Below are 72,089 nucleotides of genomic sequence, written 5' to 3'. Positions count from 1 at the left end.
CTAAAAACATTCAATGCAAAAAAAAAAAAAAAAAAAAAAAAAAGACAACACCTTTCACAAATGGTGCTGATTCAACTGGCACTCAGCATTTAGAGAATGTAAATACATCCATTCTTTTTTATTAGATATTCTCTGTATTTACATTTAAAATGTTAACCTCTTCCCCCACCCTGCTCTCATTCCCCAAACCCTTTCACTTGTCTTCATGAAGGTGCACTTGCTCCTAATTACCCTGTTATTGCCAGGGCCTTGACATTCCACTACATTGAAAAAAATGTTCCTTCCCTGGCTTTTTCTCACATTGATGCCAGAACCTACTAGGTTCAGCTACATATTATGCAACTGGAGCCATAGGTCTCTCAAGCTGTGCTCAATGGCTGGTGTTTTAGAACAAGAAAGTTGTGGAGGGTTTGGTTGCAACCCCTTTCAGCTCCTACAGTCCTTTCTTTAGCACATTCATTGGGGTTCCTGTGTTCAGTCAGATGGTTAGCTGCAAGCATGCTCAGCTGTATCTGTATTACTCTGGCAAATCCACTGAGAAGGCATCTCTTTCTCATTCCTGCCAGTAATTACTTCTTCCCATTAGCAATAGTGCTTGGGTTTGGCAGCTGCATATGGGTTCGATCCCCAGGTAAGGCAGCTTCTGAATAATCTTTTCTTCTATTCCTATTCCTCTATTTGACTGTGTATTGACTCCTGTGAGTCTTTTCTTCTCCCTTCTAAAAAATACTGAGGCATCCCCAGTTTGGCCTTTCTACTTTTGAGCTTCATAAGGACAGAATTGTTTCTTGGGTATTCAGAGTTTTCTGGGGCCAGCCAGTAACTACCTATCAGTGACTGCATACCATGTGTGTTCTTTTGAGACTGTTACCTCACTCAGGATAATAGTTTCTAGTTCTATCCATTTGCCTAGGAATTTTATAAAGTCATTGTTTCTAAGAGCTGAGTAGTGCTCCATTGTGTAAATATACCACACTTTCTGTATCAGTTCCTCTGTTGAAGGATATCTGGGTTCTTTCCAGATTCTGGCTGTTATAAATAGTGCTGCTATGAGCAAGGTGGAGCATTTGTCCTTGTTATATCTTTGGGGTATATCTTTCTCATCCTCTTGCACAAATTCAAGTCCAACTGGATAAAAGACCTCCACATAAAACCAGGTATATTGAAACCAATAGAAGAGGAAGCAGGAAAGAGCATCAGACACATAGGCACGGGGGAAATTTTTCTGAACAGAATGTCAATGGCTTATGCTCTAAGATCAAAAATCAACAAAAGACACCTCATAAAATTTCAAAGTTTATATAAGACAAAAAACACTGTCAATAATACAAAATGACAACCAGAAAATTGGGAAAAGATTTTTACCAATCCTACATCTGATAGAGGGCTAATATCCAATATTTTAAAAGGACTCATGAAGTTAAACCTCAGAGAATTAAATAATCCTACTAAAAATATTGAGTACAGAGCTAAACCAAGAATTTTCTACTAAAGAATATTGAATAGATAAGAAGCATCTAAAGAAATGACCAACAATCTTAGTTATCAGGGAAATGCAAATCAAAACTACCCTGAGATTCCACCTCACACCAGTCAGAATGTCTAAGATTAAAAAATAAAGTGACAGCAGATACTTGCAAAAATGTGAAGAAAGAGAAACATTCCTCCATTTTTGGTGGGATTTCAAGCTGGTGCAACCATTTCGATAATCAGTCTGGTGTATCCTCAGAAAATTGGACCTAGTACTACCTGAGGACCCATACATACCACTCCTGGGCATATACTCAAAAGCTACTCCACCATATAGCATGAAAATATACTCTACTATGTTCATAGCAGCGTTGTTTATAATGGACAGAGTCTGGAAAGAACCCAGATGTATTTCAATGAGGAACGGATACTGAAAATATGGTACACTAATTACACTATAGATTACTAATCAACATTTAAAAACAATGACTTCATCAATTTCTTAGGCAAATAGATGGAACTAGAAGCTATCATCCTGAGTGAGGTAACCTATTAACAGTAGAACATTCATGTTATGCACTCACTGATAAGCAGATACTAGCCCAAAAGCTCAGAATACCCAAGAAACAAATCACAGACCTTATGAAGCACAACAAGAAGGAAGGCCAGAATGTGGATGCCTCTGTCCTTGTTAGAAGGGAGAAAAAATAGTCACAGGAGTAAAAAATGGGACAAATAGAGGATCAGGGACTAAAGAAATGATCATCCAGAGATGGCCTCACATGGGGATCTATCCCATATGCAGCCATTAAAACCATTCAATATTGCTAATGCCAAGAAGTACTTATGGACAGAAGCCTGATATGGATGCCTCCTCAGATTTTCTGCCAAATCCATACTGATACAGATGAGAATGCTTGTAGTTAACCATGGGATGGAGCAAAGGGACAATAATGGAGGATCTAGAAAAGGTCTGAAGGAGCTGAAAGTGTTTGCAACCCCATGGGAAGAGCAACAGTATCAACCATCCAGACCCTCCAAATCTTCCAAAGACTAAAACACCAACTAATGAGTTCACATGGAGAGACCCATGGCGTGAGTTGCATATGATGCAGAGGATAGCATTATCTGGTTCAATGGGAGGAGAGGTATTGGTTCAGTGAAGGCTTGTTTTCTTGGAATACGGGAATACCAAGATGATGAGGTGGGAGTGGGTGGTTAAAAGTGGGAGCACGTTCATGGAGAAAAGAAGGGTGGGGGGAAGATGAGACTGGGGGATAAGGAGATGACATTTGAAATGTAAATACAAAGTATATCCAATAAAAATGATTTTACAAAGGTAATGTAAGAAAGCCGTCAGCATGATGGATGTGACTGATGAGGAACATCCAATGTCTACTAATGCCAAATATCTCAGGAAATTATTCATGGAGTTGTGTAGCTGAAGGCAGCTTCTGATTAGTATGAATATCCTCACATTGCCCATTAAAGTGACTGAGTAGATTATTAGAAACAGGGCAAATAAAATGTAGTATCCTCTGGTAACACAAAAGGATTTGACTTTGTTAAAATTTTGTGGTTTCCTGGTCTCATCAGTGACAGGAATATTGTCACTGGGGGAAAATTTGGTCAGCTCTTAGAATAGAATACAGTATTGTCACCTGCTGTTTTCATAGCAGCTCTGTGATTCAAATGACAGAGATAAAGGCACTGTATATAAATTTCAGGAGGAGTGTTTCATGTACTACCTCCCTTAAATGCTAAAGTGAAAAGTATCAATTGATGCAAGGTCAGTAAAAATTAATGCTCTTTTAAAAAGTTTGTAACACTCACACGATTCATTCCTTAAGATGCCAGTATACATTCTGACGAGGAATAAAAAATGTGAAACAGAATTGATTATGGTTTTGTTTTTCACAAGTTCATTGTCAGAATGTGCATGCATATGGACACTGACAATCAAAGAAACAAACAGGCACAGACCCATGCACATATAAACATACCACATACATGCCTTCAAACCCTGTGCTCCATCATCTATAGCATTATGATTTTCATTCTGTTTAAAAATAATGTGTTTATATTCACTGCACAAAACCATAGGTTTGGTGGCAGTTTGATTCTAATATTTTATTGACTCTGACCATGTTCCCCTCCATTACGCTCCTGATATTAGGGTCCTTTCTCTTCTTAAATATTTTACCATCTAAATCTATGTCATATACATACATGTGTTTAAATCTCACTACCTCTGATAATATTTCATGAGCAAAAGCAAACCATGTTATAAACAGTATGTATTCATATGTCTCAAATTCATTTTAGTCCTTACATGGTAGATGATAAGGATACAAAATTTATTAGTAAAACTTTACCTTTAAAGAAAATATATGTATATAGCAATATCAAGGCTAAATGAGTATTGTACAGCACAGATGTAAGATGTTAGACAGAAATACCATGATTGGTTTAGCAATACATACCTGTGTTCAAAAGTAGGCTTTGTTACTGGCAATTGATGGACTCCCTAGAAGAGTGGCATATATTAAATGGTACTCACCTTTGCTTTATTTAAAAACAAAATACTCTTAATTTTAGTATATATAATGGATATGTTGTTCATAGAAACAAAAAATGTAGAAGTAATTAAAGTCTTTAAAATTATTACTACTAACACCTAATATAATTATAAGAAATAAATATCCCTGTATAAACAGAAAAGAAAAAATACCTTATAACTGTTTATACCACACAAAAAATATCAAAGAATTAACAATGTAAGCAAGGCTATGTTTTGTGAGAAATAATGTCTCATGGAAAATGACCTTTGGAGTGCCCAAGTTTCTTGTTAAAAATTCACTGAAAATCAACTAGGACTACAAACTGAAATTACCCATGTTTATATAAATACATGCTGTCTGTTAGCCCCTATTCACGCATCTTTGCATGGATTACCATTTTAGATGAAAATAACATGGATTCCCACACAATTTTTGTTTGTATTGGAATGTCCTGAGTGAACAAAGGTACGGTGCAGTGAAAGTACTTTTAACACAAAATTGAAGTTTTTTTTAAAAAAGTACTTTTTATACAACAGTAATTTGCACTACCTTTTATCTTAAATTTAGTTTTAAATCTTTAATGACTGATGAATTCACACACAATAATAGAAGGTAATATCACAGATATTCTATGTGTACTCCACATCTTAGGACAATGTGATAACAACTGTAATGAGACAGAATGTAAGCACAGTCAAGTCAGAGACCATGTTCATCAAGTTAAGGATTGCTCATGTGTGTGTGTGTGTGTGTGTGTGTGTGTGTGTGTGTGTGTGTGTGTGTGTATTCTCAGGAGTTAAAGGGAAGGACCCTAGATGAAATGCCCTACAGTGGGAAGAGGGAACTTGTAGAGCCCACCTCCAGCAGAAAGTCAGAGCAACAAATGAGGGATGAGGTTGCCATCCCACACTCAGAACTCTGAATAATAATTGTTCCTCTCTAAAAAACTGTAGGGATGAAAATGGAGAGGAACCTGAGGAAAATAAGGTTCAGCGACAGACCCAAAGGGGATTGAGCTCCTGGGGAGACCCCAAGGAATGGCACTATTATTGAGGTTATGAAGCAATCATAAAAAAGGAAACTATCATGAATGCCCTCTAAAAGACCCAACAAGCAGCCTAGAGAATCAGATGCAAATATTTGAGCTCAACCAATGGACAGAAGCCACTGACCCTGTGATTGATTTAGGGAAAAGCTGGAAGAAGCTGAGAAGGAGGGAGACCCTGTAGAGGACAAGCAGTCTCAATTAACCTGAACCTCCAAGATCTCTCAGACACTGCATCACCAACCAGGCAGCATATGCCAGATGATGTGACTTTCCCAACACATATACAGCAGGGGATTGCTTGGTCTGTGTTCAGTCAGAGAATATGACCCTAACCCTCAAGAGATTAGAGGCCCCAGGGAGTTTTGAGGTCTGGTGGGGTGAGGACATCATCTTGAAGACACAGGACAGGAAGGACATATGAAGTTATGGATGTAGAATAGTCATAGGGTAGGTAGGGAGGGGAATAAATCTGGAGTGTAAAAACCAAGATTAAATTTAAAAAACAAAAGACAAAGCATCTGAGCACTACATTGCATCAAGTAGACACACTAAATTGGCCACCTTATTGAAACAAATTATCATGAAGGAATTCAGCATGAAATAGAGACACTGGCAATGAACAATAGATCAATATTGATCTCAATTTTATAAACTTTCTGAAAAAATAAACAGTAGAATCACAGAATGGGGACAGAAAAAATATACTTACACTCCTAAATCAATGAACAGATTCAATGATGAGGTTCCTAAGTGTAAGAAAATAAGTTAGGAGAAAATATAAATAAAAATGATATCCATTATCATAGAGAGATTAATAAGCCCTCTTGGGAGAAATTGAATATGGATTTTAGATAGACCATATAGATTTTAGACTATGGATTCTGCTATCATAACTAAAATCAATGCTTCCTAGGGCATCACATTATCCTGCAGCATTTCATTGCACTGACACGACATACCCTTCCCAGAAGCAGCCAGTGCTGGCATTAGAGGACTAGGAGCTAATATAGTTAGAAGGTTGGATCTAGTACTTATGGGTTTGAAAGACCCATTCAAATGGATGATACTACCACAAAAAATGTTCAATTTTATTGTCTGCTCTATTGAAATGTTATCACTTAATATTCTAGTTTCTGCCTATAGTTGCTATAACACTTTACATTTAACAGTAGTTGGATAGACTCAGGCTTTTAAAAAAGCATATAATCTTCACAAGACCAAAGGAATCTCCTCCTGTTGATGCCAGACAATGCCATCCTTTGCTACATATGCGGCTGGAGCCATGGGTCTCTTCATATATACTCGTTTGATGGTTTATTCCTAGGGAGTTCTGAGAGGGTTAATTGATTGATATTGTTGTCCTTCCCATGAGGTTGCAAATCCTTTCAGCTCCTTCAGTCCTTTGTCTAACTCCTCCAATGGGGAGTGGGTGGTTGGTAGTGGGAGCATCTTTATGGAAGCAAGTGGAGGGGAGAGGGGGAATGGCAGAGGTAGCAAAGGGGATAATATTTAAAATGTAAATACATACAATATCTAATAAAATATTTTTAAAAGCAACATTCAAGAGTTTCTACACACCATAAGACAACTTTAAAATATAATTAAAACAAAAAATGATTTTATCATATAATTTTGTACATAATTTTGGCTATACATAATATCTACTAAATATAGCTTGCTATGAACATGTGACCTTCTTTACAATGTATGAACAGCCGCTCTATATATTACTACCAAACTTCAATTTTTTACAATATATATCAAAACATGTATTTTCAACCAAAAATACACAGTTGCCTATTAATACTATGCATATAATATATTATTTCTATATAATATGTGACAAAAGTAATGGGTTGGCAGATATCTTAAGAAAAGATTTTCTTCCCAAGCTGTTTCTTCAGAGCACCCTTAATCTCATTGTTCCTGAGGCTGTATATGAGGGGGTTCAACATGGGGATCACCACCATGTAAAACACAGACACCACCTTGTTCTGGTCTGTGGAGTAGTTTGACTTGGGCATCACATAAATGAAGGTAATGGTTCCATAGAACAGAGTGACTGCAGTGAGGTGGGAGGTGCAGGTGGAGAAAGCTTTGTGTCGGCCCTCAGTGGAGCGCATCTTCAGGATGGTGATGAGGATGTAGGAATAGGAAATGGCTATGACAAACACTGTGAGCATAGTAATCGAGCCAGAAAAAAATGATGTTACAATTTCAGAGACACTGACATCTGAACAAGAGAGTTCCACCAAAGGAGCAAAATCACAGTAAAAGTGGTTGATATCATTTGGTCCACAGAAGAGAAAAGAAACAAAGAATAAGGTAAAGGAGGAAGCATTAAGAAAACCCCCTATATAAGATCCTACAACCAATTGGATACAGACCTGTGTGGACATTTTAATTGAATAAAGCAGTGGGTTGCAGATTGCCATAAACCGATCGTATGCCATGATTGCCAGAAGGAAGCATTCAATTGTACCCAAAAAAGCAGCCGAGCTGAGCTGGGTGACACATCCTAGGTATGTAATGGTGGTTTTCTCCACTAGGAAATTGACAAGCATATTGGGTGTGACAGAAGAAGAGTAGGCAATGTCAACAGAAGCCAAGTGGCTGAGAAAAAAGTACATGGGGTGATGGAGCTGTGAAGAGACTCTGATGAGAAGGATGGTGCTGAGGTTCCCAAACACTGTCACCAGGTAGATGCACAGGATGATGGTGAAGAGGACGACTTTAAGGTCTGGGTCATCTGTTAGGCCCAATAAAATGAACTCTGTCACTACAGTGTGGTTCCCATCCTCCAGGAAAGCCATGGGACAGTATAGCTGCTGCCAGATCAAAGCTGTGATGAAGACATACAGAAATGAGGTTTGTGATTTTGAGGCTGCCTTTCCATTAACACATAAGTAGAAGTTATCATAAATATGTCATTCAAAATAAATAATTGCATTATTACATTGGGCTCTCAGTGTTTTCTTATTTATAAATATGGATTCTTTTTTTTAAAATGACTTTATTTTATAAAACAAAGATAAATGTACAGATTTTAAACATTTTTTGCTTAAAATTATACATTTTTGTCAGTACTGTTTTTTCAGATATTAAAATAATTTTTACATAAAACTCTGTGAATATATTTTTTAGTCAGTACTTGATTTCTTCAAGGGCTTGACAGTATGCATTGAAAACCTAATAGTTACAATGAGCGTAAAGTACATGCAAAACAAAACGCAACATGGAAAAAGTCAAAGTCTTTTTGTTTTGTAAATATATTTTTTTGATTCTTTAATAAATTTCTATTTGAAATGGTAAATGTAGCCTTTGAAGAGTAGTTTTAACTTACCTTTATGTATATAATAAAGTGCACATATAAATTCAAAATTATATTTGCAATGTATGAGACTTACAAAAAATAAGCTGTTACCATATGTATAAAAACTTACAATTATAAAAATTATATATTTCTTATATAATTGCTGAGATTTGCTAAGCCCATTCCAAGTTACTCATAAAGGGTTTAAAATAGTTTTGTCTATCTACTTAGTTTCATGGACTACTAGGCTTCTTTTTAAATTAATTTAAGAATTGATAAACTGGGTGATTTGAAGACATTAAATAATTTTATTTTATTGTGACAATAAATAAAACGATCTAAATCTTTTTGTCAGAAATAGGAAATATAAAAAGGACACACTAAAATTAAATGTATAATCTCCTGCTGTAAGCTCATTAAACATTTTAAATCACTCTAAAATATTACTGTTCTCTAAAATAATTTGAAATATTAAATTTATAATGTAAATTATGAAAAATATTTAGTGCATTATTTTTTTTGTTAAAACACACCAGATCATTTCCTAGTATTATGTTGTTTTCTCACTGGAGTATTTCAAAAGAGGATATTGCTTAAATTATTTCAAACTAGCAACTTAACAGGTTTATGAAGGTTCCACCAGCAAGAAGCAGATTGAGTCCAATTCCTCACATTCTATATATAAATCCTCATTTATATATAGTGGTGACTGGGATCCTGAAGCACGCAGTCTATAAACAAAGCAGGTCTTTACACATGATATTTCCTAGCAGTAAGCCACCAAAACATCTCAAGGCCACTGCACCTATTAGAATTTTGTGACTACTATGTGTGTACACTTTTGAAAGTTGTGTTGGTCTGTGCTATTACCAACAGAAAGGTAAAGAAGGAGTCTTTGACAACTTAGACATCTGCCTAATAATTCTAAATAATTTGCCAATGGTAATATAAGTTTATTCTATAACTGTGTAATTCCCTTCTGATGTACAAGCCCTTGATTCTATCTGATTTGATATTCTACCATAGTGTATAAGTACAGTATGTTTTCAAAGAATAAAATATATTTATTTAGAAACAAAGGCAAAATCTTACCTCTTGAAATAAAAATTTATTTCAGTGTAAGAAGTTTAAGGTTGTTAATGATTTTATAGCTGGAAAGTTGTCTCCCCCATCATTCTGGGACTGAGGATAAGTCCCCGCAGAGGCTCTGTATTCCGATGTAAATTTAAATCCTTAAGGATCATTACCTCATTCTCAGTTAGTACTGAACAGTTCATTTCATACAAACACAATTAATTTTTCTCTTTATGTGGGATTGGTATGCAATCACTTGTTAATTGTAGGAGGTACATAATCTCATTAGAACTTCTTCCATTCTTAGGTAAATGTTCAAGTTGATATTTGGTTCAGGTTAGCTCAAATTAGAAGATATTAAACAATTAGGAAAATCAGAATCTTTTTGTTCCTTTCATTCATGTACACCAATTTTCTTTTATCACTTTAGTTGTTGATTTAACATACTCTTTTAGTTGCTTTGGTGAATCTAAAGATAGATAAAATGCAAAGTTGAATAATTATTAAACATAGGCACATTTTTATAGGCAAGAGTCTAAGCCACCATTATTACTTTAAAAACTAGTGCATATAAATAAGTATGGATGATTTCCAGGTAACAGCATTTCCTAATTTATATTCCACATAATATGTGAAAACTGCTTTTAAGCTTATGTTTTATAACAAAAGATAGAACGTAGAGTGATCTCCAAACTAAAAATTCAGTTCAACACTCACTCTAATCTTAATAATATTAAGTTCTCCACTGCATCTTTGACATCACATAGGTCAATGTAGTTGACCACTGGGCATAAATCCACTTTGATTCAAATGTTTCTGGTTCCTGCTGGCAGATGAGAGGCAGAGACAGGATGGATCACCACTGGAAGCTCCTTGGTCTTAACGTGGACGACAAAGCAGTGAATGACCAAAAAAAATCTTTTATTTAAAATGGAAATGGTAGAAGAACGGGAAAAACAGTGGCATTGTACTCTGACCTTTGTGTGAATACTGTGGCATGCATCCAGACTTACAAGAACACATGCACATATTGTGTGCAAACACACCACACACAAAATAGACACAAATAACAGTAAAAGATACCTTTGCTAATCTATGTCTTTAATGGTTGATGTAAATCATTTATCTGTTTTTAAGATTGTCTCGTGTAATCCAGGTTAGCTTTGAATTTGCTAGGCAGCTAAGCAAGACCTTGAGCTTCTGATACTTCTGTCTCTATCTCTAAAGTATTTAATTCACAAATATGGAGTACTCACTTACAGGGTATTGGAAACTTGGTGTTGCATTAATTTGTGGGGGTTCTGCTTCTGCTCTGCCACAGGGCTTGGAATACTGGGGGAGGCAGGAGGCGGCAAGGTGGAATATACTTACCCCACTGGAAGCCACAAGGAACTGCTCTGGGAGTGAGGAAGCACTAAGGTGTTAGATGGACAGCTAGAGCCTGTTCTGGGGTCCATTGGTCTGCAACAAGGACAGGATCCTTTGGTTCTCAGACTTTTCAAAACCAGGCACTACTGGATGCCATGAAAACCTGAGAATGGAGTGGGGGTCCTGCAAGCAGGATCTCTGGCTGGTCCCGCATTAGGGTGGGGGTCATTGGCTTGTCAGCAGTTGGCTTCAGGCTTGGACTTTGTGGCAGCTTTGGCTAGAAATGCAGAGAGGCCTTCTACGGGAGATTAGAGGGTTTTTCTGTAGGCAAAGGGCTTCTCTGCAGCACCCGAGGGCAGATCCAGATGAAAAGACTCAGTCCATGGTTTTAAGGCATGTATTGTCATGGAGGAAAGTGGATGAGTAAAAAAATACACCCCAATTTCTCAGGGTGGGCCTAAGATTAAATTCCTTTTGCAGGGAGGAGTGTCTGGGAAGAAAGGATAATTGGCTAAACCTCCATGCCTTTAGGTACCTCATTATAATGAGCCTATGTGACCTGTGGCTTGGACAGTTCCCTTATTTGACTGAGCCACAAATCTATGGAGGGCTGTGGCTAGTGATGGGCACGTGGTTTCAAGAGATTTAGGGAAATGCCTACCATCTCTTAAAGACACCTGGGTTTCAGTCTTCTCAACCAGAAACCAGGATCTTTCCCAGTTCACAGCTCCACAACTTAGCACAGAACTTTATCCATGCCAAGCAAGAATTGGAGTAGGTCAACAGGTAATTACCTCATCAAATATTCATGATTTAGCCTCTCTCTCACCCACATGCACACATAATAATTTTTTTTGCAGATTAGAGTGAGAAGAGGTTGAGTTTAAACTACTTTTCTAAAAGTATTCATGGGTCAAGTCAGAATTAATTTAAGATTATGACTCAGGCCATATTCAATGCTAGGCTATATACTTTGGATGATTTGTCATTAATAAGTCTTCATATAAGAAAATAGTTCATTCGTCAACTCTTTTCAAAAATATATACTAGAAAACTGAATGAATACTGTAGATGGGTTAAAGGAAGGTGATATCTTAGAAATTATATACTTCAATAAAGAGGCTATTTGAGAAAAAAGTGAGTAAAACTGAGAACATGGCAGGTAGTGTTGAATAAACAGCCTTCATATTAATTAACACCTCAGTCAGAAGCCCAGAAATCATGCTATCCCAGATAATATACTGATGTACAAAGACTGGGTATATTATCATGCTATTGAATCAAGGTCAGACATGTTGATTCTCATTTGCACAGTCCCTTTGATTTGAGGTCATGTTGACAAGAGAAGCAAGCCAAGTTTCATACTCTCCTGACAACTGTTATAGAGATGGATGTGAAAGCTACAATCACTACTCTCATTTATCCTTAATTCTGTGTTTTATGTCACATTTTCCAAGTATGTTTTGTTTTAATTATTGTAAAATTACATCAATTTTTTCCATCTCTTAAACTCATCTAACTTTTTCCATGCCCTTTTACTCACTTTCAAACCAATAGACTGTTTCTCTTTGTTTTTTTTTTTTTTTGTTATAGATATATTTAAATACATAATATGAAAATATAATCTGTGGCATTTTCTTGGTGTTTTTTGTGTGTATATGATTTTCATTGTGACAACATTGTTTTGAATGCCAAATTAGGGACTGACTCTTGAGACAGAGTACTTTTTCCTCTACAAGCATCTTATGCAACTGGAAAGAAATTATGTCCGATACTAGAAATTTTAACCAACTACAAAAGTCCAGTGATATTTTGCATCTGAGAGGAGAAGCTCCTACTACAACTACTAGATTAGCAAAATTCATAAAAGCATTTATTTTTGCACCAACAATGAGTGAAGCTCTTACTGAATATCCAAGAAACGTTTTTTGTAGCAGAAGGAAACTATTTAAAATATCACATTGGACATAGTACAGAAATAAAATGGTCTTTGGGGGCTCAGCTCAGTGGATAGATCTATAGCACAAGTCCTGTAAGTAAGGCTCAGTGAACATCTTAAAAGAGGAGGCTGAAGTAGTGTAAGAATTGGAGTACTAAGAAGTCATATCTGGGACTATGCCTTCTAGCAACGACAGGGAAACTAGAACTATAATATCAAATCAGAAATATGGTTGTCTAGGCAAAACCTAAACAATGAACACACAAATAGTCATGCAAATATGGAAGTGAGAATCTCAAAGTATTTTAGCCCTAGACATAATATTTTTTAATTTAATTTTGATAGCTTTTAAATAAAGTATATTATTTACACTATTTATATCCCACTAGACTTCCTACTCTTATTTTCTTCTATATCCCCCTCAAATTTTTAACTTCTAACTTAATTATTATTTTCACAAACTCTTTCTTTCTCTGTAGCCTGATTCCATTTATTTTTGGTGTTATGTACATGTTCTCAATGACCAATACATGCCTGAAATGAGGAGCCTGCTTTGTCACTGACAATCAATCGAACTCTAGACAACAGATATATGACAGAATACCACCCTTAGTTTTTTTTTAAAACAACCTCTTATTGTCTTTTCTTGAATAAGATAGTCTATATAATATTGCAATACATAATTATAAAACAAGTAAATGTAAACAAAAGACTATTTTGGGAGTCTGGCTTTCAGAAGCCAAGATGGCGGTTGATAGTGAGAAGGTAGTGAAACTGCCATTAACTTCACAGTCACTGATGATGGAAGGGAATGGAAATGGCCATGAGCACAGCAGTGACTGGGAGAACAATGGGGGGTGCTGAGTCCAGCCAATGACATCATAGCCAAAAAGAAGAAAAAGAAACAAAAGAAGAAGTAATAGGCAACGACATGTATTCCACCCAGTACCAGCTTGTAAAGATGAACTATTTGCCAGCAGAAAACGATATACAGAAGGCCATTGAGCTGTTCTCAGTGGGTCAGGGACCCACTAAAGCTACATACTTTTAGATAAGTAGTATTTGGTTTTGTCAGAGGTCTCTGGGATATCAACCCTCTAGTTATCGTTACCCAAGAATGCTCAGATATAGATTCTTCTTATGGAGTGAGTCTATGTCAAATCAGACATTGGTTGGCTACTACCACAAGCTCTGTTCCACCATTGCCCTAGCATATTTTGTAGATAGAAAAGATTGTAAGTCAAAGATTTTGTGAATAAGTTGGTGCTTTTTCATTCTTTCTTTCTTACTTCCCTTCTTCCTTTCTTCCTTCCTTCCCTTTTTTCTTCTCTCTTTTTTACTTCTTTTCTTTTGTAGCCTGATGAGTACCTTCCTACACTGAAGAAATGAGAATGCAGGGGTGAGGGCTCTGGATAGGCTCCAGATCAACTTTTTCATCTTTAAAGAGCTGTGTGCATGATATCATTGACAGTAGTGTCCTGCTGTCTAATTTGGAGAGCATCCCTTTGTCTTAGCGACATTCTGCACTATTTGGGAATTTTCATGGAAACTTCTTAGCCAAAAACTAAATTAGATACCACCCAGACCCACTATGGAAGCTTTATTTGGGAACAAGAGATGGCTGGTTGAGATTTTGTATTTTCCATTATTAGGAGACCTTATTAGTTTTACTATACATTTTAGGAAGTTTCCATTCCACTAGGTTTTTATATCATCTCTCAAATGCCTTTCACTTCCAGCTGTCACTCTATGAAACCCCTCCCTCTACGATATTATCTTTTGCCTTCTCCATGTGATACTTCAGATTCCATTCTAATCAGCCATCCTACAGTTCATTCATAAAACGAATTCTATTTCTCTTCTCAGGGAGATCCATGTGTCAGTTTATAACATTGCTCTTTGCTAGTCTCTGGGTTTGACTGTAGCTCAGATATTATTTGTTTAACAGCTAATATCTACTTATGAGTAGATACAGACAATTTTATTTTTCTGGGTCAAAGTTACCACATTTTTTATGTATGTTCTACAATTGAGAGACTTCTAGGTAACTCCTGGGGTTTAGCTATTACAAACAAGGCTGCTATTAACATAGTGGAGCACATGTATTGTGGTATGGTAGAGCATGTTTTGGGTATGTTCCCAGGAGGGATAGAGGTGGATCTTTAGGTAAAACTATTTTAATTTTCTCTTTTCTTTCTTTTTAATTTTTTCTTTTATTATTGAATAGTTTATATATTTACATTTCAAATGTTATCCACTCTCTTGGTTCCTCACCTCTCAAATCACCCCTCCTTCTCCTTCTATGAGGATCCCCCCCTCCGACACCTACCCACTCCTACCTCAACACCCTGGCATTCTCCTACTGGGGAGATGAGCCTTCACAGGACCAAGGGTTTCTCCTACTATTGATGCCACACAATGCCATCCTCTGATACATATGTGGCTGAAGCTATGGTTCCCTCCATTTGTACTCTTTGGTTGGTGGTTTAGTCCCTGTGAGCTCTGGAAGATCTGGTTGGTTGATATTATTTCTCCTGCAGGGTTGCAAACTCCTTCAGCTCCTTCAGTCTTTTATCCAGTTTGTTTTTCAGAATTGTTATACCAGTTTGCAACCCTACCAGTAATGGAAGAATTTTTCTTTTTCTCAACATCCTTGGAGTATATGAAATGTTACTGGAGTTTTGAATCTTAGTCATTGGCAGTATCCTTTCTGATGGGTGTAATACAGAATTTTGGGGTTGTTTTGATCTGCATTTTCCTAATGACTATGGATTTTGAACATTTCTTTATGTGCTTCTTGTCTATTCAAGATTCCTCTATTGAGAACTCTCTAATTAACAATGTACCCCATTTATTAATTAGAATACTTTTTTTAGAGTTTAACTTCTTGGGTTCTTTATATATTTTGAATATTAGCTCTCAAGAGGATGTAACATTAGTAAAGATCTTTTCGAAATTTGTCATTTGCTCTACTAGTGGCAGTATCCTTTGCATTACCGAAGCTTTTCAGTTTCATGAGGTCCCATTTATCAACTGTTGATCAAACTTAGTGTAATTACAACTAGCAAGATAACTAAGGTGACTCTGGGTCAGCTCTGCTTTCTGTTCTACACTATATCATATAATCTGACACCAACTGTCACTTTCTTTGAGGTATGAATTATGGAATGTTTATTCTTACATGTCAATTTTCCATATCTCTTTCTACTCAATACTTTTTATTTAACCATAATATTTTAAACTCTTGCCTATAAAAATGTGAACACTTCAAATAAATAACTGTTACTCAGTTTCACATCACATCTTTACCTATATTCACCAAAGTAGCTAATACAGCATGATAGATCAACCACCAAAAGACAGAAAGAAAAACTGATGCATATTAAAAGAAGCCAAAGTAGTTCGTTTTAATAATTGGTTCACTTTCTACTAACTTGAACTAACCTGAAATAAACATCAACATGCAGGAATTTTTACCTAAGACAATTTGTTATCATGTACATACCAGAATTAACTACTGGATGTGCATCAGTACTCACAAAAAAGAGAAAAAGAACAGATTGCTTGATATTAACAGACTTTTTGAAAATTAATTGTGTTTGTTTCAAATAAACTGCACATTACTCACTGGGACACAGGTAATGATTCCTGATAATTTGAATTCACACTGGAATCTGGTGCCTCTGTAGGGACTTATCTTCACAGACAATGACAGTAAGAAACAGCTTTGCAGCTATAAAATGATAATAAGAGTAAACTTCCTGCTTTGAAATGAGTTTTTATTTCAAGAGGTAAGGTTTTGACTGTGTTGATAATTAGAGATATTCTATCTTTTGAAATGTACTGTATTTACAAACATGGTAGTGAAACAAGTCAGATGGAATTATGCAGTTATATAATGGAAGGCAGGGGAAACAAGCTTTCAAAGAATTATCTTGCATTTTATTAGTGAATTATCTAGAATGATGAGGCATAAAACTAAGTTTTCATAGATTTTTCAGTCATATATCCATTGGTAAGTCCAGAGGCTAACATGACCTGCAAAGCTGTACACATATAGCGCTCATCAAAAGGTTACTAAGACTTGCTTTTTTATAGACAGAATGTGCCAGCCTCACAGGTATCACTGTAGACAAATGCAGATGTAAGTATAGAATGTGAAGAAAGATAGTCAATCTTCTCATTGCTGGTTAAACCTTGCTTAATCTCTTAACTTCTGAGGTTGAATATTGAGCAGTGTCCTCTGTTTAAAATTATGTGAATTCATTCTGACATACTCCAGCTAGAAAACACTGTGACACTGTGTAAGGAGTTGCTGTATCTAAACTAACAATTACTAATGATGTGCTAAATATTTATATTTTATATGATGATAAAATAGATATTTCAAATTATTTTAAAGAACAATGATTTATTTAGAAAAAAATTAAAATATTTAATGAATTTACAACCAGAAGTCATATTGTTAAGTTTAATGTGACCGTTACTCAGTTTCACAAACTTTGTGATCAAAAATCACCAATAGCATCACCTTTCTATATATTAATTAAGGAAAGGTGAAATGTTGCCCTCCTGTTTTACCCTGACTTATGTATGGTTGAAACCACATTGTGACTGTTCATTAATAGTGTGGTTGTGGTTATTCACAGTAATAAACTGAATTCAATGTACCTGGTTTTCATATGTAATACTTTTGTGGAATTTTGTTATTCTTATTTGGTTTGTATGAGTGTTGCCTGCTGTACGTACATGCACCATGTAAATCCCTGGTGCCTGTGAGGATGAGAAGAAGACATTGAATCTGAGGAACTGTAAAATGAGACTTCTGTGAAAAGTGGGTGCTAGGAATCAGACTCAGACTGGTCCTCTGTAAGTGTAACCATTGTACTTAGCCGGTAGCAAGCTCTGAATTCCATAATGTTTTACTTTATATTTACAACTTTACTGAAATAAAAGTGCTTTCTGCTATAAAATGTGAATTGTAAGTGACCTAACTGCAAGTTGAAGGCTGGTGACACAGATCTTTAATGCCAGCACTCAGGAAGCAGAGGTAGGCAGTTCCCTTTGAATTCAAGGCCAGCCTGTTTTACATAACAATGCAGCCATGACTATGCATAGAAATCCTATTTTGAAAAACCAAGGCTATAGAAAGTAATTAATATTTATTAAAAATATAAATATAAATACATTTATACAATCCTATGATGGTGATTTAGTAAGCAGTCAAATAAATTTAGCAAGGATATAATTCCAAGATTTTACATTTTAATCATATGTTAAACATTGCTGTTCAATCGTCCTTCTACCTGCTGCTCTTTTCACTCTAAGATACTCTTCTTCATAACATGGCAGCGATATCTTTGTGACGAGAAGCCCAACTCTTGCTAATTAAAGAAATAGAGTTTTGTTTAAAATATTTTAAACACCTGTACTAAACTACAGAATTTGCCAACAGAGGTACTCTGGTTAGCAATCAAAAGTGTTTAAATATAAATGCAATCCTTAAGAACAGTAACAACAACAAAAATAGAACAATTTTTTTTTCTCAATAAAAATAAGCCAGTTACTAGAAGGTATCATTCTGTGAAGACATTATTTTGAAACCCTAGTCAAAGGAGCCTGAAGAATTTGCCACTGGGTTTCTACTTCATGCCTCAAGAACCTTAGGAAAAGCAGTTCTGATATAACAGAATGACATTTGCAGAGTGTAATACTGGAGTGAGAGACTGAGGTTGATGGCTACAATCACAGTCCTGTGTATTAAACTGCTACATCCAAATTATTCATACAGTTCATTAGTCCAATAGCAGAAAAATAGGAAACTACATCTCAAAACATATCTCATTCCATGTTCAGAGACAAATAGCTTAACCATTCTTCCCGTTATTTTCTGGAGGCAAGTCCTTGTGTACAGTCTGAGGGCAACACATGCTGGTGATTTCCAAAGCTACTGTAAGAAGAGGATGCTGAAGGCCATGACTATACAGCATATGGCGACATAAGGACTCTTGGGCTCACCAATTCTGGCATACTTCCAAAATATTCCCAATAGTCCAGTTTTAATTCTGTCCAGGATGCTGGTTGCCAGCGATGTGATATAAGCACATGTACATTACAGCCAACAGACTCTGAAAATTGAAAATGGCAGACATAGTGAGGCCGGTGCTGGTCCAGCGACATCACCCTTCCCATTTGTTTCTCATTCTCTGTAGTGTCAAGTCTTTCAAATAGAACATCCATTGCGGCTACCCAGGTGTGTTATTTGTGGTAATTTTAATGCAGCACTTTAAGTCTAGTTTATGTCCCGTCAGCTTAAACTGGAGTCTCTTTTGTAACTTTGTAGGTGGTAAACAGATCTCATATCTGCTTAGCCTGGGTTCCATGCTCTGAGTGTGTTTCAGCTGTGACACAAGGAATGAATAGACTCGAATCATGCATACATATCAAGGGACACTTACAAGTTTGTCCAACGTCTCTTTGGTTCAGCTAAAAGTCAGTTGCTATTTCAAAGCAAAGAGGAATTAAATCCTAGCTGAAAACACTTCTATACATAGCATTTATTAATTAATTACTAGGTTTGACTGCTCCTTTAAAAGCTTTAAACAAAAAAAAAAAAAAAAAAAAAAAAAAAACTTAAAAGTGAAGTTTCTATAAAAGCAAAGCATTGAACTTGAAGCCTTATAAAGGAGTATATCACTTTGTCACTCAAATGGCCACCAGAGCTAGCTAGACCACCAGCTTTGAAATAGTGCTTGAGGCTGTGTAGATTACAGTCTTCTCTAACATCTAGGTAAGATTGCTTGCTATTTTTAGGGGTTGCTTGTTTTCCAAAAGATCTTTGGAATGCCTATATCTAGTTAAAACTGGTCTATTTTACTATGAATGCAAAATCATGTTATGATAATTACTGTACTCTGAACTTCACCATGGGCTTTGTACTAGGTCAAGAATTTTCACTGTGTCCCAAAAGTAGGACTCCCTCCTAAGCATATTTGTGCACAGTAAGTAGTGAGCTTTCAGGGTTTATTTTCTGGGTAGCTATCTGTTCATCTCCACTACCAACTGAAGTTTCCAGAAATGTTGTCAACTTTTTTTCTAAGTTAGCATGCATCTCATATAAAAATGGAGAGAATAAAGAATTGTCTAATATGTTCTTTTTTTCATTAGTTTGACATTTTAGACAATGTAGGTAGAAATTAGAGGAAGGCATAGTGAACTTGAAACATCCATAGTAACATAAAACGTAACAGTATATAGATACTGGGCATTCAGGACAAGTGTTTCTAGCCTCCACCACCCTGATCTTTTATAAAGCACAGGCTCTTTGGGGGTGTAAGAAAACTGAAGGCAATTAGCATTTTTGATATGTAAACACCATCCCTGTTTTCTAGGCCACAGGTCTGGTAGGAGGTGTGAAGCCTACAGAATATTTATGTCTTTGTTAGTGGGGTGTGGAGGAGCCATAAAGCACTCCAAGCAGCTGGCATCTGCACAGGCTGTAAACACATAGCTTAGGAGGTGAGGGACACTGATACCCAGGTCTGGCAAGGTCCAGATGATCTCCCTAGCTACTGTGTTGGCACTAGAATCTTGAATCCATGTCTCCAGATTTGTTTAGTGTTGGGTTGGCATTTGGTCCCTGATTAGCTTCATCTGTGTCACTGGCACAGCAGGGAGACATGTCTTGCCTCTAGGTAGTCTTGCAAGATGGTCAAAAGGCCACATGTCAGACTGATCTTAATAGTTTTAAAAAGTAAAAATTCCAATCCAGTGTCTGGCTGATAACTTTTCTACCTATGTTGGAAACTACCATACATGTTTCAATTCAAGGTGTTTCCTGCTGTACTTAGAATATTTATAAATTTATAATAAAATTGTTCATTTTCTTAATAAAAAATAAACATTGCTATTTTGAAACAACTTGCTTTATTTTATGTTAATTTATTCCTTTATGTGAAGAGAACAGGGAAGGTAACATAGCATACTGAGAGTATCATAGGACAGCACATAGTTGTTAGTTCTCACCTCTCAACAATGAGTTCAAAGAGTAAAACTAGCAGTTTGCTGTTAGGCTTGGAGGCAAGAATCATTATCTGACAAGCCATTTCCCCAGGCAAAGTCTCATGATTTTAATTACATCTTTAACTCAATTAGAATTTAAAAAGTTTTATCATAAACATTATAAATAAAAGTTATTTATTATTTGTAATCCATTTCTATCATATGTGATCACTTAATTTTTAAAAAACTCATGTAGAAATGAGGAAACAATGAAAAGCCTGGGTAAAACCCTGAATTGTTGATCCAAATTTTTGATTAATACATTAGCATATAATGCTCTTAATCTCTGTATGAAATAAAATTGAGTGAAATATTTATAAATCTCTTCCTATTTTGTCTCCATCGCAGCCTTAATCGACCATCAGCTATCCTGTCACATGGCTTTTCTGGAGGATGGGAACCACACTGCAGTGACAGAGTTCATTTTACTGGGATTAACAGATGACCCAGACCTTAAAGTTGTCCTCTTCACCATTATCTTGTGCATCTACCTGGTGACTGTGTTTGGAAACCTCAGCACCATCCTTCTCATCAGAGTCTCTTCACAGCTCCATCAGCCCATGTACTTTTTTCTCAGCCACTTGGCTTCAGTTGACATGGGACTTTCATCATCTGTTACACCCAACATGCTTGTCAACTTTCTGGCTGAGAAAAATACCATCTCCTACATAGGATGTGGCATCCAACAGAGCCTAGCTGATTTCTTTGGGTCAGTTGAGTGCTTCCTTCTGGCTGCCATGGCTTATGATCGCTTCATGGCAATCTGCAACCCACTGCTTTATTCCACCAAAATGTCCACACAAGTCTGTATCCAGTTGGTTGTGGGATCTTATATAGGAGGGTTCCTTAATGCTTCCCTCATCATGTTTTACTTTTTCTCCTTTCTCTTTTGTGGACCAAATAGAGTTGATCATTTTTTCTGTGATTTTGCTCCTTTGCTTGAACTCTCCTGTTCCGATGTCAGTGTCTCTGCAGTTGCCATCTCATTTTCTGCTGGCTCAGTTACTATGATCACAGTGTTCATCATAGCCATTTCCTATTCCTACATCCTCATCACCATCCTGAAGATGCGCTCCACCGAGGGCCATCACAAGGCCTTCTCCACCTGCACCTCCCATCTCACTGCAGTCACCCTCTACTATGGAACCATTACCTTCATTTATGTGATGCCCAAGTCCAGCTACTCCACAGAACAGAACAAGGTGGTGTCTGTATTCTACATGGTAGTGATCCCGATGTTGAACCCCCTCATCTACAGCCTCAGGAATAATGAGATTAAGGGTGCCCTCAAGAGGCTGTTTGATAAGCAAACATTCTGCTAGAGTAATCTCTCTCTCTTTTTTTTTTTTTTTTTTTTTTTTTTTTTTTTTTTTTGGTAAAACTTAATATGCTAACAGCAATTATGCAAGACCAATGAGACTACCATCTCAAGTTATGAGATTTCTCTTTACTCTCTTCTCTCTTTTCCTTCCACTATATGTGGCTTTTTTAAAATCACACTTTATTTTTTTGCATTTTTTACATTTATTTACATCCCTTTCACAACCCCTTTTCCTCCACTCCTCCTACCTTTACATATTTCTCTCCCTATTTCCCACTCCCCTTTTGCTCAAAGATGGGCAGCTCCTCACTGTACAACCCCACCCTGGGTCACCTATTCTCAGAAGGGCTAGGCACATCCTCTCCTAAGGAGGCCCTAAGAGACAAAGGGGAAAGTGGATCCTATGGTAGGTAATATAATCAGTCAGCTCCTGCTTTACTTGTTAGGGAACCTACAGGAAGATGAAGATGCACATTGCTACAAATGTGTAGACTTCATGCTCCCTTGTTGGTGGCCCAGGTTCTGTGAGCCCTCATAGTCCCATATTAGTTAATTTTTGGGGAATTCTCGTGGTGTCTCTGACCACGACTTTCTCACTTCTACCCTCCATGTATCCAAAAGTCTGCCCAGTATATGCCTGATGTTTGGCCATGGGTCTCTGCATCTGCCTCTGTCTAGTGTTGTATGAAGCCTCTCACAATCCAGTTATGGTTTTTTTTTTTTTTTTTTTTTTTTTTCTGAAAGCATAGGAGAGTATCATTAATAGTGTCAGTGGTTGGCTCTTTCCCATGTGCTGGGTCTCAACTTGTGGCAGTCATTGGTTGGATGTTCTCACAGTTTCTGCTCCATCTTTATCCCTGCACATCTTGTAGGTAATAAAAATTTAGGATTCAACATTTTGTGGATGGAATAATGACCCCTTTCCAATCTTGAAGTCATGCCATTTAGTCCTGCCATTTACATATCCCTCTTGTATGAATCTCTGCTAGGGTCATCCTCATAAACTCTAGGTATCTTATCCAGTCCCAGGTCTTCAGCTAGTCACCAGAGAGTCCCTGCTCTCCCATTGATTTTTAGTCTCACTCTCAGCTCTCTTTCTTTTTGTTCCCTCTCTGGAAACAAAGTCACCATCCCCATTCACCTCCTCAGCTCCTTTTCTAAGCATTTCCCTCTCTTCTTCCACCTTTGATGGCTACTTAGTTTCCTCTTCTGATTGAGATTCATGCATCCTCCCTTGGGCTCTCCTATTACCCAGAATTTTTGGATATGTGTCTTATAGCATGGTTATTCTGCATTTTATAGATAATGTCCACTTATAAGTGAGTGCGTACCATACGTGTCTTTTAGGCTCTGGGTTACCTCACTCAGGATGATGTTCTCAAGTTCCACACACTTACTTGAAAAGCTCATAATGTCTTTGTTTTTAATATCTGACTGACTTTCTATTGTGTAGATATACCACAATTTCTTTATCAAGTCTTTAGTTGAGAGATATCTAGGTTGTTTCTGGTTTTTGACTATTATGAATAAAGCTGCTATGAACATAATTGAACAAGTGTCTCGATGATATCGTGGAAAATCTTTTGGGTATATGACAATGGGTGAAACATCTAGGTCTTGAGGTAGAACTATTTTCTGGTTTCCTAGAAACCACTAAATTAATTTCTAAGATAGATGTGTAAGTTTGCACTCACACAGGCAATGGTGGAATGTATTTCCTTGATGACTAAATACACTGAACATTTCTTTAAATGCTTCTTGGCCATTTAAGATTCCTCACTTGAGAATTCTCAATTTAACTCTATAGCCCTTTTTTCTTTATTGTTTATATTGGATAGTCTCTATATTAACATTTCAGATGTTATCCCTTTGCATCTATTCCCATTCCCTCTCCCCCTCCACTTGTTTTCAAGAAGGTTCTCCCTGTCCCAAATACACTCTACACCTCAGTACTTTTTAGAGGTAGAATAAATCACTAAATCAAGGTAATAACTCACTGCCTTAGCATTCCCCTACACTGGGAAAACACACAATCACTGGACAAAAGGCCTCTTCTCCCATTGATGTCAGACAATGCTACCCTCTGCTACATATGCAACTGGAGCCATGGGTCTCACCATGTGTGCTCATTGGTCTAATGTGTCTTCCTTTAAGTACTGAGAGTTTCTTACATCCTAGGTCTATGGTACACTCTAGAGAATTCCACACATCCTACCCCCATGGTTGCCTGGGCAACAAATCAACAAAACAGATACATCTGCACAGTTGGAAATGGAGGATGAAGATATGATTGATGTGTTCCAGAAGCAGACAGAAGGTGTCTACTAAAAAGGGAACCTGCTACTTGACTCCAGAATTTTGTTATAGATCAAGAATATATTCTCCTCTAGAAAACCACAAATTGGTCCAGTTACATCCTGACTACTACAGTATAGTTTTCTCTCTTCTTTCATATGCTTGTCCCCATTTCATTATTGTACATAAAATAACTGGTGTATGTGCACACAAATACTGCTCTTTTTGTTCTTTTCCTTTGTAAAATTAAATGGCTAATGTTGTTTTGGTTGACATCAGATGGAGTTGGTCTGGGAAAAGTACTGGTTCTGTGAAAATATTCCCCTTCTCCATTAATGGTGTACCCATTTAACTTCTATCTTTACATTCCAGTAAGTTATTTTGCTCTCCTTGTTTTAACAAAAGAAGCCAACAACTCAAAATCATTTCATACCTTGCTTGATGACAGAACATTAATGTTTTTCATTTATCATTGTAAAACCAGGAACAATATTATAACTTTGTTTATATGTAGCACTTACATGGTGGAAAAACTGTTTGTAAGTAGGCAAAAATGACTTTAGAACAAAATAATCCTAGATAGCCTTCCCTTCAAGTCAAGTATCTTCTTTTTTTTCAATTGAACAACTTTATTTTATAAAACAAAGGTAAATGTACAGATTTTAAGTATTTTTGCATAAAACTATATGAATACATATTTGTTAGTACTAGTTATTTTTTTAAGATTTAATAGTGTACATTAAGATCTTACTAGTTACAATGAGCAAAAAGTACATGTAAAACAAGATGTAACCTACTGAAAGTTTTCTTGGCATGTTAAGCATAATGGTTTTTCATTTTCTATTTTGACATTTGTTTTCCTTGAAGTTCAAATAGTCTGTGAGTTGTTTCTGGGGAGTTCAGAGCTTTCTGGGGTTAGTATCAAATTATCAGTGACTGCATATTATGTCTGTTCTTTTATGACTGGGTCACCTCACTCAGGATGCTATTCTCTAGATGCATACATTTTCTTAAGAATTTCATAAAATCATTGTTTCTGATAGCTGAGTAGTAATTCATTGTGTAAAATATAACACAATTTTTGTATCCATTCATCTACTGAGGGACATCTGGGTTACTTCCAGCTTCTGTCTATTATAAATAGGGCTGCATTGAACACGATGGTGCATGTGTTTTTGTTGTATGTTGGAGCTTCTCTTGGGTGTATGCCCAGAAGTGGAATAACTGGGTCTTAAGGTAGTACTATGTCCAATTTTCTAAGGAATAGCCAAACTGATTTCCAGAGTGGTTGTACCAGTTTACAACCCCACCAGCAATGGAAAAGTGTTCCTCTTTCTCCACGTCCTCACCAGCATGTGCTGTCATCTTAATTTTGATCTTAGACATTCTGACTGGTGTGAGGTGTAATTTCAGGGTTGTTTTGATTTGTATTTCCCTGGTGGCTAATGATGTTGAACACATCCTTACATGCTTCTCAGCCATTCTATATTCCTCAAATGAGACCTATTTGTTTAGCTCTGTACCCCATTTTTAATAGGGTTGTTTGATTCTCTGCTGTCTAGATTCTTGAGTTCTTTGTATACCTTGGATATTAAGCCTCTAATTGATGTGGAGTTAATCAAGATCGTTTCCCAATCTGTTGGCTGCCGTTTTGTTTTCTTGATAGTGTCTTTACCGTTATAGAAACTTTGCAATCTCATTAAGTCCCATTTGTCAATATTTGGCCTTAGAGCATGAGCCATTGGTATTCTGTTCAGGAAATTTTCTCCTATGCCTATGCATTCTAAGGTTTTCCCTACTTTCTCTTCTAATTGTTTCAGTGTACCTGGTTTAATGTAGTGATCTTTGATCCACTTCCACTTGACCTTCATAGAAGGAGATAAGAAAGGGTCTATTTTCATTCTTCTGCATGCTGAGTGCCAGTTGGACCAACACCATTTGTTGAATAGGCTCTTCCTTTTTCCACTGAATGTTTACAGCTCCTTTGTCAAAAATTAAGTGATCATATATACCGCGCCCCACCTCATCCAGCAAGGAAGATACGACACTCCAGATTCTTTTCAACAGCCTCTTTCAAGGAACACCTTGATGCTGAACACGGTAACCCGGAGCAATGAGCGCTCTCTCTATTTATCTCCCTCTAAGAGAGAAGGATGATTTGTCCCTCAGGGATTGGTGAAGCAGGGATTACCAAATTAGCATAGCGCCGCCTGGCACCAAGAACAGTATTGCACATGCGTAGTACATTTGTTTACCACAGTGCAAGCATATGTTGGTGCCATCTTAGCGGGCACGGTCAGGAAACTGCACCCTACATCTCCCTCTTTTTTATTATTTTAAAATGAGCTGGTCTAGATCTGGGAGCAGGGTGCAGCTTATCATGGTTTCTGTCTTAGGTCATTTTACTAGTTCCTGGTCTTACCCATCATAGGGATACCCTATCGCCACCGGGTCCCATGTCTTAGGTGGATCCAGGTCTGTGAAAAGTTGCCTGTCTCTGAATACACATGACTCATGTGCCCTATTCATTCCCATGTTGATCTAGGGTGAACTCTCTATTCTTTTAGAGAGGCCAACTACATACTGGGAGAGTCACCATTCTGAAAAACGGCCATGGCTTGGTATACTAAGGCTTTGTGCCTTCGTTGCTCTTGTTTTAATTTGCAAAGAAACCAAAGACATGCTCCACATCCCAGGAGGATAATCATCCCCAAACCAGTCATTCATGCCCACTCCTTCAGATAATTCAGGATGGCAGCAATTCAAGATTACAGTATAGTAGCCAATCGCTAGAGCAATGGGGGGCCCACTTAGGCTGGTGGGGTACTGGCTCCTGAAGCGTACTTTTAGCAGGCCACCATTCTCTCACCAAAGAAGCATTGACTTGGTACCTGGTATTAGTAGAAGAGACATCAAACCAAAACACAGATTGATTATATAAGAATATGCACTTACTACTATCACTAATATTCCTTACCCTATAAAAATATAAACTTCCTGCCAAACGAAAACTTCTATTTTTATTAATGCTAGCAAGCTCTCTATCTAAAAACAAGAAAGACAAATCTAAACTCTTTTTTTAAAAAAAACAACTTTATTTTACAAAACAAAGATAAATTACAGATTTTAAACATTTTTTGCTTAAAATTATACATTTTTGTCAGTACTTTTTTCAGATTTTAACATAAGTTTTACATAAAACTATATGAATATATTTTTTAGTCAATACTTGATTTTTTTCAAGGTTTGATAGTATGCCTTGAAAACTTAATGGTTACAATGAGCTAAAGAACATGTAAAACAAAATGTAACATGGAAATAGTTAAAGTTTTCTTGTTTTGTAAATATTTTTTTGTTTTGTTTTGTTTTCTTTGTTTCTTGGACTTCATACAGTCTCTGAGGTGTTTCTGGGGGAGTGCAAGCCTCTGGGGTTAGCATCCCACTATCAGTGACTGCATATTATGTCTGTTCTTTTGTGACTAGGTTATCTCACTCAGGATGATATTCTCTAGATGCAGCCATTTTCTTAAGAATTTGGTTAAGTCATTGTTTCTGGTGGCTGAGTAGTACTCCATTGTGTATATGTACCACAATTTTTGTATCCATTCATCTTCTGAAGGACATCTGGGTTCCTTCCAGCTTCTGGCTATTATAAATAGAGCCGATATGAATATTGTGGTTCATATATCTTTGTTGTGTATTAAAGTGTCTCTGGGGTATATGCCCAGAAGTGAAATAGCTGGGTCTTCAGGTAGTACTGTGTCCGATTTTCTGAGGTATCGCCAGACAGATTTCCAGAGTGGTTGTATTAGCTTGCAATCCCACCAACAGTGAAGAAGTGTTCCTCTTTCTTCACAGCCTCTCCAGCATCTGCTGTCATCTGAGTTTTGGATCTTGGCCAATCTGATTGGTGTGAGGTGGAATCTCAGGGTTGATTTGATTTGCATTTCCCTGATGGCTAAGGATGTCGAGCACTTCCTCAGATGTTTCTCGCCCATTCGGTGTTCCTCAACTGAAAACGTTTTGTTTAGCTCTGTACCCCATTTTTTTAATAGGGTTATTTGATTCTCTGGTGTCTAGCTTTTTGAGTTCCTTGTACACCTTGGATATTAGGCCTCTATCTGATGTGGTGTTGGTAAAGATCTTTTCCTATTCTGTTGGTTGCCGTTTTGTTTTCTTGACAATGTCCTTAGCCTTAAAGAAACTTTTTAATCTCATTAAGTCCCATTTGTTAATCTTTGACCTTAGAGCTTGAGCCATTGGTGTTTTGTTCAGGAAATTTTCTCCTGTGCCTATGTGTTTTAAGGTTTTCCCTACTTTCTCATCTAATAGTTTCAGTGTATCTGGTTTACTGTGGAGATTTTTGATCCACTTACACTTGAGCTTTGTACAAGGATATAAGAAAGGGTCTATTTTCATTCTTTTGCATGCTGAGTGCCAGTTAGACCTGCATCATTTGTTGAATACGCTGTCTTTTTTTCCATTGAATGTTTACTGCTCCTTTGTAAAAAATCAGGTGAACATATACATGAGGGCTCATTTCTGGATCTTCTATTCTATTCCATTGATCCACATGCCTATTTCTGTACCAGTACCATGCAGTTTTCAGCACAATTGCCTAGTAATATAGCTTGGGGTCAGGGATAGTGATTCCCGCAGATGTATTTTTTTGGTGTTGAGGATGGATTTCGCTATTCTAGGCCCTTTGTTATTCCATATGAAATTGCACATTGATCTTTCCAATTCCATGAAGAACTGGGTTGGAATTTTGATGGGGATTGGATTGAATCTGTAGATTGATTTTGGTAGGATGGCCATTTTTAAGATGTTGATTTTTCCAATCCATGAGCATGGGAGATCTTTCCATTTTGTGAGATCCTCCTCAATTTCCTTCTTTAAAGGTTTGAAGTTTTTGTCATACAGGTCTTTCACTTGCTTAGTTAGAGTCACACCAAGGTATATCATAGTTTTTGTGATGATTGTGAAGGGTACCTTTTCCCTAATTTCTTTCTCCACATGTTTGTCCTTTGATTATAGGAAGGCTACTGATTTATTTGAGTTAATTTTGTATCCAGCCACTTTGCTGAACTTGTTTATCAGCTGTAGGAGTTCTCTGGTTGAATTTTTGGGGTCACTCAAGTACACTACCATGTCATTGGCAAAGAGTGATGTTTTTATCTCTTTCTTTCTGATTTGTATCCCCTTGATCTTTATTTGCTGTCTAATTGCTCCAGCCAGGACTTCCAGTACTATGTTGAATAGGTAGGGGGAGAGTGGGCAGCCTTGTCGAGTCCCTGATTTTAGTGGGATTGCTTCAAGTTTCTCACCATTAAGTTTGATGTTGGCTGTTGGTTTGCTGTATATTGCTTTTATTATGTTTAAATATGGGCCTTGGATTCCTGTTCTTTCCAGGACTTTTAACATGAAAGGGTGTTGGATTTTGTCAAATGCTTTCTCAGCGTCTAGTGAGATGACCATGTGATTTTGATCTTTGAGTTTATTTATATGGTGTATTACGTTGATGGATTTCATTATGTTAAACCATCTCTGCATCCCAGGGATGAAGCCTACTTGGTCATGATGAATGATCGTTTTGATTTGTTCTTGGATTCGGTTTGCAAGGATTTTGTTGAGTATTTTTGCATCAAATCTAAACTCTTATTGGTACTAAAAAAACGGGGATGCACTTTTGCATCATGACGTATCCGCACTGATCTCAGGAACACTGACAGAATCCCCCATCGGGGCTCTGCTTGAGTCTGCAGTTGGCTCACGCTGAGCATCATCAGCCATAGTAGTATCTTTGGGTGAACTAGAAGGCACCTTCTGAGTCAGGGGTTCTAGTACCCAAATCGGATCCTCTTTATCCTGTGGGAAAACACAAACAGCTCCCCTAGATATCAAAATTACCAGATCTTGGCCGCACCATTTATTTGTTAGGACATCTTTTCATTTAACATTTAAAGCTGTCACAGGTATTGTGGCTGTATGTCGGTCCACAGTGCTGTGTCCATGGGTGTCCAAAATTTAAAAATTTAAGGTAAAGAGGGCTATAGAGAGTTGTTCTTTCAGTGCATGACCGTATAAAATTCCCTCCTTTTGTTTTTGTAAAAGCTCTTTTAACGTGCGATGAGCTCGTTCTACAATCCTCTGTCCCTGGGCATTGTATGGCAGACCAGTGGCATGGTGTATTTGCATAGTTTGACAAAAGGTATGAAATGATTTCACTGTATAGGCAGGACCATTATCCATTTTAAGGCGCTCGGGTTTATCTCAAGCTGCCCAGGCTTCTAAGCAATGAGTTATGACATTACGAGACTTTTCTCCTGTAGATAAAGTGGCATGTATTATACCAGAACAGGTGTCAACTGAAACATGAACATATTTAAGATTATCAAACTGAGGTGTAACTGAGGTGTCACATCTATTTGCCAGAGTTTTAATGGGAGCAGTCCGAGGGGATTAATTCGCACATGGGGCCGGTGAAAAAACTGGACACAACTAGGGCAGTGCAATACCACTTCTTGGGCTACTGCTCTAGGAATTTTAAATTTAAGCTGAAGAGTATGAGCAGGTACATGAAACAGCCGATGAAACTTTGTAGCAGAATCTACTGGGGTAGTACAGAAAATAAATTCCTTGCAAGTGCTGGCATCTACTATAGCATTATTTGTCACCATAGGGCCAGGTAACATGGTATGAGCATGAATATGTTGAATGTAAAATTTATTTTTTCTATTCCATATTAACCTTTGTAGCTCTGAAAAAAATATTACTCACAGTGCTAGACATCTTAGTAGGGCCAGTAATTTCAAGGGAGCACACTGCATTAACTACAAAAGCTGAGTCAGAAATTAAATTGAAAGCTTCCTGAAAATTTTTGAAGACTTCTAACACAATTTTACTTTCAGTAATTTGGGGAGTGCCAGGCACATATTGCATTAAAACAAGTTTTTGAGAATCAATCATGTAAGAGCCCACACCAGTCTTGGATCCATCAGTGTAGATATCTAAAACCTCAGGTAGAGGTTCTGAGGCAGTGACTTTTGGAAAAACAACTGGATGTTCAGTAATAAACTGTAGCAAAAGATGTTTTAGATACTGATTATCAAAATCTCCACAAAAACTGCAACGCAAAATGGACCAGTCATCCAACAAGGCACATAATTGTTGGCAGCTGTTTGTGCCGCACCCAAAGATGGCACCAGCTTCCTGCCAATGACTCAGCAAACAGAGCTGTTGCCCAGCCGGAGAGACGTAGTGCGCATGTACCACAGCCCCGCTCTCAGGGCATACTAATGAGCTACTGGAGGGTGCACCAATCAGGTAGCAACACAAGTCTCCTGGGCATATATAAGTAGTGCATTTTTCTTCCACGTGTTCCCCTGATCAGAGTGCTGTACAATAAAGGTTGTTCGCAGAAAAATCCTGTTGTGGGACGTGCGACACATAATGTTTCTATTTGGACTGCTGTATATGGTATTATGATTTTATTGGACACACATCCGAAGCCGGAGTTTTTCCCAGCTCTACCACAGTGGTGTCTAAGCCAGCATTAGACAAAGGTCCTCCTATTTCTTTGCATACTTTCATCCATACCTCAAGGCCTTTATGTTTATAAGGAGTTATAGGCGCTCTGCATTCGTTAGTACATCACTCTTAGACCACCTGTTTAATAAGAGGCATAGCTGTATCAGGGTCTCCAAAAATTTTTGTGGCGGCCTCTACCATGCGGGCCAAAAAGTCTGAGAATGGTTCTGTGGGTCTTTGTAGAACCTTAGTAAGGTTCCCGGAGACTTCTCCCCTATTAGCCAATGCTTTCCATGCTTTGGTAGCTATATCATTTATTTGAGCATAAACCTGTTCTGGATAGGCAGTCTGATCAAGGGCAAACCTCCCCTGTCCTAATAGCATGTCAGTATCCCAATGTCTCCAGGGGGCTACCCTGGAGACTAAATTAATAGCCGCTTGAGTGTTAGCATACTCAAAGAGGTAAGCCTTCCAATCTAAGTATTTTCCTGAAGTCAAATAAGCCCATGCTAGCCCCCCACCCCCAGTCTGAAGGAGTGAGGCAATGTCTGGCAAGGGATTCTACCTGAGCCAGACAAAAGCTGCGTTAACCCCATAGGTTCTAACAGATTCTTCCAGTTGCTTTATGACATTAAAATCTACTGGTTCATGATAACGTTGTCCATTGATGTCTAGAAAAACTGGGAAGCTCAACCCCATCTCCTTCCAGACATCTGGGCAGAAGGAAGCGCCCTTAGTAAGTTTAATTACATCTTGTAGATTAAATGGTGGCACTGTTGGTACAGTCGTCCTTTTATCTGGCTGTTTATGCTGCCACACTGCATTGGTACGAGGCCAATCTATGTCGTATCTTTATCTCTCACATTGGGCTGCCTCCTCCTCAAGGTCGGCTTCATCCTCCCTACTAAGTTCAGAATTGCCAGACATTCCCAATGTCAATGCTTTGAAAGAAGGATATATCCTGCTGGTTTCTTGATTTTGATCCTTGTCTGTCTGTATTTCAAGATTTTGTTTAGTTCCTTGGTCTGTAGCCCTTTTACATTTAGCCTCTTCTCTACTCTTTTTGTTATCCCTCTCCTTCTTCCCTCCTCTCAGAGTTCTTTCCTCCTCTAACATACCTTCTTGTTGTTCTACTAACATTCTTTGCCCTGTTCTTATGGCTTGCTCACAGAGCTTGTCCTTCAAACAAGCGCGGGTCATCCTCCAAAATGGTAGCAAAAGGCAAATCCAAATAATAAGAAGAAAAAGAAAGACAATTACCAATCCAACCCACAGTAGATCAAGTGGGCTGAACAGCATTGCTAGAACTCCCATCCTTACACTTGGGGCCAAGGTTTTTCTAGTCTCTGCTTACCTCCAGAGAGCTTTATTGTCTCTTCCCGGGAATTTACCAACATTGCCATCCTGTAGCTGAAGAGTTCTGAATCCATGAGGGTTTCCTAGGGTCCCCGCACGGCTACCAGTTGTCACACCCCACCTCGTCAGGCAAGGAAGACAGGGCACTCCGGATTCTTCTCAACAGCCTTTATTCAGGAACACGTTGATGCTGAACACGGGAACCCGGAGTGCTGAGCGCTCTCTCTATTTATCTCCCTCTAAGGGGGGAGGATGATTTGTCCATCAGGGATTGGTGGAGCTGGGATTACCAAATTAGCATAGCACTGTCTGGCACCAAGAACAGTATTGCACATGCATAATACATTTTTTTACCACAGTGCAAGCATATGTTGGTGCCATCCTAGCGGGCGCGGTCGGGGAACCGATCCCTACACATATATGTGAGGGCTCATTTCTGGATCTGCTAATCTATTCCATTGATACACATGCCTATCTCTATACCAGTAGAATGCAGTTTTTAGCACAATTGCCTTGTAATATAGCTTCAGGTAAGGGATAGTGATTCCCTCAGATGTTTGCTTGTTGTTGAGGATGGATTTTGCTATTCTAGGTCTTCTGTTATTGCAGATGAAATTTCACATTGCTCTTTCCAACTCAATGAAGATTTGGGTTGGTATTTTGATGGGGATTGCATTAAATTTGTAGATTGATTTTGGTAACATGGCCATTTTTAAAATGTTGATCCTTCCAATTCATGAGCATGGGAGATTTTTCCATTTTCTGAGATATTCCTCGATTACCTTCTTTAGAGGTTTGAAGTTATTGTCATACAGGTTCTTCACTTGCTTAGTTAGAGTCACAGCAAGGTATTACTTATTTTTTTGACTATTGTGAAGGGTATCTTTTCCATAATTTCTTTCTCCATATGTTTGTACTTTGCATATAGGAAGGCTACTTATTTGTTTGAGTTAATTTTATATCCAGCCACTATGATGAACTACTTTATCAGCTGTAGGAGTTCTCTGGCAGAATTTGTGTAGTCACTTAAGTACACTATCATGTCATCGGCAGATAGTGATGTTTTTACTTCTTCCTTTCCAATTTGTATCCCTTTGATTTCCTTTTGCTGTCTAATTTCTTTGGCCAGGACTTCCAGTATAATGTTGAATAGGTAGGGGGAGAGTGGGCAGCTTGTCTAGTCCCTGATTTTAGTGGGATTGCTTCATGTTTCCCACCATTAAGTTTGATGTTGGCTGTTGGTTTGTTGTATATTGCTTTTATTATATTTAGGTATAGGCATTGGATTCCTGTTCTTTCCAAGACTTTTAACATGAAGGGGTGTTGAATTTTGTCAAATTCTTTCTCAGCATCTAGTAAGATGATCATGTGGTATTTTTTCTTTGAGTTTGTTTATATGGTGGATTACATTTAGGGACTTGTGTATATTAAACCATCCATGCATTCCAGGGGTGAAACCTACTTGACCATGGTGAATGATCATTTTGATGTGTTCTTGGATTCGGTTTGCAAGGATTTTGTTGAGTATTTTTGCATCAAGGTTCATAAGTGATATTGGTTTGAAGGTCTCTTTCCTTGTAGGGTCTTAGTGTGCTTTAGAAATGAGGTTTTATTGTAGTCTCAAAAAATGAGTTAGGTAGAGTTCCATCTGATTCTATTTTGGGGAATAGTTCTAAGTATTGGTGTTAGGTCTTCAATAAATGTTCAATAAAATTCTGCACTTAACCCATCTAGACCTGAGCTTTTTTTGGTTGGGAGGCTTTTGATGACTGCTTCTATTTCTTTAGGTGTTATGGGATTATTTAGATGGTTTACCTGGTCCTGGTTTAACTTTAGTATCTGGTATCTGTCTAGGAATTCATCCATTTCCTCCAGATTTTCCAGCTTTGTTGAGTATAGGCTTTTATAGTAGGATCTGATGATTTCTTGAATTTCCTCATTTTCAGTAATTATTTCTCCACATTCATTTCTGATTTTGTTAATTTGGATACTCACTCTTTGCACTCTAGTTAGTCTGGCTAAGGGTTTATCAATCTTGTTAATTTTCTGAGAGAACCAGCTCTTGGTTTTGTTGATTCTTTCAATGGTTCTTTTTGTTTCTGTTTGATCTATCTCTGCCCTAACTTTGATTATTTCTTGCTGTGTTCTCCTCTTGGGTGTATCTGCTTCCTTTTGTTCTAGAGCATTCAACTGGCTGTCAGGTTGCTAGTGTATGCTCTCTTCATTTTCTTTTTGGAAGCACTCAGAGATATGAGGCTTTTTTTCCCATTACTGCTTTCATTGCATCCCATAGGTTTGAGTGTGTCGTGATTTCATTTTCATTGAATTCTAGAAAATCCTTAATTTCTTTCTTTATTTCTTCTTTGACCCTGCTATTGTTTAATAGAGCATTGCTTAGTTTGCATGTGTATATGGGATTTTTGTTGTCGTTGTTGTTATTAAAGACCAGCCTCAGACCATGGTGATCTGAAAAGATGAATGGGAGTATTGCAATCTTCTTGATCTATTGAGTCTCATTTTGTGACCAATTATGTGGTTAATTTTCGAGAAGGTTCTGTGAGGTCTTGAGAAAAAGGTGTATTCTTTTGTTTTAGGATGATATGTTTTGTAGATATCTATTAATTCCAGTTAGTTCATAATATCTGCTAATTTTACAATGTCCATGTTCAGTTTCTGTTTCCATAATCTGTCCATAGGTGAGAGTGTGATATTAAGATCTCCCACTATTATTGTGTGGCGTCAAATGTATTTTTTTGAGCTTTAGTATGGTTTCATTTGTGAATATGAGTGCTTTTGTATTTGGAGTATATATGTTAAGGATTGAGAGTTCCTCCTGACAGATTTCCCCTGTAATGAGTAAAAAGTGTCTTTCCTTATCTTTTTGATAACTTTTGGTTGAAAATTTAGTTTATTAGATTTTAGAATGGCCACTCTAGCATGCTTCTTGAGGCCATTTGCTTGGAAGTTTTTTTTCAACATTTTACTCTGAGATAGTGTCTGTCTTTCTCTGATGTGAGTTTCCTGTATGGAACTAAATGCTGGATTTTGTTTATGTATCAAGTCTGATAGTCTATATCTTTTTATGGGGAGATGAGTCCATTTATGTTAACAGATATCAAGGAATAGTGGTTGCTGTTTCCTACTATAATTGCTTTTGTAGGATGAATTGTACCTGTGTGTCTTTATATTTTTGGTTTTCTTGCTTAGGAGTTTTCTTATTTTTACTATGATGTAATTCCCCTCATTGTATGGGGTTTTCCACTGATAATTCCTTGTAGTACTGGGTTTTGGGTCAGATATTGTATAAATTTAGTTTTTTTCTTGAAATATATTATTCTCTCCCTCTATGGCGATTGACAATTTTGCTGGGTATAGCAGCTTAGGCTGGCACTTCTGCTCTCTTAGGGTCTGCATGGTGATATCTGTCCAGGGTCTTCTAGCTTTCATAGTCTCTGTTGAGAAGTCGTGTGTGATTCTCATTGGTCTGCCTTTATATGGTACCTGACCTTTTTCCCTTACTGCTTTTAGTATTCTTTCTTTGCCTTGGGCTCTTGTTGTTTTGACTATTATGTGTCAGGGGGAATTTCTTTTCTGGTCCAACCTATTTTGAGTTCTGTAGGCTTTTTTTATGCTCGCGGTCATCTCATTCTTAAGGGTAGGGAGGTTTTCTTCTATGATTTTGTTGAAGATGTTTACTGTGCCACTTAGTTGATATTCTTCTCCCTCTTCTATTCCTATTATCCTTAGGTTTGGTCTTCTCATTGTGTCCTGGATCTCCTGGACATTTTGGGTTAGGAGCTTTCTGGTTTTTGCATCTTCTCTGACTGTTTTGTCTATGTTTTCAATGTTGTCTTTGGCCCCCAAGATTCTCTCTTCCATCTCTTGTAGACTGTTGGAAATGCTTGCATCTGTGACTCCTTATTTCTTTTTTAGGTTTTCTACCTCTAGGGTTGTCGCTTTTAGTGTTTTCTTTATTGTGTCCATTTTTGTTTTAAATTCCTTCTTCCATTCCTTCATCTCTTTGGTTCTGTTTTCCTCTAGTTCTTTGAGTACTTTGAGTGTTTTTCTTGTTTCTTCTTTAAAAGCTTCTAAGTCTTTATGATTTTCCCCCAGTTCTTGTTTAAGGATCTCTATCATCATCTTGAGGTATGATTTGGGGTCTGGGTCTTCTATTTCTGGAGTGTTTGGCATTCTGCTACTTGCTCTGATGGTAGACCTGGGTTCTAGTATTGCCAGGTTGTCTTGGTTTCACTGTGGTATGACTTTTTGCTTTTCTCTTGCCATCTTGTCAGTGATTGGTTCTTACCTTTCCCTTGTTTCTGGCCTATGTCCCTGGATCTCTGCTGTTCCTGGTGGCGGATGGTCCAAGCGCCTGTTCTGCACACAAAAGCCACTGGTTGGGAACAGAAAGCCCAGTTCTGGATTCCTGGTTCCCTGCATCAAGCCAGGCAGGGACGCACATTCCGCAAGCTTGGCAGAGATCTCTCTGCCCCATGGCTACTCAGAATGCCTTCTCACCAGGCCTGTGTCCCTGTATCTCCTCTGTTCCTGGTCAAAATATTTTTTTTCTAAAATACACAAATAGCACAATGCAAATTCATAGAAATAAAAAGAGAAAAGAATACCAGTTTTTTAAATCTTGTGGTGGTAGTGTAGTAATCATTTAATAACACCAAAATTTTAAAACTTCATTATTTAATTTTATAACTTTATATTTTATTTTATTGCTAAGCTTATAATAAATACATTATTATTTTTAAGATTCATATTACTTAGTATTTACTTTTTTATCTATTTGTGTATTTATATTTATTTAGTTGTGTAAGAGGAATACTGGTAACACAGCATATGTGCTGGTAACAAAGAACAACTTTCAGGAGGTCTTTCTTCCCATCTTGTGGGTTCCAAGTATCAAACTAGCTGCAATATGTCAGTTTGGTGACAGGAATTTATATCTACCAAGTATCTTATGATGACAAGATTCATAATTTTAAACTTTAGACTTAATTATAATCTTGCATATTTTATTGTAAGTAAATGTAAATTAAAGATATTTATTATTTATAACACAATTCTAGCATTTGTACTTAAATATTTTGAAAGAATTATTACACATAAATGTACAAATTATTACAATGCTAGTAAAACATCAATAATTGATCTAATTGGTGAATGAAATATTAATTTGCAATGCTCTCCATGCCCCTGTTAATGAAAAAAGTCACCTATTTATAAATCCCATTTGTAATATCTTTATTCCAGCCTTAATCTAGCAGCAGCAACAGTGTCCCATGGATTTTATGAAAGATGGGAACCAGACTGCAGTGGCAGAGTTCATTTTATTGGTTTTATCAGATAACCCACTCCTTAGAATCGTCCTCTTCACCATCATCTTGTGCATCTTCCTGGTGACTGTGTCTGGGAACCTCAGCACCATCCTTCTCATCAGAGTCTCTTCACAGCTCCATCACCCCATGTACTTTTTTCTGAGCCACTTGGCTTCTGTTGACATAGGCATTTCACCATCTGTCACACCCAATATGCTTGTTACCTTCCTGATAAAGCAAAATACCATTTCCTACTTTGGATGTTGTATACAATTTAGCTCAGCTGCTTTCTTTGGGACAGTTGAATGCTTCCTTCTGGCTAGCATGGCTTATGATCGGTTTTTGGCTATCTGTAATCCACTACTTTATTCCACCAAAATGTCTACACAAGTGTGTATCCAGGTGGTTTTAGGATCTTATATAAAAGGTTTTCTTAATGCTTCTTTTTTTAATCTTTTCTTTTTTTTCTTAATTTTCTGTGGACCGAATAATATCAATCACTTTTTTGGTGATTTTGCTCCTTTGTTGGAACTCTCCTATTCTGATGTCACTTTTTCTGTTGCTGTTATTTCATTTAGTGCTGGCTTTATCGCTATGGTAACAGCTTTTGTTATAGCAATCTCCTATTCCTATATTTTCATTACCATTTTAAAGATGCACTCCACTGAAGGTCGACAGAGGGCCTTCTTCACATTCACCTCTCACCTCATCGCTGTCACACTGTTATATGGGACTGTCATCTTCATTTATGTGATGCCCAAGTTCAGCTACTCCACTGACCAGAACAAGGTAATGTCTATGTTCTACATGGTGGTAGTCCCAATGTTGAACCCTCTCATCTATAGCCTTAGGAATAATGAAATTAATGGTGCTCTGACAAAGCATCTTAGTAAGATAACACTTTCTTAGGATAATCTGCTATGTAAAACTCACTGTAATAATGACCATTACCTAAGTCCAATATGTCCATTATCTGAGGTTTGGTTATTCCTCTTCTTGCTATTCTTTTTTCCTAATCACCTTTTTCTCCCAGTACATATATTTTCTTCCAATATATACATATTGCACTTCAACTTGGATATTTTTATATGTCTTTGAGATTATTACACAATGTATTTTGATTATATTCAGTCCTTCTGAAACTCTTCTCTGTTTAAGTCTTTTTATAAAGTTTATTTTGTGATATCTGTACATACTGTGTATTTATATTTCCACAGAAGCATGGTTAGACTACCAGAGGCAATGCCATTATTGATATTTTACTTTCCATCTGGCAGATATAAGTGGCCAATTACTCCTCAGCTACATATGGACTCCATGCCCATGTTTCCTCTCAGTGCTATGATTTTGTGTGGTTTGAACATGTGGTTGCCAAAAGTCCTAACATGAGACCATATTTGCAATCATTCTGTTGTGTCCTGAAAAAAACTATTTATCTGTAGTCATTCACCTGCTCTGGCTCTTACATATTTTCACTTATTTTCACAAAATGAATCCTGAGCTTGGAGAAAAGGATATATGGTATAGACATCTCATATAATATTAAGCCTTTCACAGTCTCCAATTCTCTTCATCTTGGCAAGTGTTTTCGTTATTTTATTTACTTCATTTGTTGTTTATCTCTATTTACTACAAAAACAAACCATCATGATAATAGTTGGGAGTTGTACTAATTTATGCATTAATGATAAGTCATTGCAAATTGGTTTGATATTATATCCATTGGAGGAAATAATGACAGTGGGCTTTTCTCTGGTGTCTATGATCTGTCAAGCAAAGAATTTGGCCCTGATAGAAATATTAAGTGTGATTTTCCTCTTGTGGAGCTAGACTTAGAACAAATAATAATGTTCCTCTTATTCCCATATTTAGAAATAATCTACTTCACATATACTACACTATATCACCAGTAGGTATATCTTTCATGGCTGGTGTTTATTGTACATGAAGTGCTCACAAGATAAATATCTGAAAACATGTATTTTAAAATATCCCTATGTTAGTCTACACCTATTTTGACTTTTTAAATATTTCCATTCACTTTACAATAATATCTAAGTGCACTTCTTAGTTTCTTGTTCTAAAAACTCTTGCCCATGAAGATTTCATTGGTAGCCTACACAAGTTAACACAACCCACAGCTGACACCTCTACCTTTCCCACTTAGATAAGTTCCATTTATTTTTTTCCAGCACATTCTATGTATTAAAAAACCTGATGCTTCTCTAGCATGCTCTTCACTGAAGTACCAATTCTATGAGAATTGAATCATTCAGTAACAGATCTTTAGCATCTTCTTGGTTCCGCAGTACAATAAATGCTCCAAAAGAAACCCACATCTAGATGGAATGAATGACTCAATGCTTATCCCGTATATACCTATAAAGTAATTCTAAAGCTCTAACAGAAGATTCCAGAAAAAAATCCTTGTAATGAAGAAGACACTAGTGGGTTTTGATGCCCTTTCCACGTATTTTTCAAAAACAATCCTCAAACACACGAAAAATTTGCATAAAATTATCATTGATACTAACATTAATATTTATGATTAATAAGTTAGTGACCTGTCAGAAATATTATTGTACTTTAAGCTCATCCAATACAAAATGTAAAGCACAGACCACTTATACACTTTGACCAGGGTTTATAGAGAGACTAATTTTATGTTCAGGAATTTGGAGTTTACATGACTAACGTTTTAATGTTTTATATAGTAAGACATGCCTTAAAATCTTACCAGAAATATGAAGAGGTATGTTGAATGCAAAATACTAGAAACAATCTGTTATAAAAGTCAAGCATGAAGTTCCCAAAATGAGAGTTAATAATATAAAGAAGCTGGGGTTTATTGGGAAAAGTCATTGCCACCACACCTGATAATCTGGCTTTGATCCAAGAGACCTATAGAGTAAAAGGAAAGAACTAACTCTCAAAAGTTGTGCCCTTATGTGTGGCGTTGCACATTCTCTTGAATACACATGCACACTAACAAACACACACACACACACACATACACACACACACACACACACACACACACACACACACACTAAATGAAAGAGAAACAAATAAGGAAGCAGGCAAGGCAAACTAAGGTAAATGACAAGTTGATATTTGGAATGGACTGGCAAGATGGCTCTTTCAGATGACCTATTGCTCTTTCAGATGACCTGCATTTAGTTCCCAGAACCAACATTTTGACTCAAGCCTCTCCAATTCCACATCTAGGAGATTCATCATGCTCTTCTGCCTAATAAATGATCCTGGTATACACATCGTGCATAGCCTTAAAGGTAATACACTCATACACCAAAAAAAATAAAAATTAATCTCTTTTAAAATCAAAAAGGAGGATACTAGTGTGAGAGCTGCTCTGTGTGAACTTAAGAAATTTCACCTTGTTTTGAGTCTTGAATTGACGATGTGTGTTCCTATGATAGAAATGGCCATGGTGTTAGTAATGAATTTTACTACTATGTACATTAGCCTCTGTTTTTCTACTTTACCTGGTAACCTCAACAGAAATATAGAGTGGATCACAGCACCCATTGACCACATCTGGGCCACTGAAGTCATGATATCCCTTTCTTTCTGGTTAATAACCATCTAAGTCAAAAGGTTCTGTATCCGAATATTTTGCAATCCATAATCTCCTTATCTTCTACTTTTCTACATAGGTGATTTAATCACAAACACTGTTTCCTGGAGACCTAAAGGTGACTTCCTAGTTAACCTCATGGAATGATAGCTGATAAAGTTATCTAAACATTCCACTAGACACCAATTGATAGCCAATCCATTTTGCAGCACAATTCTCTCTTCGTGACTATTTCATTAGAAAATGGATATCTCATAATGGTTCCCATTTTGATAATTGCATGCATGCATATAACTCATTGAGAGAATATTTATTCTTGTTACCCACTATCACTACATTTTTCTGTAATGTATTTTTATTCCAATTGAATTGCAATTGCACCCTAATCTTCTCCAAGTTTAGCCATTATAAATCCCTCCCCAATTAACCTTTTTTTTCTTCTCCTCAGAGAAGGGAAAACAACATTAGGTATCACTCCACCCTTATGCATCTTGTCTCAACAGGCATAAGTACATCCATCTGCTTTCACTGAGTCCCAATCAGGCAGGCCCAGAAAAGGAAGGGAATCTATTGACAGGTTTCAGAGTCATAAACAAGCCCTGCTCCAATTGTAAGGTGACCTACATGACAAAGCAGCTGCACATATTTTACAAATAAATGTATATGAAGCCTGGATCCAGCTACTTCATGCTCTATTGTGGTTCAGCTTCCATGAGAGCCCATGGAGCCAGAGAAGTTGACTTTGTAGAACTTTGTGTGGTGCCCTTGACCCCTCTGGCTTTTTGACTTATATCCCTCACACTTCCATGAGACTGGTTGTGGATCTCTTCATCTGTTTTCATTTGCTACTACATAAAGCCTCTCAGGAGACAGTATGTATAGCAGAACATCATTAATAGAGTGACAGGTAGGTTCTCTCACATTGGATGGGTCTCAAGTTGGGTCAGTCATCGTTTGCATGTTCTTCCAGTGTCTGCTCCATCCTTATCCTTGTATATCTTTTAGGCAGAACAAATTTTTCGTTGAAATTTTTTTATGTTGCTTACCACACCTAACTTACACTTGAAGTTCTGCTTGGTTGCAGGATATGGCCACTTCAGTCACCATGTCCCCTGGTAGTCGAAATAACAGCTAGGTCAGACCCATAGACTTACTTTAGCCTCTTCAATCCTAAGAATTAAGCTGGTCCAAAAGATTTTTTCCCCTCAAAAAAAGTTTCTATTTTTGCTTCCAACTCTTTCCTCATCCCCAACACCTGATAAACACCAACAAAGCCTTCCTCACACACTTTCCACCCCGTTCCCTATCCTTATCCTTCTCCTATGACTATTTTGTTTTTCTTTCTGAGTGAGGTTCACATAACCTACCTTGGGTCCTTGTATGCTTTCTTAAAATCTATGGATTGTTTTTCTGAACTTTATGACTAATGTCCATTTATAAGTGAGTACTGTCCAACATGTCCTTCCAGTTTTGCATCACCTTACTCATGATGATATTCTCAAGTCCATCGATTGTGTGCAAATTTTATGGTGTCTTGATTTCTAATAGCTAAATAGTATTTCATTCTGTAGATGTACCCCATACCTTTACTCATTCTTCAGTTGAAGGTCATCTAGGATGTTTCTAGTTGCTGGCTGGTATGAATGAAGATGCTGTGAATATAGGTGAGCAAGCGGTATATTAGGATATCTTTTGGGTATCTACCCAGGAGTGTTATAGCAGGGTTTAGAGGTAAAATTATTTCCAGTTTCTGAGAACCAGCTAAATTCATTTCCAAAATGGATGTATATGGTTGAACAAGTACACATCCAATGGGAGAGTGCTCCTTTTGTTCCTCACTCTTGCTAGCATATGCTACCACTGGAGGTTTTGATTGTACACATTCTGATGGGTACAAGATGGAATCTAAGATTTGCTCTAATTTGTATTTCTCAACAACTAAGAATGGATATGGTTTATTCTTTAAGTGCTTCTTGGCCATTAGAGATGGTTGCTTTGATTATCATTCAGCCTCCATAATCAATTAGGCATCACCTCAGTGATGCATGAGTGATTGAGTGTATGAAAATTCATCAATGTAAATGTAATTCACCTAATGCACACATTGAAAAAAAATAGATGATCATTTTATTAGATGGTGAAAAAGCCTTTGACAAAATCCCAAACTCTCAATCTTTGAAGGAACAGCAATGCAAGGTACATATATAAACATAATAAAAGCAATATACAGCAAGGTAATAAAAACATTTAATTTTATGGAAAGTAACTTAAAACAATTTCACTAAAATCAATAAAAACTCATAGATTGTGACTCTATAAATCTCTATTTAACATAGTACTTAAAGCTATGACCAGGGCAACAAAGAACTAAAGGAGATCAATGGGATACACAGTGGAAAGGAAAAAGTCAAAGTATCCCTTATCAGAGAAGATATTCTAGTATATGTAATTGACTCCAAAATTTCATTTAAAAAACTTGTATAGTTGATAAACACTTTTTGCAAACTGTCAGATTACAAAATCAGTGCAAAAACCCTGTGGCCATGTGTCCTTTACAAAAATAATATTGGCTGAGAAAAAATTAGGAAAGCAACATTCTTGAAATAGCTACAAATAATATATTTAAAATTGTGTAATTCTCAGAAATCAAGTCAAAGTCACTGAAGAAAGAACCAAAGGAAGATATCAGATGATGAAAAGCTTTCCCCTGTTCCTGGATTGGTAGGATTGACATAATAAAAATGGCCATCTTATCAAAAGCAATGTACAGATTCAATGCAATTCCCATCAAAATTCCATTATAAATATTTACAGGGCTTGAAAAAGCAATTTCTAATTTCATATGGAAAAGAACTCAGGATAGGTAAAACAATCTTGAACAATAAAAGAACTTCTCAAGCTATCACCAATTCTGACATCAAGCTGTACTCCAGAACAATAATATAAACACTGTATGTCATTGGCATTAAAACTTTCAGATTGATCAGTAGAATAGAACAGAAGACCCAGAATTAAACCCACTCTCTTATAAACACTTGATATTTGACAAATATCCAAAACCATACAAAAAATAAATGAAAGCACCTTCAACAAATGGTACAAACTGATGTCTGCATGCAGAAGAATGCAACTAGACTCACATCTATCGCCTTTCACAAAACTTAAGTCCAAGTAGGTCAATGACCTCAACATAAAACCAGACACACTTAATCTAATAGAAAAGCAAAGAAGAACTGTCTTCAACTCATTGGCACAGCAGACAAATTAATGAACAGAACACCAATAGTCCAGAAACTAAGTTCAACAATTAATAAATGGAACTTTATCAAACTGAAAAACTTTTTATAAGGCCAAGGACACCACTAATACCATGAAATGGCATCCTACAAATCTCAAAAAAAAATCTACACAAGTCCTAAATCTGAAAGACAACTAATATCCAAAATATACAAAGAACTCAAAGAAATAGATCTCAACAAACCAAATAACCCAATTAAAACGCAATCCCATTATCTAATACTACATAAATAGGACTCTACACATACCCTGCTTATTCAATCTCATGCTTTTGGTGTGTTTTCTCATATATCCATTGCCTTAGTAAGATTTCCTTGGTTAATCTATTTTCTGAAAAATGTAATTCTGTAATCCTGATTGGGAAAAATGTAGTTTCTTTAAGCCTACTACTTTTTGCCGCAGCTCCTACATTTAAACTTAAGCACCAAAATACCTCTAGAAAAGAAAGCATTGTATGATACAACATACAATAAGGACACATGAAGTCAAAATGTTCATAGTAGCTTTATTTATAATAGCCAGAAGCTGGAAAGAACCAAGATTTCCTTCAGTAAATGAATGGATACAAAAATTGTGGTACATTTACACAATGGAGTACTACTCAGCTATTAGAAACAATGACTTTATGAAATTCCTAGGAAAGTGGGTACACCTAGAGAATATCATCCTGAGTGAGGTAACACAGTTACAAAAATAACAGACATAATAGACACTCACTGATAACTTGATACTAGCCCCAGAAAGCTTCGAATACACCAGAAACAACTCACAGCCCATATGAAGCTCAAAAAAAAAAGAAAGAAAGAAAGAAAGAAAGGAAGGAAGGAAGGAAGAAAGAAAGAAAGAAAGAAAGAAAGAAAGAAAGAAAGAAGAAAACAAGAGCCAAAAAGTGAAAGCCTCAGTCCTTCTTAGGAAAAAATATTAGTGTATAGCACCCTTTCAGATTGTGGTATAACTGGACCTTAAATCATTAAGAATTCAAGAGGTAAGAATATTGCCTTGTGGCAATTTTTGGTATTCAAAAATCATTATTTTTGATTTATACACACCAAGAAACCTCTGACTATTTCCATGTTATGTTCTGTCCTACATGTACTTTATTCTTATGATAACTAGTAAGATTTTAATGCATACTATCAAACCTTTAAAATATTTAAGTACTGGCAAAAATATATTCAATAATGTTATGACAACATGCTTTTAAAAATCTGTACATGTATCTCTCTTTTTTAAATAAAGTTGTAAAAAAAAGACAAAAATTAAAAGAAAGAAAAAAATAATAATAAGTGTATAGCACCCTCTCAGAGCAGGTTACACTTAGACCTTAACCCATTAATAACTCAAGAGCTAAGAAGATAGCCTTGTGGTAATTTTGGTAGTTAAATATTATTATGTTTACTCTTTACAAACCAAAAACTTTGACTATTTCCATGTTACGTTTTGTTTTACATATACTTTATGATCCCTGTAAATAGTAAGATTTCAATGCACACTATCAAACCTTTAAAAAATTAAGTACAATGAAAACTATATTTATATATATATGCTAAAATGCTTTTAATAATCTGTATCTGTATCTCTGTTTTTTTTTAAAATAAAGTTGTAAAAAAGAAGCAATACCTTTATGAAATTTCTACAATGGATGTATCTAGAGAATATCATCCTGAGCGGTATCACCCAGTCACAAAATAACAGACATAATATGAAATCACTGATAATTGGATACTAGCCCTAGAAAGATCAGAATATCCAGGATCCAACTCATATGAAGCTCAAACCATATGAAGCTCAAAAAAAAAAGAAAGAAAGAAAGAAAGAAAGAAAGAAAGAAAGAAATGAAGGAAGGAAGGAAGGAAGGAAGAAAGAAAGAAAGAAAGAAAGAAAGAAAGAAAGTCTCAAAAGTGGAAGTCTCAGCCCTTCTTAGAAAAAAAAAAAAAAAACAGTTAAGTATATAGCACCCTCTCAGAGTGGGGTACACCTAGACCTTAAATCATTATTAACTCAAGAGCTAAGAAGATAGCCTTGTGGCAATATTTGGTATTTTAAAATCTTTCTGTTTAATCTATACACACCAAGAAAATTTTGAGTATTTGATGTTATTTTTTGTTTTACATTTACTTTATGCTTATTGTAGCTAGTAAGATTTCAATACATACTATCAAACCTTTAAAAAAATTAAGCACTGCAAAAATATATTCGTACAGTCTTATGCCAAAATGCCTTTAAAAATCTGTTTATGTATCTCTGTTTTATTAAAGAAAGTTGTAAGAAAAAGAAAAGAATAAATATGTAACTAGAAAAAGAGATCTTAGGCTGTTATATATGTATATTCCTGTATGATGTGCGCCTGCAAGAAGTATGCATGTGTTCGTGTGAGTCCAAGTGCATGTGTGCCACAATATACATATGAAAATCAAAAGGCAATGTAGCAGAGATTTGGAATATGACATTTTTGATAGAGTATCTTTTCTGTCATTCACTGATCCATACTTTCTGCTAATGCATCAGGGAGTTTTCATTGCTGATCAAGTCTCTGAAGAAAAAAGTTGAAGAAGTGTTCAAATGATTGAAAAATCTCCTATGTTCATGGATTAGCAAGATTAATTAAAAGTGGCCATCTTGCCAACAGCAATCTACAGATTCATTAAGTCCTGTATTAGAAAGGGTTCTCTAGAGTCAGAAAACTTATGAATAGTCTCTATATAGTGAAGTATTTATTGGTGACTTACAGTCTGTAGTCCAATCCCTTAACAATGGCCGGCAGCAGCTGTGAAGTCCAAGGATCTAGCAGATGCTCAGTCCCACAAGGCAAGCAGGCAGAGCCCCACAAGGCTAGCAGGCAAAGTCCCAGAAGGTAGGCAGGTCGAGAGAGAGAGCCTTCTTTGTTCCAATGTCCTTATGTAGGTCTCCAACTGAAGGTGTATGCCACCACACCTGGATGGGGGACTTGCTTGTCCTGGATATCCTTGAGCTCAGTGGTCTCCTTGCCTTAGTTTCCTGAGATTCTTAGCTTCTCTGCCTCAAGATCAAGATCAAAGGTAGGCCTCCCAATTCTGGATTGTGGTTCATTCCAGATATGGTCAAGTTGACAACCAGAAATAGTCACTACAAATTCCCATCAAAATTCCAACTCAATTCTTCAGAGTTAGAAAGATCGATTTGCAAATTTTTTGGAATAACAATAAAACCAAGATAGTAAAAACTATCCTTAACAGTAAAGAAACTGCTGGGGGAAATCACCATCCCTGAACTCAAGCTGTATTACAAATCAATCATGATAAAAACTGCACTGTATTGTTACAGAGACAGGCAAGTAGATCAATGCAATATAATTAAATACCCAGATATGAACCCACACATCTATGGTCACTAGATCTCTGAAAAAAGAGCTAAAACAATTTAATGGAAAAAATACAGCATCTTCAACAAATGATACTTGTTCAACAGGCATTCAGCATGTAGAAGAATGCAAATCAACCCATTTTTATTTATATGTACAAAGCTAAGTCCAAGTGAAACAAAGACCTCTACATAATACCAGCTATACTGAAACTATTAGAAGAGAAAGTGGAGAAGACCTTAGAACAAATATGCACAGGGGAAATTTTACTGAAAATAAACTCCTATGACTTATGCTCTAAGATCAAGAAATGAAAAATGGGATCTCATAAAATTGCCAAGCTTCTGTAAGGCAAAGGACACTGTCAATAGGACAAAATGGTTTACCAATGACACATCCAATAGAGGGCTAATATCCAATATATACAAGGAACTTAATAAGTTTGACTCCAGAGAATCGAATAATACTATTAAAAATGGATAACAGAGATAAAGAAAGAATTCTCAACGGAGGAATAGCTAAAGGCTTAGAAGCACCAAAAGAAAATTCAACCTCCTTAGTTATAAGGAAAATTCAAATCAAAACAACTCTGAGATTCCACCTCACACCAGTCAGAATGGCTAAGATCAAAAACTCAGGTGACAGCAGATGCTGGTGAGAAAGTAAAGAAAGAGGAAACACTCTTCCATTGTTGGTAGGATTGCAAGTTGGTAAAACCACTCTGGAATTCAGTCTGGTGGTTTTCAGAAAATTGGACAAAGTACTATCTGATGACCCAGCTATACAACTCCTGGGCATATACACAAAAGACGATCCAACATATAATAAAGATACATGCTCCACTATGTTAATAGCAGCCTTATTTATAATAGCCAGAAGCTGGAAAGAACCCAGATGTCCTTCAAAAGAGGAATGGATACAGAAAATGTGGTACATTTACACAATGGAGTATTACTCAGCTATTAAAAATAATGACTTCATGAAATTCTTTGAAAAATGAATGGAGCTAGAAAATATCATCTTGAGTGAGGTAACCCAATCACAAAAAAAAATACACACACACACACACACACACACACGCACACGCACACACACACACACACACACACACACACACACACACACACATGGTATGCACTCACTGATAAGCAGATACTAGTCCAAAACCTCAGAATTTCACAGACATCATGAAGCTCAAAATTTTGGAAGACCAGAACAGAATTTGGATGCTTCAGTTCTTCTTAGAAGTGAAAACAAAATACTCACTAGAGGAAAGACAAATAGAGGATCAAGGACTCAAGAAAAGATCATCCAGAGACTGCCTCACCTGGGGATATATCACATATGCAGTCACCAAACTCAAGCACTATTGCTGATGCCAAGACGTGTTTACTTGCAGCAGTCTGATATGGGTCTCTCCTCAGAGGCTCTGCCAGAGCCATACTGATATAGAAGAGAATGCTTGCAGCTAACCATTGTACTGAGAACAGGGACCCCAATGAATGACCTAGAGAATGGACTGAAGGAGTTGAAAGGGTTTGCAACCCCATGGAAAGAAAAACAATATCAACCAACTAAATCCCTCAGAGTTTCCAGAGTATGCATAGAGAGACCCACTATTCCAGTTGCATATGTAGCAGATGATGACTTTGTTTGGCATCAATAGGAGGAGAGGCCTTTGGCCAGTAAAGGCTTGTTTTCCCAGTGTATGGTGAATAACAAGTCTCTGAAGTGTGAGTGGGTGGTTGGGAGCGGGAGCATCAAGAGGAGGTTGTATGGAAGAGTGGGAGAAGAGAATGGAATTTGAAATGTATATACAGAGGATATCCAATAAAAATGATAAAAGATAAAAAAAACAGAAGAAAAAGCCAAAATGGTCCATTTTAATGAGTAGTTTATATCCTGTAAAATAATTAACCTGAAACAAACATCAACTTGCAGGAGTATTTACCTAATATTTATCATGTACATCCATAATCACAAAGTGAAAATGTACCATTACCCACATAAAGAGGAAAACAGATTGACATACTCCTTGAAAATTAATTGTGTTTGTGTGAAATGACATTCTCAGTACTCACTGGAGCAAAAGTAATGATTGCTGATGATTTGAATTCACACTGGAATCCAGCTCCTCTGCAGGGACTTATTCTTAGGGATAAATAATGATTGTAGGCAAGAGATATATATCTATACAATAATAATAACCTTGATCTTCTCACTTTAAGATGAATTCTCATTTCAGAGGTAAGAGTTTGATACTGTTGGTAAATGAAGAAAGTTTATTCTTCAAAATGCACTGTATTTCAAACCATGGTGGAGAAACATGTCAGATGGAATTATGCAGTTATACAGCAGAGAGAAAAGAAACTTTCATAGAATTCCCTTGTATCTCATAATAAATTGTTCAGAATAACCAGGAATTAAAACAAGTTTTCATAGATTCTTTATTTATCCATCTGTCAACAAGACCAGAAACCAACATGACCTTCAAAGCTATATGTAAGTAGCATTCACCAACAGGCTAACAAATTCACTAGCTTTGAAATGTTTGGTGGCTTACTGTTGGAATATCCTGCACAAAGACTTGGTTGCTTATGGAGTAAATGTGCCAGCCTTACAGGCAACACTCTAGACAAATGAGGATGTAAGTACAGAATGTAAGGAGTGATAGTCAATCTGCCCCTTGATGCCTTGATAAATCTCTTAATATCTGAGGTTGAACACTGGACAGTGCCCTATGTTGAAACTCATGGGGATTTTTTCTAAAATACTTCAGTTAGAAAACACTGTGAAACTGGAAAAGAGCTGGTTGAATCTAAGAAAATACTAATAATATGCTATATACTCATATTTTACAATATGATAAAATTTATATTTCAAACTACTTTAAAAAAAGAGGTCTATTTAGAAGAAGTTAAAATCTTTCATGACTTTAAAACTGGAAGTCAGATTTGTAAATTTAATGCATTCTTTATTCAGTTTTATAGACTTTAAATGACTGATCAGAAAGCTGAATTTCCACTCTGATATTGGTCCTAATTTATGTAGCCCTCAATTGTGTGGTCATCCATCATTTTGTAGTATGGCTACCAAAATGAATACTCTGAGTACAACTAAACTAGTACTTGTATCTACTTCTCTTTTTAAAGATGTATTAATTTTATTTTGTGTGTGCATGGTTCCTGCATGTACACATGTGTGACTGGTAACTGTGAAGACTACAAGAAAGTGTTGGCTCCTCAGAAATGAAAGGACAAACTCCCACTAGAAAACATAGTGAAGTGTGTAAGAATCACCCTTCCCGCTTTTACCAGTTCACCAAGTCCTCTTATTAACTGAGCCAAATCTGAAGCTCCATAAATTGATTACTTTGTGTGTATGTTACTCAACTTAAATTGCTTTCTGCTAGAATACAGAAATAATAGAAAGAACAATGCAACTTTATATAAATAAAAACAAAAAACATACAACTATAAAAATTCTTATTCTGGTGCTGTAGTAAGCATTTAATGATAGCAACAGTGTAAGACACCATTATTAATTCTATAATTTTTTATTTTATTCTTTTGTTAAGCTTATAATAATACATTATTTTCTTAAGATAAACATTTTTAATATTTATCTATGTATTTGTGTAATCATATATTTATTTTTGTGTGGGTAGGTAGTTGTAACACAGCATATGTGTGGGTAAAAAAGATCAGCTCTTAGGAGTTGGTTCTTTCTTACCATCTTGTGGGTTCCAGGTATCAATCTCTACCTATCAGATTTGTAACAAGAATCTTCACCTACCCAGCTATCTTACCAGCCAAGTTTCATAATTTTAAAATTTAGCCTTAATGGCAATCATGTATATTTCATTATAAGTAAATGTAAATTAAATCTATGTATTATTTATAAAACATTTCAAACATTTGTGTTTAAATAAATTTTAAATAATTATTAAACATAAGTATGAAAATGATGACAATGATAGTAATACATTAATAATTAATCCAATTTCTGAATAAAATATTAATTTATACTGCTTTTAATATGCAATTAAAAGATATGAAGTGACCTATATATAAATCATGTTTTGTAAAATTTTTAATCTAGCAGCAGTTATAGTGTCCCATGGCTTTCATAGAGGACAGGAACCACACTGCAGTGACAGAGTTCATTTTATTGGGCTTAACTGATGACCCAGTCCTTAGGATCATCCTCTTCACCTTCATCCTGTGCATCTACGTGATGACTGTATTTGGAAACCTCAGCACCATCCTTCTCATCAGAGTCTCTTCCCAGCTCCGTCACCCCATGTACTTTTTTCTTAGCCACTTGGCTTCTGTTGACATAGGCATTTCATCATCTGTCACACCCAACATGCTTGTTAACGCCCTGGTAAAGCAAAATACCATTTCCTACATTGGTTGTTCTATACAGTTTGGCTCAGCTGCTTTCTTTGGGACAGTTGAATGCTTCCTTCTGGCTACCATGGCTTATGATAGGTTTGTAGCAATCTGCAAGCCACTACTTTATTTCACTAAAATGTCCACAGAAATTTGTATCCAGTTGGTCATAGGATCTTATATACAGGGTTTTCTTCATGCTTCTTTTTTTACTCTTTCCTTCTTTTTCTTATTTTTCTGTGGACCAAATAGAATCAATCATTTTTACTGTGATTTTGCTCCTTTGGTGGAACTCTCCTGTTCTGATGTCACTGTCTCTGTAGTTATTATTTCGTTTTCTGCTGGTTTTATCACAATGACGACAGTCGTTGTTATAGCAATCTCCTATTCCTATATTTTCATCACCATTATAAAGATGAACTCCACTGAAGGTCGACAGAAGGCCTTCTCCACCTGTGCCTCCCACCTCACTGCAGTCACTCTGTACTATGGAACTGCTATATTTATTTATGTGATGCCCAAGTCCAGCTACTCCACTGACCAGAACAAGGTGATGTCTCTATTCTATACCGTGGTGATCCCTATGTTGAATCCCCTCATCTACAGCCTCAGAAATAATGAGATTAAGGGTGCTCTGAAGAAAAATCTTGGAAAGAAAATATTTTCTTAGGGTAGTCTGTTTGGCAAAACTCACTGTAATAATGACAATTATACAAAACCTGTGTGACCATCATCTGAATTTAGTTATTTACCTTCTTGCTTTTCCATTTGCCTGAATCTCTTTTTTATCCCAGTAAACATATAGATTATGATTTATTGCATGTTATCTTATGTAGTTTTAAATATGTCTTGAGAACATGATAAAATGCATTTATCACATTCAGCCCTACTTAAACTCTTCTCAGTATAACTTCCTCTTCTACACATTCAACTACTGATTTTTATCAAATTCATCTTGTGCTACCTGTACATATTTAGGTATTTAGGGTTCCACAGAAGGATGGATAGCCTACCAAAGGCCATGTTATTTTAGATAATTTACTTTCTTCTGAAACATTTAAGTTTTCAATCACAACTCAGCTACCTGTGGACTTCATGCCCATGTTCTCCCCATAGGATTTTGTCTATTTTGAGCATGTGGATGCCAAAAGAACTAATATGAGACCATATTTTCAATCATCTTTTCTGCCCTGAAAATACTGTTTAATTGTCATCCACCCACTCTGGCTCTTACATATTTTAACTCATTCTCACACGATGATTCCTGAGCTTGGAGAAAATAAGGTGTGTTATATATAATTTCTGTTCCATATATTGTTGAGCCTTCCAAAGTCTCCAATTCTCTGCATAATGGAAAGTGTTTATTTGTTTTGTTTTACTTTGCTTTGCTTTGGTTTGCTTAACCTTTTGGTAATCAATACTTACTGAAAAAAGAAATCATTATGATAGGTTTGGATTATGTAATAATCTATGTATCTAATGATAAGTCATTACAAATTTGTTTGATATGATGCCCAATGAGGAGAATAATTATTATGGGTTCTTTTCTAGTACCTATGCCCTGTCTTAGTGCAAGTTTGGCACTCATAGGGGTTTTAGATGTGATTTTTATATTGTGGAGTTAGATCAGTAACAAATTTCCTGTTATTCCCATGATACATGGGAATAATCTATGCTATATCCATAAACTATATGACTAGTAGGGATGTCTTTTCAAGCTGCTGTTTATTGTACATGAAGTGTTCATAAAAGTCTGTAAATGTGTATTTTACAATATACCTATATTAGTCTACAACTATTTTAAATTTTTAAATATTTTCTTTCAATTTAGAACAGAATCAACATGCCCATCTAACTTTCTTAATCTAATACCACTTGTTCCCTAGGAATTTCATTGCTAGCTGATACAAGCTAACATAACACACCCCAATACAGCTACATTTCCTACTTAGATCAGCTCCATTTATTCTTTGCTACCATATTCTATGTTTTAAAAGGTTAATTCTTTTCTATGTACTCTCCAGTGAAATATGAATTGTTGAGCATTGTAACATTCAGCAACAAATATTTACTATCTACTTGGTTTGACAAAACAATAAATACTCAAAAAATGACCATCTAGATAGAATGAATTACTCAATGGTTATCCTTTATCTACCTGTAAAATAATTCCAAAGCTCTGATAGAAGATTCCAGAAAATGTTCTTGTCATGAAGGAAAACACTAATGGTTTTTAGTGTTTTTTCCCAGGCTTCTTTAAAAGCTATCCTCAAACATGAAGAATGAGCTTGAAATCTTCATTGATACTAACATTAATATTTCTGACTGTTCAAACAATAAGTTATTCAAACTCAGCCAATGCAAAATGTAAAATACAGAACATTTGACAACTATGACCTGAGCATATGGGGATACTATTTTTATGTTCAGGAATTTGAGGTTTGCATAACTAATGTTTTAAGGTCTCAGGTAGTTAAAAATACCTTAAATTTTTACCATATATATAAAGAAGTTTGTTGAATGCCTAGGCCTAAAAAATATATCAGAAGAATTAGGTAGGCATAAATTTCTCAAAATGAGAACTGATAAGAAGATTTAAGGTTTAATGGGAAAAATCAATGTCACCATCCCTGATATTCTGGCTTTGATCCAAGAGACCTATATGGTAGAAGGAAAGAACTCACAAGAGTTGTGCTCTTATGTGTGGACTTGTACAATCTCATGCACACAAACACACACACACACACACACACACACACATACACACACACACACACACACACACACACACACACATACACACACACACACACACACACACACACACACATACACACACATACACAGTCTCAAAAGACATATTTTGGGTATATACACAGGTGTAATAAAGCAGGGTCTTGAAGTAAAGCTATTCCAAATTTTTGAGAAGCAGCCAAATTTATTTTCAAAGTGTCTATAGCTGTTTGAACAGTTGCATCAGCAGTAGAAGAGTGCTCCTTTTGTTCCATATCCATGCCAGCATATGCTGCCAGTTGAGATTTTGATTGTAGATATTCTATTGGTTGTAACATTAAATCTTTAATTCATATTGATTTGCATTTCCCTAATGACTAAAAATGCATGTTGAACATCATTTAAGCTTTTCTTAGCCAATCAAGATGATTTTATTGGAAATTCTTTATCTACCATAGTCAAGTAAGCATTATCCCCATGATGCATGGGTAGTTCAGTGTATAAAAATCCATTAAAGTAATTTACCCTATAAACAAACTGAAAAAAACAGATGATCATCTTATTAGATGCTTTAAAAGCCTTTGCCAAAAAATCCAAAACTCTATCATTTTAAAATCTTTTAAAAAACAGTAATACAAGGTGCATGCTTAAACATAGTAAAAACAATATACAGCAAGCTAATACCAACATTATATTAAATGGCGAATAACTTAAAACAATTTCACTAAAGTCCAGAGCATGACAAAGTTTCCAACTTTAGTCCTTTCTACTTAATATAATACTTGAATCTACAGCCAGGGTAATACAGAACTAAAGGAAATAACATTTATCAACATATCAAAGGAAGAAATCAAACTATACATATTCATATATGATATGTTAGTATAAATAATTTATTCCAAAAATTTCACAAAATAACTTTTACATCTAATAAACATCTTTAGCCAACTGTCTGATTACAAAATCAATGTGGTCTTGTGGTCATCCTGAGCAAAACTTAGCAAAACTCTTGACAATAGCTAAAAATCGTATATTAAAAAATGGTGTAACTCTAAGAATGCAAGTCAAAGTCAATGAAGAAAGAACCCAAGAAAGATACCAGATGATGAAAAGATTTTCTCTGCTGATGGATTGGTAGGATTACCATAGTAAAAATGGCCATTTTATAAAAAGAAATATACATATTCAATGCAAATCCCATCAAAATCACAAAACAAATATTTAAAGAGCTAGAAAGAGCAATTCCCAATTTCATATGGAAACAAAGAAACAGCATAGCTAAAACAATCTTAAACAATAAAGAACTTTACAAGATAGCACCAATCCTGACTTCAAGCTGTATTACAGAACAATAGTAGCAAATACTGCATGTCATTGGCATAAGAACTGAAAGGTTGATCAGTGGAATAGAATAGAAGAAATAGAATAAAACCCACATACTTATAAACAATTGATATTTGACAAAGAAGCCAAAGACATGCAAAACTACCTTAAAGCATCTTTATAAGTGGTCTAACAGAAGTATTGAAATAAACTCACATCTATCACCCTTCACAAAACTCAAGTTCAAGTCAATCAATGACCTCAACATAAAACAGGACACACTAAATCTAAAAGGGCACATGAGTAATGGTCTTCAACTCATTGGTACAAAAGACATATAAATGTATAGAACATTAATAGTTTAGGCACTAAGATCATAAATTACTAAATGGGACATTGTGGAATTGAGAAGATTTTACAATGCTAAGAACACCATTAATAAGACAAAATGGCAGAAGTCAAGATCAAAAAAGATCTATACAAACCCTAAATCTTCAGTGAACTAATATCTGAAATATATAAAGAACTCAAGAAAATAGACCTCAGAAAAGCAAATAACCCAATTAAAAATGTAACCCTCTTTTTCTTAATACTACATAAATATAACACTCTACATACCATGCTCTTCCCATTTGATAATTTTAGTGTGGTTTCTCAAACATTCTTTGCCATGATAAGATTTTGTTTGATCTATTTTCTGAAATGTATAATTCTGCAATTCTGGTTGGAAAATGTAGTTTCTTGTAGCCTACAGTTTTTTTTTTTTTTTTTTTTTTTTTGCTTCAGTTTCTATATTGAAATTTTAATACTAAAATTTTTTTAGAAAAGACAGCAAATGGGATTATACAACGTCATATAAGGTTAAAGTCAGATGGTTATTTAGGTGTATTGGTATCCACACAATGCCTACTGCTTATTAAATGCTGAGTACACAGTGGAGCTGAATTGAACTGTCTCAAAAACCCCATGAGTACTCTGTGCTACACTGATGTGCAAATTACGTTCCCTGGAAAAGAGAGTGCTTTTTTTGCCCAGCTTAGAGAGACCTTTAAATGACTATTGCTCTAGATTCCACAAATGATTAGAGATATTTCATGTCAATAATCAAAGGAGAAAATGAGGTATGTCCTTCCTGTGTTGGGGGTAGGGGAGTGAGATTTTAGTACCAATATTTGTTAATTCTGTCCCTATATTTTACAATTTTCTGTATATTTATTTTTTTCTCACTTTAACTTTATATTGACTCTCTGTGTGTGATTGTGTGTGTATATTCATGTGCATACACATGTGCATGTATGTATGCATGAGAGAGAGAGAGAGAGAGAGAGAGAGAGAGAGAGAGAGAGAGAGAGAGAGCAGGGAGAGGGAAAGATGGAGAGGAAAAGAAGAGGGAGCAGGACATGGAGTAGGAGCAGGACAGGGAGCTGTAGAGGGAGAGAATTAGTGGAAAGCACTTATGCTCAGTTTATCCATCTTGCTGGCCTCATTATCTTTATTTTCTTGTTAAAATTATACTAACAGTTTTCATTTTAATATTTGAAAGTTTCATATATTAATACAAAATAAAATTTAGATAAGAAAGGAAAGTTTTAAAAATATCATGTCATATTCCATAACAGAGAGCAGTCAGAGAAGGAAAGTAAAGGCAGGAACTGGAGGGAATGGAGCAGAATCCATAGACTTATAAGGTTTATGAGCTTGTTTTTCATGGCTTGCTCAACCAGCTATTTTTCTTTTTAATTTTTTTTATAATACAATATTTTCCCCAATATTTCCCAATCTGGGCCCCCCTGACAACTCTCCATCCCACTATACTTTCTCCTTCTGTCTCAAAGAGAATGTCCACACCCCCAACCCCTACTTCAACAGAATTTCCCAATTCCTGGGGCCTCAATTACTCTGTGTATATATGTGTATGGCCTCATATCACCTGGTATAAGCTGTCTGGTCAGTGGCTCAGTGTCTGTGAGATTTCAGGGGTCCAAGTCAGTTGAGACTGCTGGTCTTGCCATGGTGCCACCCTCATCCCCAACTCCTTGCAGCTTTTTATACAAGTTTTTTCCTCCATTGTAGGACATTTCACTAAGGTCCATCCCTTTGAGTACTGAATTCTCTCACCTCTCAGGTCTCTGTTACAGTCTAAAGAGTCCCCTCACCTCCTACCTTCTAAAGTTGCCTGTTTCCATTCTTACTGCTGGTCCTTGGGGCTTAAGTTCTGCTCTCCCACCCAATAACGAATGATGTTTTGCTCTTCCCCTTCCTGTCACTGTTATTACCCAGGTCCATCACTTACTCCCCACCATCATGAAATTGCTTTTACTCCTCTCCCAAGTAGGATTAAGGCATCCTCACTTGGGGCCCTTCATTTTGTTAACCTTCTTGAGTTCTGTAGTCTGTATTTTGGGTATTCTGTATTTTTTCTTGCTAATATCCACTATTAGTGAATTTATATCATGCATGTCATTTTGTCTCAGAGTTACCACATTCAGGATGCTATTCCACCCATTTGCCTGCAAAATTCAAGATTTCTTCTTTCTAAATAGCTGAGTAGTATTACATTTTGTAAATATACCCCATTTTCTGTACCCATTTTTCTGTTGTTTGACATCTGGGTTGTTTCTTGCTTTTGGCTATCACAAATAAGGCAACTGTGAACACATGAAACATATGCCTCTGTGGAATGATGGGAATTCTTGGTTATATGCTCAAAAATGGCATGGCTGGGTCTCCAGGTAAATCTATTTCTAATCTTCTGAGGAACCTCCAGATAGATTTTCAGAGTGAATTTGCCAGGGTGAAAACCCACTAGCAATAGAGCGATGTTTCTCTTTCTTCACATCTTGCCAGCATGTGCTGTCACCTAAATTTTTTATCTCACCCAATTTGACTGGTATAAGGTGTAATCTCAGGGCCATTTTGATTTGCATTCTCTGATGACTAAGAATGTTGAACATTTCTTTAAGTGTTTCTTGGCCATTCAAGAGAGTATAAAGAATCTCAAAACCCTAATATTATTACCTCATCTCAGTGGGAAGAACAGTTGAAATTTGAGTGTAGGTTTCATGTAACTAAAAGGTTTCCATCCAAATAATTTGAAAATATAATTGCATTGATGTAAAAAATAAACATATATACTGAAAATCAATCTTATTTTAAGTATTTGTACACCATAGTTATATGTGTACAATGTATTCACAAATGATTTATAAAGTATACCATTGAGTGTATTTCCAATATTATTCTCAGTGCCTAAATAATTTAGAATTGTCATAGAGAATATAAGCACATATCGTGGAAGACAGAATGAAGAGACTTGGGCTTAGTTGAGTAGCTGGACTTCAGCATCACTTAAATGAAAGTGATGTTCCTATACTAGAGACTGCAATAACAGTGGAAGTGCAGGAGGAGAAGGCATTGTAAATTACCTCACTGGAGTGCATCTTTGGAATGGTGATGGGGTATAGATATAGGAGGTGGTTATGACAAACACTGACAATAGAATAATGGATCCAGCAGAGACAGAGGGGTGATTCCAACAATGGAGACAACTGAATTAAACAGTTTCAATATAGGGGGAAGTCACAAGAGTGCTCTATCTGAATTGATCCACAAAAGTACAGACTGAAGAACAGGTAAGTTTTCAAGTTCTCACACTGCTAGCCACATATGAAGCCCAAATAAAAAGAGGCAGATTTGAGAGACATATGTATGAGGTTGTTTGAGGGTTAGCAGATGGCAACATAGAAGTCATATTTCATGTCACCTTAGCAGTAAGCAAGCAATTGTCTCAAAATGCACCACAGAATAGAGGTGAGCTTCATAGACATGCACATGAAGTACTGTCCTATGTACAGGGGACACCATCAGCATTATAGGAGTAATTGTTTTGAAATTGACAATGTTCACAGAAGCCAAAAATTTTTATGCAAATGAATGGAGCTATAAAATATCATCCTGAGTAAGGGAACCCAGACACGGGAAATACATGCTATGGACTCAGAGATATAGTACAATTAACACCCAAAACTCAAAATACCCGTGATAAAAATTCCAAAGCATATGAAGTCTACAGAGAAGGAAAACCAAAGTGTGGATGCTTTGATTCTACTTAGAATTGGGAACAAAATAATCATTGGAAGTAAGAATGGAGCAGTGGGGGAAAAGGATAGTGCAGGATGTGGTATGGGAATAGACAGGAGAGAAGTCTAGAACCTCAATAAAATGAATCCCAACATGTTGAAGTAGGACAGAGGTAGATAGAACTAGCCATAAGAAAGTGCCAGAATCCAGGGAAAAGAGAGGTTTCCAAGACCCAAAGGGGAAGACATTAGCCAAATACCCAATAAAGGAGAGATACATCCTGTAGAGACCACCTCCATTAGAGGTGCATGGATTCCAGTTGGTAGATGGTGCCATCCATGCATCTCAAATTTTTTACCCAAAAATGTTTCTGTCCAAAGATAAGACAGGGAAACACCAAGGTATTTCATATTGTTTGTGACTATTGTGAAGGACCTACATGACAATAACTTCAAATTTCTAAAGAAAAAAAATCTAGAAAGATCTCAGAAAATGAAAAGATCTCTCATGTTCATGGATTGGAAAAATCAACATTGTAAAAAAGGCCATCTTACCAAAAGCAATCTATAGATTCAATGAATTCCCCATGAAAATTCCAACACAATACATCATAGAGTTGGAAAGAGCAATGTGCAATTTCATCTGGAATAAAAAAAAGACCGAGAATAGCAAAATCTATCATCAAAAACAAGAAAACATATTCAGGAATCACCATGAATGACCACAAGCTATATTACAAGGCAATTGTGCTAAAAACTGCATGGTACTGGTGCAGAGATAGGCACGTGTATCGATGGAATAGAATAGAAGATCCAGAAATGAGCCCTCACATATACAGTCCCTTGATTTTTTGCAAAGGAACTGTAAACATCCCATGGAAAAAGAATAGTCTCTTCAAAAAATGGTGTTGGTCCAACTGGCACTCAGCATGCAGAAGAATGAAAATAGACCCTTTCTTATCTCCTTGGACAAAGCTCAATTTCAAGTGGATCAAAGATCTCCAAATTAAACCAGGTACACTGAAATTATTTTATTAGATGAGAAAGTAGGAAAAACCTTACAGCACATAGGCACAAAAGAAAATTTCCTGAACAGAACACTAATGGCTTTTGCTCTAAGGTCAAATATCAACAAATGGGACTTAATGAGATTGCAAAGTTGTTGTAAGGCTAAGGACACTGTCAAGAAAACAAAATGGCATCCAACAGAGTGGGAAAAGATTTTTACCAACCCCACATCAGATAGAGGCTTAATATCCAAGATATGCAAAGCACTCAAGAAGCTAGTCACCAGAGAATCAAACAACCCTATTAAAAATGGGATACAGAGCTAAACCAAAAGTTCTAAATTGAGGAATATCTAAAGGTGGAGAAGCATCTAAGGAAGTGCTCCACATCATTAGCCATCATAGAAATGCAAATCAAAATAACCCTGAGATTCCACCCCTCACCAACCTGAATGGCTAAGATCAAAAATTCAGATTACAGCAGATGCTGGTGAGGATGCTGAGAAAGAGGAACACTTCTCCACTGTTGCTGAGTGAGATAACCCAGTCACAAAAGAACAAACATAATATGCAGTCACTGATAATTGGATACTAACTCCAGAAAACTCTGAACAACTCCAGAAACAACTTACAGACTATAGGAAGTTCAAGAAAAAAAACACAAAATGAAAAACCATTAGGCTTAATCTTTACACAACAAGAAAACTTTGAGTAATTCCAGGTTACATCTTGTTTTACATGTACTTTATGCTCATTGTAACTAGTAAGATCTTAATGCACACTATCAAACCTTTAAAAAAAACCAAAAATTTATTTGTATACTTTTATGCAAAAATGCTTAAAATCTGTACATTTATCCTTTTTTAAATAAAGTTGTTCAATTAAAAAAATAGAAAAGACAGGGACAAACATGGAACAGAGACTTTTGGAAAAGCCATCCAGAAACTGTCTCACTAGGGATGCATCCTATCTGAAGACACCAAACTTAACACAGTTGGTAATGCCAAGAATGGTTTTTGCTGAGAGGAGTCTGGAAACCATGAGAAGACCAAACCTAAGGAAAATAGATGTAGAAGAGAGTGAAAACTGCCAACTAAAATACCCAGTAAATATCTTTAACAAATTCATAGAAGAAAATTTCCCTAACCTAAAGAAATTGATGACCATGAACATACAGGAAGCCTACAGAACCCTAAATAGGTTGGATCAGAAAAGAAATTCCTCCTGATACATAATAGTCAAACACCAAATGTTTAAAATAAGAAAGAATACTAAAATCAGTAAGGGAAAAAGGACAGATAATATATAAATACGGAGAAATCAGAATTACACCAGATTTCTCATTAGAGACTATAAAAGCTAGAAGATCCTGGACAGATGTCATACAAACCCTAAAAGAACACAAATGCCAGCCCAGGTAAGTATGTCCAGCAAAACTCTCAAATATCATATATGGAGAAATGATGGAATTTCAGTACATAACCAAATATACACAATACATTTCCACAAACCCAGCCCTCCAAAGGATAAGAAATAGAATGATTCAAAACAAGGAGGAAAACCACACCTCAAGAAAAGCAAGAAAATAATCTCCTGGCAACAAAACCAAAAGAAGAAAAGCAAACAAACATAATTCTACCTCTAACAACAAAAATAACAAGAAACAGCAATCACTACTCCTTAATATAAACTTTCAATGGAAAAAGGACAGCTTTTTCAACAAATGGTGTTGGTTCAACTGGCACTCAACATACAAAAGAATGAAATCATGTACAAAGCTGAAATTCCAGTGTATCAAAGATCTCCACATTAAACGAGGTACACTTAAATTATTAGAAGAGAAAGTAGGGAAAACATTAGAACACATAGGCACATGAGAAAATTTCCTGAACAGAACACCAATGGCTAATGCTCTAAGGTCAAATATCGACAAATAAGACTTAATGAGATTGCAACGTTTCTGTAAGGCTAAGGACACTGTCAATAAGACAAAACGACAGCCAATAGATTGGCAAAAGATTTTTAAAAACCCCTCATCTGATAGAGGCCTAATATCCAAGGTATACATAGATACCAGAGAATCAAACAACCCTATTAAAAATGGAATACAGAGCTAAACTAACAGTTCTCAGTTGAGGAATATCTAATGGTGGAGAAGCATCTAAGGAAGTGCTCCACATGGTTAGCCCTCAGGGAAATGCAAATCAAAACAACCCTGAAATTACACCTAACACCAGTCAGAATGGCTATGATCAAAAATTCAGATGACAGCAGATGCTGGCGAGGATGTGGAGAAAAAGGAACACTTCTCCACGGTTGGTGGGTTTGTAAACTGGTACAGCCACTCTGGAAATCAGTCTGGTGATTCCTCAGAAAATTGGACATAGTACTACCTGAAGAACCAGTTATTCCACTTCTGGGCATATACCCCAGAGAAGCGCCAACATACAACAAAGACACATGCACCACAATGTTCATAGCAGCCTTATTTATAATAGCCAGAAGCTGAAAAGTACCCAGATATTCTTCAGTAGATGAATGGATAGAAAAATTGCAGTATATTTACACAATGGAGAACAACTCAGCTATCAGAAACAATGACTTTATAATATTCTTAAGAAAATGGATACATCTAGAGAATATCATCCTGAGTGAGATAACCCAGTCACAAAAGAACAGACATTATATGCTGTCACTGATAATGAGATACTAACCCCAGAAATATCTGAACACCCTAGAAAAAACTTACTGACTATATGAAGTTCAAGGAAAACAAAGGCCAAAACAAATGTAAAGATCCATTATGCTTAATATTTAACACCAAGAAAACTTTGTCTATTTCCAGGTTACATCTTGTTTTACATGTACTTTATGCTCATTGTAACTAGTAACATTTTAAGGCATCCTATCCAACTTTTAAAAAAATCAAGTACTGACAAAAAATGTATTTTTATACTGCTATGCAAAAATGCTTTTAAAATCTGTTCACTTATCTTTGTTTTATAAAATAAAGTTGTTCAATTAAAAAAGTAATAAAATAAAATATAAATACATACAAGTGAAAGAAAATAAAGAAAGAATGAAAAAATAAATAAAAGCATTCACATTTTAATTAGTGAAATAAAGGCTGAGAGCTGACGATTTGGCAGAGTAAAGGATGTGAAGAGTTTGAGGATCAGAGATCAGAAGACAGAAGAGGTCAGAGGATGGAGGAGGACATCAAGAAAATAGAGTTAGATCCAAGTACATTTAATTGGTGCTAAATAGTTATGAACATTTAAGTATTTTATTGGTCTTATAGCTCATATAGAAGGTCATTTTGTATCTTTGTTTATTTGATGTTTATTTATTGAGTAATAGGGTTTCAGAATTGAGAGTTTGCTATATAAAAATTGTATGAAAATCTATCGGATCTTAGAGTTGTGTTTGTGTTGGAATTTGGGGTAAAAAAACACCCCGGGATAGAGTCAATAGGGCAGGCATTGGAAAACTACCATGGAAAAGTGTTGAGTAGACGAAGTGAGACATTGGGCGAAGCTCAGACCGAGTGATAGAGGTGCTTTCAGTTCCATACTAGAAGCAGGCCTGCAAAGTGAGACCGTGGGGGCTGATAAGGAGATAAGAAAGTCCATTTATATTTTTTAATATTTACTGTAACAGGAGGGAGAAATGATGCAGTTGTATTATAATTTCAAATAAATTAAATGATTTTAAAATCACAGGTAATAGAGCCAAAACAAATGAGGAAAATCAGAACATAGCTTCAGCAATTAGATACACATACAAGGATAAAGAAAGCAGGAAATTTTCTAACAGATAAATCAGACATTCCTGGTGAAAAAACTAATGGTTCCATCAGCAGTATAAGACCATAACCCTCACAGATGTCAAATCTAGTTGCTGATTTTCAAAGACTGTTTTCTCTGGCACATGGATTGCCAGTAGACATAGATCTCATCTGTCATTCTATTTGGCTCAGAAAAACAATGACCAGGCATCATCTTGATATGCAAACCTATAAAAGTCAAAAAATTAAATACACAACTGTAGCATGAAAACAGAAATGATGTCGCCCGTGAAGATTAAAGGCACTAATACAATATAGGATATAATGGACAAGTATGCCCTCTGTTCTACACTATTACACATAAGCTGACACTGACTGTCTCCTGTTTGAGGTATGAACTATGAAATGCTTGTTTTTACCTGGAAATAATTCATATCACTTTCTATTCACTATTTCCTATTTAACATCAATATTTATATTCTTGTCTATAAAGATGAAAGCCCCCATAATAACTGTTATTTATTATAACTAAACACTTCATTCCTCCCTATACTCGCCAAAGTACATAATATAGTATAATGCCTGATACAACCACTAGTCAAAGGGTAAAATGAAAACTTATGCACACTGAATGCAAGTAGCCAAAATAGTCCATTTTAGTGATCAGTTCAATATTTTCGAACATGACTTAACCTGAAACAAATATCAACTTGAAGGAGTATTCATTTATGATAATTTGTTATCATATATGACCAATAATTACTGAGTGAAAGTGCACCAATACTTACATAAATTAAAATCAAGATATTGCTTGAGATTTTTTGAAACATATCAAATTAATTGTGCTTGTGTTAAATGAACTGCTGAGCACTCACTGGGAAATAAGTAATGATCCCTGATGGCACTGAATTCACGTTGGAATCCACATCTTCTGCAGGGACTTATCCTACATGACAAAATACGACAGAACAAAACACCTTTGCAGCTATAAAGTCATAGTAACTTTGAACTTCTTATTTTGAAATAAATTCTTATTTCAAGAGGTAAGGTTTTGACTTTGTTGGTAAATGGAGACTATTTTCCTTGACATGTAGTGTATCTATAAACTATGATGTTGAAACATGTCAGATGGAATTATGCAGTTATGTAACAGAAGGAAGAAAAATAAACTCTCATATAATCACCTTGCACTTTATTAGTAAATTGTCCAGAATGATAAAATGATAAAATATGTTCAGGCACAAAATGAAGTTTTTAAAGATTCCTTATTTATCCATCAGTAAGTAATACCTTCATAGCTGTACACATACAGCATCACCAAGAGGCTAACAAGTTCAGCAGCTTTGACGTGCTTTGTTGGCTTACTGTCAGGGGATATCCTGTGCAAGGGCCTGCTTTGTTTATGGTCTGAATGTGCCACACTGAGGGTGTAAGTATAAAATGTGAGGGATGACAGACAATCTGCCTCTTGCTGGGTAAGCCTTGGTAAATCAGTGATTGTCTTAGGTTGAGTACTGAGTAGTATCCTCCCTTGAAAATCATGTGAGTTCATTCTATCACACAATAGTTAGAAAACACTGTGACACTAGGCAAGGAGCAGCAATATTGAAACCAATAATTACTAATAATGTGCTAAATATTTTTATTTTATATGATGATAAAATTGATAACCCAAATAACTTTAAAGAACAATGATCTATTAAAAAGAATTTGAGTTTCAGACTTTCTTAGAAAAAAAAAGAAAGAAAAGGAAAAATTTGTGTATTCATGATATATGATTATGTAACAATTTTTGTGAGATATAATAATATTTTATAAAATAACTTTTTAAAAAGAGTTGAAAATAGACAAATATACACATCCTGTTAGAGGAAAGTGAGAAAATTTAATTTTTACTACTTTCCTGAACTGCAAATTCAAACAAATTGCAAAGTAGTATTTCCAGATATGAAATCAAGTTTGGGTTTTAACTGTGCTACTTGTAATTGGTGTAAACAATGTATAATTGTACTTTCTACTATTCACAGGAAAATAAACTACATACTTTGAAAAGACAAAATAAAAGAATTTGAAACATTCATTGAGCTTACAACAGTAAGCTCAATTTGTAAATTTAATGTGATCTTAATTCAATTTTACAAACTTTGAGAAAAACAACAAAGCACCTTTCTATGTACTTCACATAGGAAAGCTGAAATACTATCCTTCTGTATTTTCTGATTTGTGTATGCTTGGAACAGCATTGCTACTGTTCACTTACAGTATGTTTATGTAAAACAATAGACTGAGTTAAACCAAATGCAGTTCTTAATCTAATACTCTTTTAATTTTTTTTTTAAATTTTACTCAGTCTATATGAGTGCTGCCTGCTGAACATACATGTACTGCATGAATGCCTAGAAGAGGGCACTGGGTCTCAAGAACTGTAAAATCAAACTGCTGTGTTAAAAACATGTGGATGCCAAAAATGGAACACAGGTCCTCTACAAGAGCAGTCAGTGCACATATCCTAAAAACAATCGCTGAATTTCACAATATGTTCCTTCATATGTACATGTGCGTATATTATATATATTAGATGTATATATGTATATATATATATATATATATATATGAAAACCCTATCTTGAAAAGAAACAACAGCAAAAACAACTGATATTTCATGAAAATAAAAATATAAATTATAAGTAAGTACAAGCTTATTTTAATTTTTCTGGAGCTTTTATAAACATTTAATAAATTTAGCAATAACTTAATTCTTCATTGCATAATTTTATTTTACATTTTATTCCTCAGTTATAATAAATATATTATTATCATGAAAGTCTTCATATAATTTTATATTCATTTATTTATTTGCTTGTGTGAAGAGAATGGTATAGTGAAACACATAGATATGAGTGTCAGAGGACAACATCCACGAGTTACTTCCCTTCTCCCACCTTGTGAGTTTCAGGAATCAAACTCTGGATGTCAGAGGTCAGGCTTCATGGAAGGGATGCCAACCCATTTTTACATGAATGAAGCATGATTTTAAATATTTAACTTTAATAACAAATAATGTGTTTCATTATTAAAATTGTAAATAAAGCTTATTTATTATTTGTGCCATATTTTTGAGTGAGTAATTTCTGAGTGGGTAATTTCAAGAACTTATTTCACAGAAATGTATAAACAGTGCAAACCTTGAGTATAACATCCATTGTTGTTCCCTTCTCTATGTATATATTATATGAAATGTTATTACCTATTTATAACCTCCCCCTCCTGTAATATCTTCATCACAGCCTCAATGTATCAGCAGCTATACTGTCTATGGCTTTCCTGAAGATTGGGAACAACACTATAGTGACAGAGTTCATCTTATTGGGATTAACAGATGACCCAGTTCTTAGAATCATCCTCTTCACCATCATCCTGTGCATCTATTTGGTGACAGTGTCTGGAAACCTCAGCACCATCCTTATCATCAGAGTCTCTTCCCAGCTCCATCACCCCATGTACTTTTTTCTTAGCCACTTGGCTTCTGTCGACATAGGCTATTCATCTTCTGTTACACCCAATATGCTTGTCAACTTCCTAGTAAAGCAAAATACCATCTCCTACATTGGATGTTCTATACAGTTTGGCTCAGTTGCTTTCTTTGGGACACTTGAATGCCTCCTTCTGGCTGTTATGGCTTATGATCGCTTTGTAGCAATCTGCAACCCACTGCTTTATTCCATCAAAATATCCACACAAGTTTGTTTCCAATTGGTTGTAGGAGTTTATATAGGGAGTTTTCTTACTGCTTCCTTTGCCACATTTTCTCTTTTTTCCTTGCTCTTCTGTGAACCAAATAGAATCAATCACTTTTTCTGTGATTTTGCTCCTTTGGTGGAACTCTCCTGTTCTGATGTCAGAGTCTCTGTAGTTGTTATCTCATTTTCCTCTGGTTTAGTCACTTTGATCACAGTGTTTGTCATAGTAATCTCATATACTTATATTTTCATCACCATCCTGAAGATGCGTTCCACTGAGGGCCGACACAAGGCCTTCTCCACCTGCACCTCCCACCTCACTGCAGTCACTCTGTTCTATGGAACTGTCATATTCATCTATGTGATGCCCAAGTCCAGCTACTCCACAGACCAGAACAAGGTAATATCTGTGTTCTACCTGGTGGTGATCCCCATGTTAAACCCCTTCATATACAGCCTCAGGAATAATGAGATGAAGGGTGCTCTCAGGAGACTGCTTGGTAAGAAAATGTTCTCTCAGAGTAACATATTGTTTTTTAAAACTTAATATAATAATAGCAATTACCCAAGAGCAATGGGACAGTCATCTTAGGTTTACCCATTGGCTCTCTTGTTACTCTACTTGTCCTGATCTCCTTTTACTCTCAGTATGCATAGCTATTGTATTCTAATACATTTCTCTTTTGTATACCTTTATGTGACTTTGAAAACTTTATACAATGTATTTGACTGTGTCCAGCCCCTCTCTCAACTCTTCTTAGTATAACTTCCTCTCCTACACATCCAATTGTTCATTTTAAGAAAATCCATCTTGTGCTATCTGTACATTCTATGCTATTTAGGCTCCTGCCAGGAGCTGCCACATCATAAAAAATAGTTGTAATTCTTCTCTTAGAAGATCATTTACCCAAACCTCCTTGGCTACTGGTGAACATCATGCCCATGACCTATCTTGATGCTGGGATTTTGTCTAATTTGAGATTGTGCATGTAAACATATCTAACATGAGATCCTATTTTCACTCATCCTTTTGTGTCCTGAAAACATTATTTATCTGTAGTTATCCACAAGTTCTGGCTCTTAAACTTTTTCCATCAACTCTCCAAACTGATCTTGAGCTTGAAAAGAAGGAGGCATGATATAGAAATCCCATATAATGCTGAACCTTCCACAGTCTCTAATTCTCTGCACATTGGAAAGTAATATTAATCATCATCTATTATGAAAAGAATTTGTAACAATGAGGGTTGAATATGTATGATAGCAAATCATAGGAAATTGATTTGATACTATGTCCATAGAGGGGAATGATGATAGTGGGTTCTTCTCTAGGGCCTGTGACCTGTTTATCACAGGTTTTTCCCCCAGTAGTTGTGATAGGTGTGGTTTTAATCTTGTGGATTTAGACTTAGATGAAGTATGGAAGTTGTTGTTTCTTCCCATGTATGCCACTATAGCACCAGTGAGCACATCTTTTCTAGATGGTGCATGAAATACCTAAAGTGTTCATAAGATAAATTATATGTACAATACATAATTGAAAACATGGTTATTTTAGGATATACCTATTTTAAATTTTTAATATTTCTATTTACTTTGAATAGAATTCAGATATTCTTATTTTCTCAATCCCAAGTTTTATGTTCTCATACTGCTTGTCTCATGAGATTTAATTGTTAGTCTATACAAGTTAGTACCACCCATTCATGCCACAGCTACCTTTACTAATTATATCAGCTCTAATATTCTTCCCCACCATATTCTATGTTTTATAACATTGATTCATCTCTAGTGTATTCTCCACTGAAGTATTAATTCTATGTAAATTGTTTCATTCATTAACAGATCTTTAACATCTACTTGGTTCAGCAATGCAATAACTACTCAATAAAAACATCTAGATGGAACAAATGGCTCAATACTTATCCTATAACTATCTGTAAAATAATCCCTAAGCTCTAACACAATATTCCAGAAAGAATTCCATGTCATGACAGAAGACATTGCTGGTCTTTGATGGCTTTTCACTGTTCTCTTCATGAGATATCCTTAAATACATAAATAATGAGATTGTAATCTTCATTGATACATGAATTGTTTCTTACTGGTCATTAACTTATTATTTCTC

At 36.1% G+C, this 72,089-nt stretch overlaps 3 protein-coding genes and 1 pseudogene across 4 annotated transcripts in view; 2 read left to right on the top strand and 2 right to left on the bottom strand.

The window, feature by feature from the left end:
* The window catches only part of LOC308417178 (olfactory receptor 5P6), a gene marked incomplete at both ends in the record, with an annotated part of 162,669 nt that extends 154,777 nt beyond the window's left edge, over positions 1 to 7,892 (bottom strand). Inside the window, one exon of the mRNA XM_080912334.1 lies at positions 7,789 to 7,892. Coding sequence (XP_080768460.1) covers positions 7,789 to 7,892 — 104 coding nt within the window. The remainder of the gene's footprint in view (positions 1 to 7,788) is intronic.
* Positions 7,893 to 18,720: 10,828 nt separating this feature from the next.
* Positions 18,721 to 18,925, bottom strand: LOC308417201 (protein kish-A-like; annotated as a pseudogene). The gene has a single exon. The product of its transcript is annotated as a protein kish-A-like (transcript).
* A 2,286-nt stretch (positions 18,926 to 21,211) lies between these two features.
* Positions 21,212 to 53,962, top strand: LOC308417698 (uncharacterized protein; the record flags this gene model as incomplete). Its single annotated transcript, XM_080913028.1, has 5 exons — positions 21,212 to 22,140; positions 32,656 to 32,716; positions 38,610 to 39,552; positions 41,378 to 41,415; positions 53,012 to 53,962. 5 exons carry the CDS (start codon positions 21,212 to 21,214, stop codon positions 53,960 to 53,962), a joined length of 2,922 nt encoding a protein of 973 aa, XP_080769154.1.
* Positions 53,963 to 69,536: 15,574 nt separating this feature from the next.
* On the top strand, positions 69,537 to 70,508 carry LOC308417176 (olfactory receptor 5P60-like; the record flags this gene model as incomplete). The annotated part of the gene is made up of 1 exon (XM_080912331.1): positions 69,537 to 70,508. The coding sequence occupies one exon, from the start codon at positions 69,537 to 69,539 to the stop codon at positions 70,506 to 70,508; it is 972 nt and encodes a 323-aa protein (XP_080768457.1).
* Between the last annotated feature and the right edge of the window lie 1,581 nt (positions 70,509 to 72,089).

The sequence above is a fragment of the Micromys minutus genome, assembly GCF_963924665.1.
Source record: "Micromys minutus genome assembly, chromosome: 2".
Taxonomy (NCBI): domain Eukaryota; kingdom Metazoa; phylum Chordata; class Mammalia; order Rodentia; family Muridae; genus Micromys; species Micromys minutus.
This window is presented reverse-complemented; position numbering and strand designations above follow the sequence as displayed.